This window comes from Cyprinus carpio, chromosome A24 (assembly GCF_018340385.1).
Source record: "Cyprinus carpio isolate SPL01 chromosome A24, ASM1834038v1, whole genome shotgun sequence".
Lineage (NCBI taxonomy): Eukaryota > Metazoa > Chordata > Actinopteri > Cypriniformes > Cyprinidae > Cyprinus > Cyprinus carpio.
Genome location: NC_056595.1, coordinates 18,597,381 through 18,669,469, shown reverse-complemented (window position 1 = coordinate 18,669,469; position 72,089 = coordinate 18,597,381). Strand labels below are relative to the sequence as shown.

Genomic DNA, 72,089 nt, shown 5'->3' with positions numbered 1-72,089 from the left:
TTGGTTCTAGAGCATATTTTGGAGCTACTTTAGGTCAGTACAGAGGACATATTCTAGAGCTGTTTGCTGTCCAAGGTACTCCAGGGCTACTCTAGATGCTGATGTCTCTCTGTCCTCGGTCAGGTGCACAGGCTGGTGGTGGTGGATGAGAATGGCAGCATCGTGGGCATCGTCTCTCTGTCAGACATCCTCCAGGCACTTGTTCTCAACCCCGCAGGTATCAATGCTCAGCATTCCTAAAGCACATTTCCAGCAGGACCCTCCTTCTCCCAACCTCTCTCGCCCGAGCCACAGGTACTACCGCCACTGCTACCTCTGCTGGGGTCAAGAAGATGATGCATGACGCTGCACTGCCTGGCTCATGATGTGTGCGAGGATGGCATGTGCCAACTTAACCAGACGTGGTTGGCTTTGATTCCAGAGGGCAGTGTGTGTGTGTATGTGTGCACGCCCACATTTCACCGCATATGATTTTGATTAATGAGACACTTGCAGTACATCAGAGCCCCTCCCACTGCAGAGCTTCCCATCTGCTGATGAATAGTGTCCTGCAGTAACTCAACCACTCACTGTGTGTCCTCTCAACACATGCATACACATAATGTCGTAGGTCTTCCCAGTAAGATCATTAAACATTTCTGTTCATAAATGTACATACCTCTTGCAGGATATGGAAGATGTTAATTATTTTAACGAAATAAGATAATAGAAAATTGCATGTTATTTTATTAATACTGTCCTGAATAAGCTGTTTTGCATAACAAATGTTTACATATAGTGCACAAGAGAAAATAATAATTGAGTTGAATGAGTTGAAGTGAATGAAAAGTAATGGAGATCTGGAAGCTGTGTTTTCAAACTTTGAAGTGCTGCTAAAACATTTATCTTCATAAAACCTGCTGAAACCTGGTTTAAAAAACTCACAAGGACATACTACTGGTGCATTTTATGTTGTAGAATAAAACGTTAACAACAGACCTTATTTAAGGCATTTAACCACCAACTTAAACTTCAGGATGATGGAAACAGAAGTGCTAAAATCCTCAGTTCTGGGTTTTAGCCTAAAAAATATGTCATAGTTTATAGTTCTTATCACTAGCAGGTGTAGCGCAGGCTGTCTGGAACTAAATTCAGCAGGAATCCAGATCTCCGAGCAGCCCATGTTGAAAATACATGTTCGTAAACTGCGTGCTAGTGGTTGTAAGCAGTATTGCAACTATAAACTGACCACTCTTTTACAGTACATAATGTCTACTCTCTTACCTTTGCAGGTATGACCAGGAAAGAGAGCAAAGCGGAGACGGAGTGATGTGTGCTGAGATTGCTGGGTCATGCGACGTTGCTGTCAGAGACTGAAGTAGAAGCGGAGACCACAAGTTTGGGCCACATGTCAGAATGAAAGCGTGGGACCAGCGAACTTGACCTAGATGTGTGCTGTTAGAGGGCAAAAGAAGGGGTTTATGGGTACACGGCCTGCTAAATTGGTCTGTTATCTGATTTTTAGATGGACATAGTGGATCATCTCTTATTCAGAAGGATACTGTGAACTCTGCCGATTATATCACACTAAGCTTCTGCTCGCACCCTATGATAACTATACTTTTACCTAGTCCTACTAAAACTACGCCATCTGGTGTCTGAGTAGTGGTCTGCACACAGACTACGGATTGTACCATAATCGCCTCTCTTGGAGAGGGGTGTCTTTGCGTTGGCAGGGCATTCAGTAATAATCTCAGTATTCAGTGCATGTTATGACTGTTTGTTCCTCGTGTATATATACGATTTTTGGCTTGTGGTGTATGAGCCCGGTTCACATATTTGTACTTTTGACTACTCCTGAATTTAGGAACTCATTTATTCTTTCTCCGCCACAGTCCCTTTGTAAATGGAGACAGAAATGGTTTCTGTCTATGGTGCCTTCTGTCCAGCAGTTATCGCCCACTACTGGTTGCCAATGGAACAAGATTAATTGAATGTTTAAATAAATCAAAGTGAATGTTACGGTTGTTTAAAAAAACCAAAAGCCCCTTTTTGCTGTTTTAGTGTGTGTCACTAATTGTATTTATTGCAGAGCTCTACATTTCTTCACTTTGGGTGTTCTTGATGTTTTTGAAATGATGCTGTATATGATAATTAAAATGTTTATTTATTTATATTTAGCACTTTTGTAATTTTGAGAGTGATATCTAAGTGTGAGATGGAAAGATCTAAGAAGCCCCTATGCAGTAAAACCACATGCTGATCAATGACTTGACGTTCAATGCAATTCAACCTTAAAATCCCACTTTTTTTTTTTTTTTTTGCTGTCCATGAAGTTACTGACTTCTTGTTTGTATCGACTGTACTGTACGCGCACGCAGAGCTTCTCTCTGAGGAATCTACAAGTGCCAGAGAAAGGTCTATTTTTCTGTGTTTTAAATGTTTGTAATACTTCACATTTTAAGTTCTGATGTTTTACAGCTATGTTAGTGTTGTCATTATAAAAAAGAGAAATGTCCAGAGATAAATGCATATCACTGGCATGAGATGCTGATGGATAATCATGCTTTATAGTCATTTTTATTTTATTTTACAGTTAAATAAACAAGAATAAACTAAGTCTCTAAAACTTTTTTTGTATTGAGATGGTTGGCAAATTAGTAAAAAGGAAAACGTGTAAAAAGGAAAACGTCTTTAGTGTGTGCTTTTAAAATAATAACAAAAACGTGGAAATGATTTGGCCTATGAAGAGTTAACTTAGGCTAAATGTTATTTTGGGAGACCAGCTAAAACCAGCTACTTCCAGTGAAGACCAGCCAACCAGCTTAGGCTGGGTTTAGCTGTTTATTTATTTATTTCAGCAGGTTTGGTAGGCCTTAGTATTCCAAAACTGTTGTCAGTTGGAGGCGTGACAGGTCTCGTGACCCACCAGTTGTGCCTGAGGGAAATACTTATGCGACATCTTCGAAACAACTTGCTGTTTTAAGTGCTAATATGTTTGCCAGCCTCACATACTATTTATTATTGTTCTTGGAAATACATTATTTTTTGGTTCCAGGATACCATTTCAATCAATAAGTTTAGGGCTTCTTCAGTTAGGGCTACTTCACTGACATATGAAATATCAATTTATTGAACCTTTAGACAAAATAAATAAGTTAAAAATTACAAAGTGTATGTGTTTTATGTTTTATCATAATAGGCTTTTATATCCTAGTATGAGAATATGGAGTTCACATCTACTCGAGGAAGAACAAGTTTTAGCTTTAGGGTACAAGGGCACAAACTGAGCAAAAATATGCAATTTGGCACTGCTGCTGTTTTATATGCCTAAACGGTGGATTAAATACCTTTACTTTGTACATCTTTATAACAGAATAGCAGACATCAAATGCACTTAGGCTATACCACGACCTTAAGGTGGACACTTTTGCATTTAGCCTATACTAAAAGGTTTTTAAGTTATTAAAAAAATAAATTGTCAAGGGCTGAAAAGCAGTAGAACAGGTTTAAATCACCATTCGTTCCTTCCCTGTTTGAAAGGAATCAAATATCCTAAACAGAATGCCAAAGATTATGTGGAGATTACCAAAACTTGCCGGACAAAATTATATACTATATTCCTATGGATGTGAATAGGAAAACCATTAAGACATTGTCGATGAAATACAAGTTTCCTTTCGGGAAAAATCATGTCTATAGAATTAACCTGTAGCTTAATCTTAAATGGCCTATTTTTGGTGCCGCGCTCTGTGCGCCTCTGGCGATCTGGTTCCTGCCTCGCGCTCATTGGCTCATTTCGGCTGATGGCGATAGACACCTGACTCACAAACCACCCGCTTCTAACTGATCCATGAAAGCATAAAGACAGAGCACGTAGGCAACTTCTTGTCGACAAGCTCAGACCTTCATATCTTAAGGTAAATTCGTATGTGCAATTGAAAAATAAATAGTAGTCTCATTTATTAAATATAAATACTCATTGATGCAAATTTGCAAACGCTTTATTCCAGATGTGCGTGTGGAATAAACTAGACTCTTAGAGTTAAGAAAGTTCCTCTGGAATCAAGCCAAAACATGAAAATTATTTCCTTAACTACGTATTTATAGCCTTTTAAAATGTATGTTTTTTTTTTTTGTTTTTTTTTTTAAATAGTTACATTTGAAAATAGTTCGCTTTTGGATAATGTAAATCTGTCTGTAGCCTATTTACAATATTTTGAACTTGAAATCGTTAATAGTAGGCTATATTTTATCAAATGTAATACTTTATATTATTATAAGCCTACTAATATCTCAAAGTATGTTTGCATGAGAATTTGTCGATTGCAAATATTGAAAGAATGCGCGCGTGATGGCTTTATATTTAGATTTGTATTGTTTCACTTTGCTAGATATTGATGTCACGCCCCCCGTCAAGTAATTTTAGCGGCTGCAGAATATTCTACGTGACAGAAGGCACATAGTCCATTTCTCCAACTCTAGTTAAATATCTGCTCGTTTATATTTAAAACAAGCATATTTGACATGTGCAGGGTTATGAAAAGTGATCTTTCTAATTTATTTCCACAATCATAAGCACGTCGCTCCCCATTTCGTCTCTGTGTCGAACACCAATGTCAAACGACATTTCACGTTTTCCATTTGCATGTATTAATCTTGCAGACGCGCTCTCGCAAAAGCTACATTCAAGGTCATTGGCTGTGTCCTGTGAACTGGATTACTTTCTGCATATCTGGGCATCACAAGCGCAGGCTGTCCAGTCAGTCACTCATGCTCTCTGTGTAGGCAGCTCTTGGTAATGTTCATCATGGTAACCACAGTAACTCCAGTGCCACTGTGGTATTCTCTGAGCAGGACTCCCACTGTCGTGGAAAATCTGGGAAAATTAGGGAATTTTAAAGTGTTGAATGAATAAAATCTAAAAATCTTAAACGGTCAAATGTCATAGACATTTCTATTATCATTCAAAAGTTTTGTGTCAGTAATTTTTTATTTTTTATTTTAAGAAATCACATGTATTTAGCAAGGATGCATTAAATTGATCAGTAAAGACTTTTGCATTCATTTCTATTTCAAATGAATGCTGTTATTTTGAACTTTCTATACATAAAAGAATCCTGAAAAAACGAATCATGGTTTCTTCAAAAAATAGTAGGCAGCACGACTGTTTTCTACACTGATTATAAGAAATGTCTCTTAAACAGCAAATCAGTATATTAATGATTTCTGAATGATCATGTGACACTGAAATCTGTTCAAAATTCAGCTTTGCCATCACAGGAATGAATTACATTTTAAGATTTATTGAAATAGAAAACTGTTCATTTAAATTGTAATAATATTTTACAATATTACTGTTTTAACTGAATTTTTTATTAAAAAAAATGCAGCCTTGGTGAGCATAAGAGACCTTCAAAAACATTAAAAATCGAACTCAAACTTCTGAATGATAAAATTGAAGGTAGAAATTGCTCGTTTTTGTGCAGTCGCTATAAAAGTGCAGTCCCTTTTATGTAAATGAATGTAAAAATAAGATATTTTGAAGAATAATAATCATACAGTTTTGGTTCCCACTGACTTCCATTGATGAAATGCCATGGACAAAAAAATACAATGAAAGTCAAAAGGAACCATAACTGTTTGATTACCAACATTCTTCTAGCTATCTTCCTCAGCAGAAGAAAGAAATGCATACAGGTTTGGATCGGCATGACATTTCATTTTGGGTGAACTATCCCTTTAAAGTTTTTTTCTTCAGCTGAGCATAAAAAATGTTTTTTGAAGAATGTGGGTAACCAAACAGTTAATGGTAGCCATTAACTCCCATAGCATGGAAGTCAATGGCTACCGTCAACAGTTTGGTTTCAAACATTCTTCAAAATATCTTCTTTTGTACTCAACAGAAGACAGAAAGTCACGTTTGGAACAACTTGAGGGGGAATAAAGGATGACAGGGTTTTAATTTTCGGGTGGATGTCATTCTAAACTAATTGTTTAGAGACAATTAGGTCATATCTGGAATAATCAGTGCACCATTGTGCCAATACTTTTTCGTAAGGGCCTTTGTGAAAACTATGGTCAAAACTTGTAACTTGGCCAAAGTGCAGAAAGTCACCTCCCTTTAAGTTTTGAGACCCAGCTATTGTCATGCTGATCCCTGTATGACTTTCCTGAAAGCTTAATGAGTTGTCCATGAGGCCGGCCAATACATGTTGGCACTGTTTTCAGATGCTGGCCTCTCGTGCACTGGTGCGGGGACTGCAGTCTGGATTCTGGAGGAGGGTGTCAACTTCATCTGCTGCCTGGGCTGCACACACTCACGGTGACAGCACACTCTCAAGGGCAATAGAGACCACACAGCTGTCATTCACATCTGTCTATCTATCTATTTGGACAGATACTTTCAAACCCTTTACAGTTCTCTGACTGTTGTTGTTCTTGTGCATTTGTCCTCAGATGTTGATGTGATTGACTGCTCCGTTCCTCAGTACAACAACCGTCTGGACACGCCATTGCCAGATGTTCCATTTGTCAGAAATCTCAGTTCTGAACAGAAGAAACTCAAAGAGAAAGAGAAGGGATCATGGACCCAGCTCACCAAGGAGGAGAAACTAGCTTGTAAATCTGCATGACATAGACCAACTTTTAGCTTTTTAATCTACTGCTTAATAAGAAAATGATCAGTCATAAATCTACTATTGTTACAAGAACAGGTTAGACTTTGACCCTGGGTGTGGAGGAAACTGTTACTCACTCACAAGGCACCTGAATATTTGTCTTTACAATATAAACATGCTCACATGTCATTTTTTACTGAAAGTAGAAGTAGGTACTGTAATGAAAATATGATATACAGTACCATTTAGAAGTCTGGGGTTAATATTTTTAAGATAAGACAAGATAAGAAATTAATAATTTTATTCCACAGGGACACATTCAATTGATCAAAAGTAACAGTAAAGACTTTTATATTGTGTATAAAATTTTATAAATTTTCATTAAATAATTCATCAAAGAATTAGAGTTTCCATGAATATATTAAGCAGCACAGCTGTTTTTAACATTGAAAGTAATAATAAATGTTTACCGTGCAGAATGATTTCTGAAGGATCAAGTACTGAAGACTGGAGTAATGGCTGCTGAAAATTCAGCTTTGTCATCACAGGAATATATTTAAGTTCAAAACACATTCAAATAGAAAACATTGTAAATTGTAAAAAATATTTCACAGTATTAGTGTTTTTACTAAATACCTTGGTGAGCTTAAGATACTTCTTTCCAAAACATAATTAAAAAAAAATCTTTATGATATATATAATATATATGTATTTTTATATATTTATGATATATATGTTTATGATATATATAATTCTGGATATATGGGTACATATCCTTTATTTAGTTATGAAGAACAGCTTTTTTAGACCCACCAATAGAAGTTAATAAGATCCTTTAGGTCTAAAAGGGTTTGAATGCTGATTGAACACTTGGCAGAAACTGATAAATTTTCTTCAGTAGCTATTAGAATTATTTGCTTTTAAAATTGAGAGGTTTCAGCAGGATTTTTCCAGTTCTAACAGAAGCTAAATGTCACAAATCACCCCTTAGTTATCAATACAGCCTAGTATAAGTATAAAGATTTTTTTTTAAATATTTTATATTTTGTACATTTGTACATTTTCTATATTGAATTATATTTTCATAATTTTTTTTTTTTTTATATTTATTTCAGTTTTATATTACTTTGTGATGTATAATAGATTATTTTACCTGGGTAAGATCCCTCAAGGCTAAATTATTAATTTAGTAAATGGGGCATGGATCTTGGGAATTACAATGATTATGGCAGATATGATAATGACTTCACACTCATTTGGCCTCAAGTATTAAAAGTTCTTTCCCACCAGATGGCAGCGTTGTATAAGTGTTTGAGTTGAATGGTGGCAAACCTCTTTGGCTTTCAAGTGTGCGTGCTTCTAAATCCAACAGTTACTAATCAGATCATCTGTAGTGTTTTTTTTTTTCTTACTTTTTTTGCAGTATACAGACTCACACATGAGCTGTCGTATGCAGAGATGAGGCAAGGCTCCAAAGAGTGGATGACTGTCCTTGGAGGCGTCTTCATCTTCCTTGGCTTCACAGGGCTGCTGGTGTGGTGGCAGCGTGTCTATGGTGGGTTTATATATGAAGATATATACATTCTCTAAATGATGCATAATAGTTTTTGATTACCAGATTATCATGGCAGGAAAGTTTTAAATGCTTGAATTTCAGGCATTTCATCATTCACGATACGTTATGTTGCTTTGATGTGAGATTCAGCTGGATTTAATTGTGTTGATGATTTATTTATTCATCCAATCTGAAATCAGAAACAGTTATCAAAACCAAAATCAACATACCTGTAACAGATTGGCTTCTGATAAATTAAAGTGATAGTCCATGCAAAACATTTCCTCACCCTCATGCCATTCTTTCTTCTGTGGAACACAAGAGAAGACAGTTTGAAGAATGTTGGAAAACATGTTAAGGTTCCATTGATTCCATAGTATTTTTTTGTCCATACTATGAAAGGCAGTGCAGTTGGTTGCCAGTATTTTTCAAACTATTTTCTTTTGTGTCCCATTGACTTCTGTAGTATTTTTTTGTTCATACTATGGAAGTCAATAAGACCTGAAACTGTTTGGTTGACAATATTCTTTCAAATAATTTATTTTCTTTTTTTTTGTCCCATTGACTTCCATATAATTTTTTTTTGTCCATACAATGGAAGTCAATTAGACTCAAAACAAGTTACCATATGAAAGTGAATGGAACCTGAAACTGTTTGGTTGCCACTATTCTTCAAAATATCATCTTTTGTGTTCCATGGAAGACAGAAAGTCATACACGATTGGAACATCATGAAGGGAAGTAAATGATGACAGAATTTACATTTCACTAAGGCCCAAAAGAGTTCAATTTCACTTGGATTTTGTTCTTTTTTTATCCTTTTCCTCTAATGTGACCACCAGTCCTCTGATTTCACATGTCAGATGGAAGAATCAGCACAACCTTTTTACCTGCAGCACACACTCCCACTGAAATAATTGGACTGGGTTGTATTTTCCAGTCAATGGTTTGAAGGAGCGAAAAAGAGGGGAAAGATTTACGTGTTTGAGCCATGGCTTCAGTTCAGGAATCCCTTAAGACCCAGCTGAACTTCTTCACAAATGATAAGAAGATTTCCAAGGCTGTGTGTGCCTAAGATGGATGGAAAGCAGTTGACATGTTTAAAACAGAATAAGTGTGCTTGTGTGTGTGTTAGTATAAGTGTGAGCGGAAGCAGACGAGTCTCCTCCATCTCTGTCTCAGAAGCCCCAGTTCTTTGAGGAAGGAAGTCAATGCTACATCACCTCAGGAGAGATGCAGTAGAGGAAAATACCGCAAGGAGGGAAGAAAAAAAGAAAAACTGTGAACAAAAGTTTGGTGAGGATCCTTGAGGGGGTAGAAAGAGAGGTGTAGCCACGTCAAAGCCAGAAAGGTATAGAAGTCCAAAAGTCAGTTGTCAGTTGAGCACGGGGTATTTCCCGCAATGTCTGGCTCATGTTGTGACTTGAAAAACTCCACTCTGGGCCGCTGTTCGTTAAACTCATTAGGGCTGGGTATTAAGACTCGTCTGAGGTTGACTTTAGCAATTGTTGGAATTTAAAGAGGAGATAAAAGGGGCAATTTTTTTGGAAAGACACCTGGGATACAGTCACACTTCAGGTTCTTATTCTGGGATATGCAGGCATCTGTGCCCCACAAATTCTTGAAAACTGAACAGAATTTCCTGAATACCTCAGGGCAGGTGCAATGACTCAACCTGGCAAAAACAAAATTCATAATCTTATTGATGTGTTTGTGTGACAGAAACTGTATTGTCAGCCTTGAGGCGTCTCAGAAGGGGAGCTGCCATTGAAAAAAAATGACATAGTATAAACCAAATACTAGATAACAGTCTGAGTCCACACCGAGAATCTGGGATTCAAAATTTAAACCTTGAAATAAAAAATGTACAAGAAAGAAATATTATGAGGTAAAATCAACGTGACTGCTGTCATTATAGCAATAATGTAAGACATTCTATGTTTATTTATAAATATATAATAATATTTATTGTGAAATATTATTACAATTTTGAATAAGTGTTTTCTGTCTGAATATGTTTTAAAATGTGATTTATTTCTGTGATGGCATAGCAGAATTTTCAGCAGCCATTACTCCAGTCTTCAGTGTCACTTGATTCTTCAGATCATTATCATTCTAATTTGCTGATTTGTTGCTTAAAATATTATCAGTGTTGAAAACAGTTCTGCTGATAAATATTTTTGTGGAAACAGTGATACACTACTGTTCAAATAGTTTAACAGTAAATGAGACTTTAAAAATGAAATTAATATTTTTTTATTCATCAAGGACATATTCAATTGATCAAAAGTTAAAGACATATATAATATTACAGAAGAGTTTTATTTCAAATAAATGGTACTCTTTTGAACTTTATATTCATCAAAGAATCCTGAAAAAAAAAAATCTATCATGGTTTCCACAAAAATAGTGTACAAATTGATAATAAAAAGAATAATGAATAATAATTGGTCATCAGTTGAGCAACAAATTAGTATATTAATTGTAATCGAAAACTGGAGTAATGGCTGGTGAAAATTCAGGAACAAATAATTTCAATTTTAAAATGAGATCAATATGAAAAATGTTATTTAAAATGTTATTTTTTTATTTAATGTTTTTAAATTCAAATTTTATGAAAATTCAAATAATATAAAAATCCATTCAAAAATAAAAATAATAAAAAAAAAAAAAAAAAAAAAAAAAAATAATAATAATAATAATAATAAAAGATAATAGAAGCATATTTATAATAATAGTAATAGAAGCAAGTGGATTTTTGAACTGCAACTGCAACCCTGAACTGCAACCTTTTTTTGACCGAGTTCAAAAAGAGCCATGTTTATTGGCTCTTTTTTTACATGAACCAGGTCTGTGATATTAGCAGACAGGTTTGTGCATGTTGTGCAGATGCAATGTTTTTCTCTAATTTGTTTACTTTTTTTTGTCCCCTGTTTTTGCCTGGAGGATATAACTCCACAGAAGAGTCTGAGCTGTTGGCTTCTGCCCTCTGTTAGTTGGTCTCTATGTGCTGTTGGGTTTTTTATTTTGCTGACAAGTCTACAGTTCCAGTAAGCGGGGAAATAGAAGGGGATTTTGCACAATTAACTGTTTTCACACTCGACACCCCCATCTTTTTCTTTTACACTTTTTTAAATTATTGATCAGTGTTTTATCTTAAGCTTTTAGAACTCTTAATAAATTATTCGTTATTCTGTGAAACAAACAAACAAATGAATGAATGTAAGGGCATTTCTAAATTGTTTGTTTTTACAAACAAAACTACAATTCAAATTTGGGCTGTCAATAGATCTTAAAGTTATAGCTTTAAGTATATAACTTAAAATTGAAATTCCTACACAAGATTGTGAATAATTGATGACAGAATTATTAATAAATTTGGGGGAACAACTTGTATTATACACAAGAATATTACTTTAATTCTCTTTCTTGATGTGACCAGTGTTGTTTTTCTCTTTCTTGCAGTGTATGGTGATGTTCCGCACACTCTGTCTCAAGAGTCAGTCGCACAGCAGACGCAGAGGATGATCGATATGAGAGTGAACCCCGTCCATGGATTCTCTAATAAGTGGGACTATGAAAAGAAACAGTGGAAATAAATGCATTCCGCCTTAATTATTAAAAATGTATCAGGATTGCATTAATGAAACGTTCCAAACTCAATAATGCTGTGCAACCGACAGCCTTAAAATATATGTGAATCTAAATAAATGCACTGAATTAAACTCTGAGCTGCTGCAGTATTTTGGCTTGGTACTGTTCGTACTGAGAACAAAGCATTTGTGTTGGTACATTTAACCTGATACCTAACTACCGTGGAAGTGCATGTGTTAACGTGATTGGCTGGGGCAGATAGTGCAAGAGAGTGTGTTATTGGCTGAGGTGTGTGAGTAAATCCAATCACTTTCCAACTGCGTAAAATGACATTTATGAGTGTGTGTCTGTGTAAAAGGGAAAGCATATCTTAGGTGCTCATGTACTCCACATTTTCCATCATTTTGAAAAGCTTTAGTACAGTTCACATAAATAGTTCTGTGTGTCAAATAAATATTTGTAGCTCCAGTGTTTAAAACTGTTTTATAAGTCACACATTTGTTACTGCTTGAATATCAACTAAGTAGACACATTGCTCATTAGGTTCAGTGGTTAGTAAATGCACTAACCAGTGAACTTAACATTAGTGATTTAAAGTAGTACTTTTGACCAAAGCTCGAACCAAATTTTCAAATTGCTCATTTAACTGATTCAATTAAAAAAGGCAGTAGCATCATTATTTTAATTGATTATAACTACTCAGAAATAATTGTTCCCATAATTTGTATGACTATAATAATAATAATAATTATATATATACATATATATAGAGAGAGAGTTTTTAGTAATTATTAATATTGATAATTAAATATTATTAATATTACTACTTTTTAAGGATGAAGCAAAACAGTAAAGACATTTATAATTTTACAAAATATTTTTATTTCAAATTAATGCTGTTCTTTTGAACTTTGTATTCTTTGAATATTGCGTTATTTTGAATACTTTGTATTCACCAATAAATCCTGAAAATTTTATTTTTTTATTAATAATTGGCCATCACTCAGTAATAACTGAGCAGCAAATCATCTTTGTATTATAGCACACATTCAAAACTTGACGTTTGAACAAAATATGTTGCGATCCTCCCTGGTTCCCCTACTGGAAATTTATTTGTCAAATGCGAGAACCCTGTAGGCCTACTTAAAAAAAATGCCTCAACTTTATGATGAGGGAAAAATGAAAAGAAGCTTTGACAAAGCTGAAAGGAATGAAAAGAAGTGCACTTCAAACACAAACTCATACACCATAAATACTCTTCATTTGGAGAGTCCTAGTACTACGCCAAAAGCAATGAATGGTGTGACGTAGAGGAAGTGCTGCCCCCGTAGAACGAGTATCTTCAGTGTTTAGTTTCAAAAGCGTTCTAGCGTTGCTTCAATGAACGCGACAGCCTCGATGTCATTCGTCGGCGCTTAATTTCTGCACGATTCGTGCCGCGCGTTGGAAAAACTGCATCTTGCCAAAGAATGGAAATCTACTTGTACATTTTACACACAGCAAAAGTGCTTCTTCGTGCGCTGACTTGATTGCTATTTTCTCTTCCGTCTTTCTGTGAGCTCGAATGTCAGTGGAATAATTAGAAATACAGCGTTTGCTTTAACTCTCCTCTTCGGTCTCGTAAACGTCAACGACGTCGCCTGTCTTTTTTTCGCTCTTGGCTGGAGGTTCACTGGAATATAAGCGCAGTGACTTTGAGAAGCGGCATTCCTCGCGCCGCGCTCGAGACTTGTGCGGATCTTGACCGCGCGCTGCAGCAACGGCCAATCCATCTAATATCTCCACAGATCAGCGCGCTCTGGACGTGCAGGTTCGCTGACAGCTCTTGCTATAAAGTTAACAAATAACGTTTTTATGAGTCATAACCAATGAATGTGAAACTAAATAATACAATTTTCCTTAAAAAATGTTTTTTAATGAGAGAACTCACATCAACGCCATGTGAATGTGACATTTTTTCGGAGCTTTTCTCTGTGAGAGAACGTTTTTTCCGTTACGATGTACTTTGAATAACCGATTTTTTTCCCTGCTCGCGTTCGTTTTTATCGCTTTAAATAACGATGGCCAACGAAATTCGCTTTGACAATCGGAATATTGTGGAGAAATACATCAATATCAAACTTTCAAAGAAGGGATATGTGTGGAAATCTCAATCTTCTGGGGAGGACGATGACACCGTCAATAAAGGAGTCGAGGGCTCCTCTCTAAACTCTGACAGGAGACTCCAGGCTCCCTCAGCCGGAGGGGGGAACAACTCTGAATGCCTGATAGCTCACCGGGTCACTCGTTCAGACCCTTATTCCAGGATCTACCGGGCGCTACGCGAGGCTGGAGACGAGATAGAAAGGATGTACCAGCGTGAATTTGAGGAGATGTCCCACCGCATGATACAACGCAATACAACGCAACGCAGCTTCTTAGCCGTGGCAGAAGAGCTCTTTAAAGACGGAGTGAACTGGGGGCGGATCATCGCTTTCTTTGAGTTTGGTGGGACCATGTGTGTGGAGAGCGTCAACCGGGAGATGGCGTCCCAGGTAGATAATATTGCACACTGGATGACAGACTACCTGAACGGGCCTCTGGAAAACTGGATCGAGGAAAATGGAGGCTGGGTAAGTTTATGGTCAAATGGTCGTTACCTTTGCTCAGTCGTTTATTACTTCTTCTTTGCAGCTGAAGTTTGAAATCATAATAACAGAGACTCATGCAGTTGTGTTTACTATCACCTGTTAGTAGCTATGTAAACAAACTGTCATCACTTTCTTAGTAGAATTTGATTCTGATGAGGCCCCTGTGTATTTATTGCATCCAAAAGTTTTTGTGAATTTGAATCCTGGTCTTGTCACTGAGGCCTCTTAAATGCTGACCAAGTTGGCAAATACAGCTAGACATAAAAACATTTTCTCTTGAAAAAAAAAGGGACAAAAAATATTGATTATTTATCGTGTAATGTACAGATATTTTTGTCCAATCGAGAATTTCCTGCGTCTAATATAGGCTAACCTGCAGCTGACTAGCGGTCAGCAATTCATGTTTACGGCTGTGACCTAGCTAAAGGCTATTAGATATTTAAAATATGTACCATATAAACTTCCTGTTTTAGTGGGAAGTATGTTATCACTAGACAAAAAATATAATAATAATTCGATTCATGTGGGGTTTATGGTGTGCAAGTTGAGTAGTTAGACGTTAACAGTATGACAACGTAATGAGTTCATCTCACTGTCTGCCGTTCTATTTAGGAGAATGGGATAGTTATTTGAGTTGGACTGGTTTAAATTTAGTCAGCTTGGTTTTTAACAGTTCAGTCAAGGTGAAAGTGATAGTTCAGTCAATTTAAGCCACACCCCTCTTATGTCATGTCAAATGTTTTGTGTGTGTGTGTGTGTGTGTGTGTGTGTGTGTGTGTGTGTGTGTGTGTGTGTGTCAGAGTGAGGTAGACACACTTTTTCTCAAGGACATGTGACTTTACTGACATGTGCATGCTAGGTCATTATGAATTCTTAATGATTGTTTGGTAGTAAATAACTTCAGCACAGATGTAAAACATTTTTATGGTAAATTAAAACACTGTAAGGTAGAGAGATGTTTTTATAAAAGATAGAGAAATATGTTTTTGCTGGAGGTATATATATATATAACATATTTTAAACTCTAATATATTTATTTTAAGTATATTAATTTATATATATTAATTTATATATATATTTGATATTCATAGTTATATATTATATTAATAAATTGTATTATATATATATATAAAATTAAAAATAAGCAAACATTTTAATTACAAATAATCACAAATTAAGTTTATATTAAATATTTATTATTATAATAAAAATATGTTTTATTAAAAATATAAATTATAGTAAAATATTTAATGTTAAATAGTCTTTACTTTTTTCTCTGTTTCATATATGTATGTATAACTATTATTAAATTATAATACATACAAAAAATATTTTATATGTATACAAAACTAAGCTTTTTAAGTATACAAAACAAAGCTGTATGGCCCCATTGGCCTGCCCTTTTTTAAATTCCATTTATCATTCCTGGTTTGAGACTTTCATTCAAATTTAATGGTGCAGCAGTCAAATATTACATAGAGCATATGTTATCATTTATGCTACCCCTACTCTAGGTTGTAACTTACAAACAGGTCTGTCACATCTACACCCTTGTGTTTTTTTTAAAAAAAAAAAAAAAATCTCACATGTAAAAAAACAGAAAAAACACAAAAACCCAAAACCCCATACAAAAAAAAAAAAAACACTTTATTCCTTCTTTTTTTTTCTATATAGAATCCTTGTTTTAACACTATCCTTCACTCTCACTGCAGTGCTTCTGTGCTGAATTATTTACGGTATAAATTGGAGCAGCCCATCACAGTTTGTGTTGTTCCTGTATGGGTGTATTGACTCCACCCTATATTCATACGCAGCGCAGCATCTCAGAATCCCCAGTCTGAGATGAGGAGAATATCTGTGTCCTCCTAATCAAGAACTTAACTACATTATGTGTGTGTAATGTTAGATAAAAATGGTGAAATGGTGTTAAATTGCAGTTTGGGAATCTTTTCCCTTTCCATTCAAAAAATCAACCATGTGAGCTTGGTATATTAAGAGATGGTACAGTCTTCTTCAGACTGCAGACTAGAGGTTAGCCTAGTTTCTCCACTGTCTGGTACAGCTGTGCAGGTGGCCCAGCAGAGCTATTATTCCTGTCTGCATGAAAGGTGTGCTGGGGCTGAATTAATGATGGTCATTACTTACCACATCTGCTGCAGGTTAGACTGACTCAAATGGCTTATGATAAAGTGAAGTACAGGAAGAGCATTTCAGATGAACTGCCATACACAAACACTCTCCAGGCGCAATCCTTATTTCGTTATTTTAAAGGTCAGTTGTAATGAATAGGTGGCTGACTATTGTATTAGCTATATAGTGATGCATGACTGTATCAAGTTCATCATGTGAAGAGATACAATGCAATTAGTACACAATTAGCAGAGAAGCATTTTAATAAGGCTTTAACACGTGCCTGCATTATTCACAAAGCTCAGCACTTTTGTCCAGAGGCGATAAATGATTTATTTCATTTTGTCATGAAAAGCATTAAGACTGTTATTGCTGAGAGAATTGGCTTGCTCGTGAGAGTTATATATTACACTGAGTCTGTCATTAACAGCTTCTTTAAATGTAGGATTTGTTTTGAAGTATTTGACATTGATATATACTCGCACAGGGGATGCTTCCCGCTTGATTTCCTCTGTAGTTAGTTATTTTAGAGGAATCTTTATTAAGTTACTGATAATGTCCCAATTGCTTACCATCAGAGTGCTGGTGCTGTTCAGGCCTGTTCATTTGCGTACGTCTGAAGAATGCATTTAAAAGCTCACTGTGTGGAGATTTATAGGGCTTTCATCTCAAGAACAGAAGCATCAGTGGGGATGCAGCCAGTAAAAATACTACTATAAGCTGTACTTGAACGTAACCATGCTCAGTTACTCTGTATAAAGTTCAAGTGAGTCAGGTAATGGAAGAAGAACTGTTCAGCCTTTGCTAAGTGTATCACAGTTACAAAGTCAAGTGTTTTGTGGTATTCATTTCCCATATTAGAAGGTCTTCAGAAGGGCTTCCCATTTCCCAGATGGCTTTACTTCTCTTTCAGAAAGAAATGTCCTCTCCACCCATAGTTAATCCTGACTTATTATCCTCCTTTTGAATTAATGTGATTCATTAATCCTTGGATAAATCCTGTCTGTGGAGAATACATGATTCAGCGGTACTACAACACTCTGTCTTATTATTATTTTTCCATGCCCCTTGCAGGGATACCCTGTTTACCCAGTATGTCTTTGAGACCATTGTCTAACTGTACTTCAGTCACTGTTACAAGTTAAAATGGACTTAAAGACTTTTAAAAACATGTTCTGTCCATGTAGATGGTCTTTTGTTTATACAGTTATAGACTGTTGATAAGAGACATAATTCAATTGGCTCTTTTTAGATTGCCAAATTAATGTACTTCTTCTAAATGACGTATAAGTTAAACATGCCGTGCGTCATACCTGATGTAAAATAATTATTATTGCAGCTAAATAAAAAATGGCTTGCATGAGGCTGGAAACTGAATTAACATAGTCTTGTGCTGCTTGGAAGGTTTTCCATAATCCGTTTTGGCGATTCTTGTGACCCTTAACTAAAAATAACCATCTGTAGAGGTGTTTTAGAGGTGAATGCAACAATAGACACTCGGCTACTTTACGTGCCTTTATCTCTTTCCCACAAAACAAGAAAAGAACATCCTGTAGATGTTACTCAGATTTCATTCTGTATGGAAACACCTTTTCCAGAACTCTGGCAGCTTATTGAATGTTTGCACATACAATATCACACACTCTATAAGGTCTACATCATGTAATTTTCACAACTCACCCCTTTCAAAACGCTATTATAGAGTTTTGTTTACAGAATTTTTTAGGAAAGACATTTTGTCAGTTGAACAGTTGGTATGTTGTTAAATAACAGGACAATCCATTGAACACAGCTGTATTTCTGTCCATCCCAGCCTAATTTTCATTCCTGTCAAAAAGAAAATATGCACTACCCTAAGGTCTACAGTCTATGCTGTTTCTCATGTAGAAAAATGCAAGTATTTAAAACACGCTTGTCATCTTTTTATATATGATATAAAAGAATGTTATAATAATTTGTAGAGAATGTTGCATTAAAACAACTTTTTGAAACTGTCTAATTGCTTATTTAATGTGTTTAACAGAAGCTGTAGGAGAGTAAAACATAGGTCCATTGCCTCCTTCTAAAATTTGACAGCATTGCACGTGGCTAAACAGAGCAGATGCTCAGACAGTTAGGACTTCTGGTTTGCAAAATGCTTAATGAGCTTTCTCATTACTGTGTAACCGCTTTGAGGTAGCTCATTTAGCATGCTCTTAATTGCAACCCCAGTCAACAAATTGAAGATTAGAAATGTATCACAATCCATATCATTGTTAAAGATCAAGTATCAACTGAGATAAAGTGCAATGCTGAGACCAAGTGCAATGTGTCCCAATGCACAACATGCTTAATGATCTCCCACTTATTGTTGAGATTGAATAGAGCTATTAACAAAAAGTCAATCTGCAGTTTATGTAAGGTTCAGCACAAACCTTCATAGCTTATTATAGTCTTACTATCCTCGTGACTTCCGGAGGCAGCCCGGCATATGCTGTGTATTGTTTAACTCTGGCCCCCATTCAGATAATGAAATCAGTCCACGCGTAAGTTTGTTTAGACAGACTACAATTGCGCAGGTGCTCACCCACACACACCACATACCTGCGGTTCATTACAGGTTTCTGGCTGTGTACAGTACACTACTGATTCTCATGCCTTAGAGGCGTGTTTGACCCCACCTGGGTGTTGCGTTGTGGGGCGTTTTACAGTTGGAGTCAAAGAACTTCAAAAGCTCTAGCATCGTTCAGGTATTCATTTTTCCCCAACATGTGCCTCCTACAGCCCTTTCAAGTGACATTGTATATGAAAGCGATATCAATACGAAAGAGAGACCATGGAAAAAAAAAAACACCCAGTGAAGAGAAAAGAAAAGAATATAGTGTCTCTTTTTGACATTCAGTCATAATGCCTTCTGTGTATTTTACCATTGCAGTGTAATCTGTGCCTGTGAAGGTGCCAAGAAAGGTTTCAGAAGAAAAGAACTGTGAGATTTAAAAAAAGAGGAAACGGAGAAGGCAGATGAAGAGCAATCAAAGAAAGCAGGAAGGATGAAGAACTGTAGAATAGGTGACTGTGTAAAGAAAATGTTTTGTTACTGCACCTTCCTGCCCAGCTGCTATCAGGTAAGGTTGTGGCTCCTGCTCCTAGGGGGCAAGTTAGGGCTCCAAGGGTGTTTCTGATTGGCTGCCAGAGTGCTGCGTGGTGCCTTTGACCTCAAGGCGAAACCCTCAGCTGGGTGTGTCTGGAAAAGAAGCCTGGTGGAGATGCTGGGTTTTATTTTCGGGCTGGTAGTGGTGGGAAAAGGATTCCCTTGCAGGTGTGGTCTCTTTGGGTTGAGAAGCCAGATTCTATACACAAAGACACAAAAGTCGTTAAGAAGACAAGGGTAATTGCTCAAATCATAAAAGAGTATTCACTGAAAAAATAATTCATCATAAAATCACTTGAAAAAATTAGGTTATCTAATTTTTCTTCCACTCAGCATCTTTATAAGTTATGAGGATTACAGACAAGAGAACAAATTGGATGTGAAAGGTGAGTTCAGCAGTGAAAGAACATACTGGGTAAGCACCACAAGGATTTTTATGTTAAAGAATGCCAAAACATTGTTGTCGATCTCTCGATTTTATTCACTGAAACTGGCAGTGAGTCATTAGAAGAAAAACTTGGCAAAGCTGAAATGTCTCAGCCACATTTATGTTTTTAGTTATTGGTTTCCCTGAAGAGGTCAGAGACTCGCAGAGAAAGTTATAGGGACATTCCCTACATATACACAATGTGCTTGATGTTCTATTTTGTAATTGCATGTTATAGATCTTATTGCAAATGATTCATTTTCTAAAAATATTTTTGACCTCGTAATCAAAATGTCATAATTTGATCTTCCAGTGAAATGTCAGACTTCTCTCTGTAGATGTACGCTGGACTTCTACAATCATTTCGTCCACTTAAACCCCACCCCTCCACAATCAACTGCAAGCTTTCATTCATCTCATCTCAACATCCAGTCAACAACTGATGGATGCAACCAAGTTCCCGCTTTACGTTTTTTTCCCCCAATAATTTGCTTCACTCAGATGTACAATACGTTGTGCACAGTATGGAAGAAAAGATCTGTCAATACTTCTGTTTTATTGTGACTTTAAAGAGATTCTGTGTAATAAATAGCAAATAAAGTACAGAAATCACATTTAACCATTATTAGGAATAAAATGTAAATCACAGATAATTGATTTCCATGTCTGTAACTGGCTTGCTTTCATTCTAGTTTTAGATGCACTCTGACGTCGGCTGTTTGTGTTTGTGGATGCCTAGTTATTTGGATAAGTTGACTTGTGATTGATCAAAGTGACGGTGCTTGCTGATCAGACAGGCTTTGTATTGGTTTTGAGTTTTGTCTGCCTTTGATGCTGCAATTTTGATTTTGACTTTCCTCACCCTTTGATATTTCTTTTCGACAAACCTTTTTTTCCTTTGCACCTGTTTACTGCAGAATATAGAAACAAAGACAAATGAGGAGGGCGACAAGCTCATGGATGTTTGCCAACATATATAGTCCTAATTCCTGGTTTAGGGCATCTGTCTGACTTAATGGCCCCTCACCCCCAAAACATTAGATTAATGACCGGATCATTATCTTTTCAGAGAGCTGTAGTTATATACACAAAAATGGGGCAGACTGTAGGAGAGCTCGCTTGCTTCATACTGCTCATGTACATTTACGAACACTCACTGTTTGGTGTGCGGGCATGCTCCGCAAGCTTATTGATTAGTGAAAATGTTGTAGTGAGTTTACTTGCTCACAGTCAGGACCTGTGTGGCTATCAGATTGGGGCTAAACATTGTCACCTGCTTGCCTACAAGAAGCTTTCTTCCTTCTGTTGAATTGGAATCGGCCGCCGGGCACACAAATCGGATTATTTTTCAGGGGAAAACAATTTGTTCCTCTCTCGATCGTAACTGATTCAACCTCCCACACAAAAGTTGTCAGCCTTGACAGTTGGCTCTTAGCAGCCCTTTGCAGTAAATCCACATCTGTGCATCTGCCCCCTGAAAGAAGCCGCACACTCTCACAAACATGTGACATACACTGTGCAATAAGACCCAGACAAAGGCTCAAAAATGAGTAACAAAAGCGACAGCTCACTATGAGTTGTAGATGCTGCGAACACAGGAATCTTAGCAATGAGACAGGTTCGTTTACTATACAGAGCTTTTGCTGCTGGCATCATAAAGAGTTTGGGCAGGTTTGGATATTGTTAATAGAAATAGAGCAAGCGCAGAGTACAGTATGGGTTCTTTAATTTTGTAGTGTCATGCCTCTAGTGCTTTCAGTTTTCTGTAATTTAATTTTTAAGTTGACTTTAGAGGGTCTCCATGTCTTAAGGTTAAACCAAAGCCTTTATTTATAAATTTTTGTAGATTCACCCTCTCCTCAGGCTGCAATTTTGAAGATTTGAGGACTCAAGAGTGCCGGGGCACCCTTTGTCTCTATGTGCTTGTTTGGCGTAAGCGTGGCTCAGCATGTCCAACAATGCACTGTTCTTGTCTCCTCTTTTGTCTGGAGGGAACAAGTTCGTTGGTGGCTTTTAAGCTGTTCAGGGCTGAAGCCAAATATTTCCCCCTTTGGATACCTCAGGGTCAGCCCTGTCCGTCGCTTGCCATTTGCTTTTTGGTTTGCTCCAGGCACTGCAGGCCCTGTTGATCTCCTCCTTATCCCCCCAAAACCGTTTTTACCACCCGTCCAGCATGACCCAACATAAGTTTCAAAAACATGCTCTTCTTGTACAATATGTGTCCTCACTTAACTACTCTCCCAGGGCAACTTTTTTCATCAACGTCCTCTAATTTTTGGTTTACAGAATGGGGAGTTATTCACTCAATGCATTTCCAAGGAACCCCCGCTGAATGCTAATAAGATGTTATTTCAAGATAGCACAAAGTTTGAGCAGTGCTGGGTCCAGATATGGCAGAATCAAAGCTTAGATAAGTCAAACAGTAATTATGTATTTTAGGTTCATCCAACGCCGCTTGAATTATTCATGTACTTGGGAAAGAGGCAGTCTCTGCCTGTTAACGTTATACATAGCCCCCCTTTAAGATTAAGACTCTCATTAAGGCATGTTGAACTAGATCTAGCTTAGTAAATGCAAAGAATTCTTTGTCCAGCGAAGAGACTTTATCCCTTTACGTTTGTCTTTTTGTGGACCTGGTTTGAAAACCCCTCTCCTTTTCTTCTTGTTATTACTTGAACGTGACTGTGAGCTGCAGCTCTGAAAGGCATTAGCACTGTTCTCTCCACACTTGTCAGCAGAGAACCTGTGCTCATTCATATTTGATAGGGTGGGTAACCTCAACACTAAAAGTTCTTTCCTCACAACACACCCCATTATAGATTCATTATGATCCAATCAGATGACAGGCAAATGATGAGACATCCTCTCTAGTCATGGAATGACAGAACAGGCATGTTGGGAATACAGTAATGTTGGTTGTTCTGCTGGCCTGCACGATTTATCAAGCATGCTAGATAACATTTAATACTGATATCTAACATCAAATATGAACTTCTGAAAACTTAGGTTCTCTGAGTCAGAGATATGCTGATTTTGTGCTCATGAAACCTTTCTTCTTATCAATGTTGAAAACAGTTGCTTAATATTTTTGATACATTTCCTCAGGATTCTTGATGAATAGAAAGTATTCATTTGAAATATTTATTTATACTAATACATATTTATAAACACTAATATATATTTGTTAGTATATATTTAGAGGTCGACCAATATGAGTTTTCTAAATATCGGCTGATGCCGATATTTAGAAATCAGGGCAGCCGATGGCCGATATATATGTTTGGCTGATTTTCTTTTCTTTTTTTTCCATTCATCTCATAAAAATAAGTTTGAGCAAATTATTATTGCAGGGTACAAGATAGTAATAGTAGTAGTAGCCCAATTTAGAGTAACAATACATGGCTCAAAACTTAAGCACCTTCTCAAAACAGTTCTGAAGCACGCTCCCACAGACTGCAAATTAATTCTCTGCCAGCAGGAGGCGCTGCTGGAGCGGAGATATAGCGATTTCTTTGGTTACGGCTGTAATCTATGGAGGAATTATTTGGTCAGATTATAAACTAAAAGTCTAAAACTAAAAGTCTTAAACCAAAACTAAAAATCTAAATTTGAAACTTAAAGTCCAAGTTGAAAATTAATTTGGTATTTAGGATTGGGAATTTGCAATTTAAAACATTTAACCTTGTATTTAAGATTGGGCATTTTCTATTTAGGGTTGGGCATTTGGTCATTTAGCCATTTAGGATTTAGGATTGGGCATTTGGGGATTTAGGATTGTGAATTTGGTATTTAGGATTGGTCATTTAATCATTTAGCCATTTAGGATTGAGGATTGGGCATTTGAAGATTGAGGATTGGGCATTTGAGGATTGAGGATTGAGGAGTGTATGCAAATTAGGAGGCGTGGCCCAAATACTGGAGGCTGGGTTTGAAATGGCTGGTGCGCAGAGGCACCTTATGGACAGCAGAGGGAGCTCCCAGTGCTAAGGAGCACACTGTAATGAAGCCAAACAGAGCGAGTGAGCGGTTTGAGCGAGGACTGTGTGATAACTTCAACTTAATGACAGCTTTGTAACATTTGTGGCCTCAAACCGAGCGTACAACTGATGCTTGCGCGCGCGGTAAAATCACCTCTGCGAGATGAAAACAAAATCGCACGCGAGGAAACGGGAGCCCGCGAGCTCATTTCAAAATCTCGCGCGCGCGTGACATGTTCTCTGCACGCAATACAAGCCCTCGCGCGCGCATGATCATTCCCCAGCTGCTCGCGCTCGATCTTCTCACCTGCTCTCTCGAACACTTTTATTTTTGTCACGACTGAACAACATAATAGAACCCATATTAAAGAAAAATAAATAACTGAAAGGATTAAACTGGTCCCTCTTTTTTGGCATGTTATATAACCAGCATGAACTATCTCACTAGTTATGTTTTGTATAACTAGCATGAACACACACACACACACACACACACACACAATGCTGATCATATTTTTATTTTATGATAGATTTGCATTCAGAAATGCAAGCTGCCTTACTTTCGAGGGGCTGATGCGGTTTCTTCTCTGAGTTTGACACTGTGTGTGTGGTGTGTGTGTGATGGCCCGGCCCCTCCCTCATGCCATATAATTGGTTGACACCTCGTGTATGATTGACAGGAACAGAATGTGAGGCTGTTCAGACGAATATGTGCGCCTTTAGGCCTATATAATATTTTTTTTGTTCTTTGAATTAGTCAACTATTTTAAATAAAATAAAATGCATCCATTATTTCATTATTACATAATGATTTAATTTCTATAGGTTATATATATATATTTTTTTTTAAATAGAGTCGGCTCTTCAGATATGCGAGCCAGCTCTCGTCGTTCACCTACAAGAGCCGGCTCTCAGAGTCGGCTCATTCGCGAACGACCCATCACTACAAAGAACATGTCACGCGCCACGAGAGTTTGAAATGAGCTCACGGGCTCCCATTTCCTCGCGTGCGATTTTGTTTTCATCTCGCGGAGGTGATTTACCACGCGCGCAAGCATCAGTTGTACACTCGGTTTGAGGCCACAAATGTTACAAAGCTGTCATTAAGTTGAAGTTATCACACAGTCCTTGCTCAAGCCGTTCACTCGCTCTGTTTGGCTTCATTACAGTGTGCTCCTTAGCACTGGGAGCTCCCTCTGCTGTCCATAAGGTGCCTCTGCGCACCAGCCATTTCAAACCCAGCCTCCAGTATTTGGGCCACGCCTCCTAATTTGCATACACTCCTCAATCCTCAATCCTCAAATGCCCAATCCTCAATCCTAAATGGCTAAATGATTAAATGCCCAATCCTAAATACCAAATTCCCAATCCTAAATCCCCAAATGCCCAATCCTAAATCCTAAATGGCTAAATGACCAAATCAGGGGTGTGATTCTTCCGGAAAAATCCGGAAATCCGGCTTTTCCGACCTGAAAATGATGCTCTCGTAAATCATGCAAAAAAAAAAAAAATAATAATAATAATAAAAAAAGGTGGGGGGGGGGTTGCGATGGGTTGGGTATTGGTAAACATAATGACCGCTCACCGCTGTCAACGTTTTTTGTGCCTCTGATTCATGTCATCATGACACTACGCAAGTAGTCCAATCGGTCACGATTGAAGTTCAAAGTGTACGCGCACCGTTATGAACGCGCACACACTCAAGCATCTACTCACGTGAACAGCTTCAGCTGACTGACGAAGACAGTGAACACGGATGATTCAGGTAAAAAAATCCAATATATTGTCTTTCATTTTTATATGCAGGTCTAGTAAAATTTAACCAATCTATTGATCCTTTTGTCATGATTCCATAACATTAATGTTAAACGATTCTGGGCTAACTTAGCAAAGTAACGCCATGTTGGTTATTGCTTACTTCTAGCTAGAAAGCTTAGCAGCTTCTACAAGGCTCGAAATTGCCAACATTTTTGTCGCATATGCTCCTGAAATTTAATCTGTGCGAACTAAAAATATATTTGGGAGTAACGTTATATGTGCGGAGCATATGAGCATATCTGTCCACTAATGACACGTCCGATTTGCGAACTAATGACTCCTTTGAACCGATTCACTTTGATGAATGCTTAAAACTGATCTGGGTCGAGTTTCCCGATAACGATGTATCTCTGAAGAGCGCTCTCTACGTGCAAGGTTACAAACGCTCGCCGCACTTCCACGCGCTTTTCCCAAAACATTTACTTGATATGAACACGTTCTACCTGCTACTTAAGAGTCGCTGTCCAGTCGCGAAATTCGTGCTGAAATATAACCTATGTAATCATATTCTGACTTATCAAAAGCTGCGGCTGAAAGCATTGAAAAACCTTGCTGCCAAGTAGTGTTGTAAAAAGTACCGGTGGTACCGAGCGCCCAGTCAACCCGGTTCTTGGTGCGCTATCCGAAAGGTATGCAGATGCACTCTCTTCAGAAAAGCAGTGAGACATGACTACATCAAAAGGAGGAATTAAGGAAAGAAGCGCTTATCTGATTACAGCTGTTACTGAGGAAACCTCTCTCTCGCTCTACAAGCGCCTCCTGCTGGCAGACAATGAATTTGCATATATATGCCGCCAAAAGATAAAGCCAAAGGCTGTGGAAAACACCGCTTCTGTTATGAATATTATTAAATATTTTAATTTGAATGTCGGATTGAAATGAATGCTGTTATTAGAGTAGTTAATCGTATAATGAATTATTACTACTATAAATATAATGAGCATTAGAATGAAGTTTCTTTATTAACTATTTAATGCTCCTATAACTTTTATTAGGTTAAAAAAACAAGAGGACATGATGCTATTTACTATTTTTACACACAAGAGGCTTTTAAATGAATTATGAATCTAAGATATGCGTTTTAGAGAATGAACAAATAGTTAACATTGTGTCATATCAGTCAGAAAAGCAGTTGTTTTTTTTATTTATTTTTTATTTTTAGCTAACTTAGATGTTATTCTTCACTGAATAACTCCTAAAATGTTTTCAAAAATTTTAATTATGTTTTTGTGTTTTGCTTTGGTACCGAAATTGGTACCGAGAACCGTGGATTTTTACTGGTATCGGTACCGAATACTGAAATTTTGGTACCGTGACAACACTACTGCCAAGAAACAGAAGTAGTCTAATTCAATGTGCACTGTTTTGCACTGTTTGCAATTTTTTCATTAAATGTATATAAATTGTCACTGTGTGTGTGGGGGGTGGGGGGCTTCGCCGCCGTAAGTGCACCGTATAGTTTCCTGCTTTTTTGTCCTTTGCCAATCACACCTATGCCAAATGCCCAACCCTAAATAGAAAATGCCCAATCCTAAATACAAAATGCCCAATCCTAAATACAAAATGCCCAATCCTAAATACAAAATGCCCTATCCTAAATACCAGATTAATCTTTGACTTGGACTTTAAGTTTCAAATTTAGATTTTTAGTTTTGGTTTAAGGCTTTTAGTTTTAGACTTTTAGTTTATAATCTGACCAAATAATTCCTCCATAGTAATCAAATAAGCACTGCTCACAAACGCTACTTTATCAGGCATTACAGGAAAGACGAAATGAAAATGACATCGAAGCTTTTCTGAAGACAGTCGGTTCTTTTCAAAGATATAAAAACACCTTCTGAAACGTGAAGCACTCATTTTATTCAACGAAGTATAAGTCTTTTGGAAAATCTATTTATGGCAGTTTTAATATAATGATGAGCCGTCACAAATAACTCAATGTATAGGAAACACTGGGCACTGCAATAAGTCAAATGGCCATATTGATAACAAAAATAAAAGATTTCACACATATTACACAGCCTGCTGCTCCCAACCGCTTAAGAGTGCGCTGGCCACAAGCGATGACATCGTGGAGGATATTGTCGGACCTACACACACATTTCATGAGGAAATTTAACATGCACGTTATAAAAAATTTAAGGAAATTTAACATGAGGAAATTTAACGTGCACGTTATAATAAGCACAGAAGTTTCGTCTGAATTGAACATGTTTCTACTTTCACATGCAAATGACTTGTTGCACTTATGAATATGATAACTTTCCGGCATCAATTCTAGTAGGGTAAAACATAATTGCCCCGCCCTGCCATTAGCTGAAGCTGTGTGTGAACAAGCCACTGCTGCAGAGTGTGAGCTGCTCCATCTCTTACGCAGCCTCAGAGGGAGTTCCACAACAATGCTTAGCTGCCTGCCGGTGTGCCTGCCTATAAATCGGCCTAATTTGCAGCACAATCAGCCGATGCCGATTAATTGAAAAATGCCAAAAATCGTCCGATTAATCGGCCTGGCCGATCAATCAGTCGACCTCAATATTTATTTGGAATATAAATCTTTTGTAATATTATAGATGTCTTCACTTTTGATTTATTTAATGTGCCCTCGCTGAAAGTATTATTATCTTTCAAAATAAGAGTCTTACCTTACTTTTTACATCCTATTGGTATAATTCTATTACCGTAGTGGAAATTACACTGCTAATAGTCAATGGTAATTTAATACACTATAGTGAATAACAGCACTGATACCAGCTCTTTGCTTTCATTTCATTTTCTAATATCCCATCTGTTCCAGATACTCTGAGACGGTGCTGCTGGACATCCTGCTCTTGGGGGAATTTCCTTGCTGACATACAGTAGTGCTGCTTACTTGGATAAGGGATAGAGTTGATACAAAAAGACATCAGTTTTCCAATTTGTCTTGCACACAACATCAGCCCTGTTAAAAACTATACTGTTAGTGGCAAAGCACTGAGATCAGAACAGGAAGTGTGGGACACAACCCTCTGGCTTGGATGAGGATAGGATGTGTGGGTTAGCTATGAGGGAGCCAAAAGCACATTCCCAGCAGGCTGAACACAGCTGGGGAGCTGAATTCTTTAACAGCAGAGCTTTGAGAGCCAACCAGCCGTCAGGCGCATGTTGTAATTCCAGCCTTGTGATTTCCCTGCAAGTTGACCACTTGTGGCTACATTTCAGTAATGAGCTGGAATTGATGCTTGTTCTAAAGTCTGTGTGGTTTTATTGTCAGCATCAGTGCTCAAATGAATCTACAGGTTTAAAATGACCATTCTTTGGTGAAGGTAGGGAAGAAAACCCATGAAGTCATACTAAAACAAGTAGCAAGAACACCTAAATCTGACTGCTAGAGTTCTGAGATGTGAAAGGATGCCTCTTTTTTTACTCAAACTATTCTCAGGTGGAAGTATCAGAAGAGCTTTGAGAGTGCATTCATGCTGAAAGAATAAAACAAGTGTTATGCTACGTTGAAGTCATATCAGAAAGAACATATTTAGAAGTTGAACTCACAAGAACCTCACCACAAAGTCGTAGTTATGAGTAGGTAAACTGGATTTTCTTTTAAAAGTATGTAGAACGCCCCCCCCCCCCCCCCCCCCCCCCCCCCCCCCCAAGCAAAACTACAAACAGTTGCTGAAAGCCCTGAGATTCTAATTTTGGGAGATTAGTGAGAGACATGCTGAATGAAGTTTATGCAGCGTATGCATGCATTAATGATACATTTGTTAAAATTAATGACTTCTATTTACAGTAAAACCATCTATGTTGCATGTACAAAATACCATTATATTGTAGAATTACGATAGAATATCCACCTTATTTTGCAAAGCTATTTGAATGTGTGAGGCTTCTGATTTATAAGCCACTATAGGTAAATAACTAGAAGAAAAGTAAGTGTGATAAACAGAGTGTTTATGATTATGATAATAAATTCAAATAACTGTAATCTGGACACCTGTCACATTTAGTTAACAAATAGCCGCACCCACTCTTATGTTTAAAATAAGGTGGATATAATGATTCAGTTTACAGAACAAAAAAGAAAAGACACATGATGCACATTCTTTATTTATCATTTTGTAGATGTAGAGGTAAAAAAAATAGTTGAATCTTGTATAGAAAAAATGCATTTTCATCTTGCTCCGACCAAAGTGATTTGAACACACCTGATGTCATAATTAAGACTTCCCAACTTGCATTTTGCGACCATTTTTTTTGCCAGTGCGACTAATTTTTATGAGCAGTCGCACTGGTGCGACCACCGGGTTGCCCAATTCATAAGCTCTGCCATTTCTGTTGCATTTTAGAAACATCAAACGAAACAAAATGGAAGCGAAACTAAACCGCGCTACGTTACAGCTGCGCAGAGCGGACCGTTTATCAGCTCAGACCGTGACTCAAACAAACTTGTCCGAGCTCAGAACAGCTTTACTCGGGAGCCAAAGTTGATTTCGCGACACTGTTACTGCACAGATGCAACAGTGCTGCGAGATCCAGTGAGAAGTGTTTAATTCACTGTACAATGACAAGGTTGCTGCGAGATCTAGTGAGAATCAATTCTGCAAAGAATTCTGTCCTGAACAGCGCTGACATGAACAGCGCTGACATACGTCAGGAAACCAGAAGCGGTAACGCTAACTGTAACGCTAACGGTGTTGTGGTAGAAATAGTCGAATGCATTATATCATTAATTTCAGGGTTTGTACAACCTTTTGGGAGAGAAATTCCAGCACTTTTCAATGACTTTCAAGCATTTCACACAACTATTTCAGCACTTTAAATCTCTAAGATGATCCAGTTTGAATGTATTTTTAATGGTATGAACAAAATATACTTTGTGTTAAACAAACACTTATGTAAAATTTTTAAAATACATCAAATCACAATTATAACCAGTAGACAGCAGCAGAGGAGCACTTATTGGCTTATTAGTCATTCCTTTCTACTTTTTCCTCTGTATTTTGAAAATATAAAATCACTATTGTAAAATATCAAATCATCAAGAAATCAGATTTTGTCAGAGTTTTTGGTATGAAGTAAGAAAAGTCACAAACTTTTCTTCAATTTCCTACTAAATCACACATAATCACTGAAGTTGGTCAGTTCCATATACTAGAAAAATAATGGCACACACATTTTCTGTACATAAAAAGTAAATTTTGTATGCATTTTAACTCAAGCTTAGTGCTTTACTGTCAAATCTATATAAACAATAAACAAAAGAAAAATAAACAAGAAATGAAGATGAAATATTATTAGTAACTGCACTTATTAATGCAAAACAATAGTAACTTTATGATTAAATGATCTTTATTTTGAATAACCCCAAACATCACCCCCAGCGCTACCAAATCTGCTTCTGGTGCCACCATCTGTAGAACTTAGTGGCACTGGTGCCACTGATCTCAAATGTTAGTCTGGAGCCCTGTATTAGCTCAGATAGTGTGGCCAGATAAACATCTGAAGTGTAGAATAGGTGACACTGGTGATGCTAGAGGCAGAGACAGCTTGGTTTTGGGGCGGAGGGTGATTTCTAGCTTCCCTCGCGGGTTGGATTGGTCCTTTGATGATGGCAGGTGGGGACTGACGCACCTTACTGATGGTGTAGATGAAAGCAAGGTGCTCTGTCACTTTCCAGTGTAATGCAATGTGGAAAACTCTTATGCTCTCTCAGACTTTCTCGTGGTTCACATAGTCCTATATAGTCATGTTCTGTCCAAATTGGAACGTGTGCACGTGTTCACCTCAAACACGAGAGATTGATTGTACTATGTAGCATACATATCATGTAACTTTAAAACCTTTCCAGTAGGGTTGAACACATTGGATATACACGCACTGGCCTGATCCATGCCAGATCCATGTAGGTGAATGCTCTGGAGCTCAACTGTGCCAGATTTATTGGCACCAGTGTGTTTGAAAGGGTGTTCATTGCACAGTCAATACTGAAGCAATTTTCCCCATTTTCTCATTGATGTGAAAAATAAGATGTCAAGACATGGTTCATGGCTGCAATAATCAACTTGCGCAAACATTGCACGAAATCCACCAAGCAGTTAATTTTTTTCACTCTCTGCTGAAACTGAATGGTTCTCATGCTTGTGTAATTTCAGACATTTTTGAGGGTTTTTAAAATCTGCTTTAAGAAAAAGAAGAAAAGACAAGCATGCTGTTAGTTGCTAGGTAACAACAACATGTTTAGTAGATTTATTTTCAGCGGTTTTGCGGACTTCTTTGCTTTTTCTACTGCTGACCTGAAGGCAGAACTCCAATTTATACTTGAGTGATTTTGCTGGTTCAGTGTTAAGTGCAAACACTGTTTTTGTTGTGAAATGGGACTTCACCTTATCTATCCTAAATGCATGTTTTTGAGCTTATTGTGAATGTTTCATCCATACAAATATTTCAGTGTTTTATTTTTTTTATACCTTTAAAAAGTCATAACTTGATCTCCCAATGAAACCAATAATTTATTTATTTTTCAATAATCCTTTTCACTCAGATATGGAAGAAATGATTTGTCACTCCTTCCATTACATTGTGACTTTAATCACAGCTTATGTCTTTTGATGAAAATGTATTCAGTTTTACTAAAATTGTGAAAATAACATTTCAGTGGAACAGAATAAGTGAAAACAAATATTCAAACCTTTCTATATTCATTTAAATATGTATCAGCTTTTAACGAATGCTAGAATTAGTACTTATCAACAAAGCAACACATTATGATTATACATAAAACTAATTATAAGTTTACTTATGCATTTTAATTTTATTTTTGTTTAATTACATTTATGTATGTGTGTGTGTGTTTGTGTGTCTCATATAGCAAAGAGTTTCAGTTCACCAGTGCTCATTCACTGTTTAGCTTTAACTCAGCAGTCCTAGCATCATTGCGTACGACTGGATTATTTGGAAATTTCATATTCATTCTCAATTTTCTTCAAAAAAAAACATTCTTAGTTCTTTGTTGAAGACAACATAGTAGAGCATCCTATCAAAGAGCCGTCTGGAAGACCACATAGATACACAGTGAAGTAAAGACATTCACACACACAAACAGGGCTCCAATGGAAGAATGTGGGTTTGGCACCAGGGACAAGAGGTGGCAGATGGGTGATTTAGCATGCAGGCAGCCTGCAGGGGGACCCTCCACCTCCCCTTCTTCTGCATGCTAATCAGGAGGAGGAGCAGGAGGGCGAAGACTTGGGAACAGAGAGAGACACATAGCAACACACTCAAGAGCTCGACTGCCCCATATTACTGTTTGTCTACTAGCTCCTTTCTTCCTTCAGTCTTCTCGGAGGCTTGCTCTGTTGTTTGCTTTCTCACACAGCTGTTTGATATTTAAGGGTGAGACCTCGCGGGCCCGATCTGTTGCAGCACTGTGCATAACACCAGCGTGCTTTTCATTCACTTGTTTCTTTAGAGACACTTACAAAGTGTTAACAGAGATGGCTAATTGATGACTGAAGTTCAGTGTTTCTCAGTGTGTTTATGACTAATGGTCTTGTGTCCAGTGATGTCCTGCAGGCTGACAAGACAAAAGAACGATGCTTGCTCGCTAACTGGGGATCCATGACAAGACACAAGGCTTCTAAAGCGTGCGCTTGTTATGCCGAGAGAGGAAACCACAGAGTGGTGACTCTGCCATGGAATCCTGATCTCCGTCATGTGGCTTCCATTTTCAGACAGGATTCACACACCCGTCTGCCCAATGCTGTATTTCCTTCCATTCAACTCAATAGGGGGATCGTTGTCGCCGACAGCGGGACTTTTTCAGTTTGACCTCTGTCACTTTCTTTAGCACAATGCACTGGACATATCCGAGCCCCACTCCTGTTCCTGCTCTGAATGGGTCTCATATGATGTAATGCATGCAGGAGGGCTGAAATGTCGGTGGTGGGAAGGGAAGTCGGTTAATGTAATGATTAATAGTGAGCTATTTCACAGTGACACTTCACTAAGGTTAACCTGAATGGAATGCTTGTCCCTTTAAGGATGGAAAGCTTTTCCATTATATCATTAACCACAACAAGTTGTTGTGATCAAAGTATTACCCTTTTTTCCATTCAAAATCTTTGCAGCGCTCATCACTCATTATGAAAGCAAGAGCGAACTCCCACAGCGTCTGTTCGGCGATTTCGATGTACATTTCAAAGGTTTCAAAACTCGATTTTTAGCCAAATGAAAAAAGGACCAAAATTCTGTTTTGACGCGAATGCAAATGAATGCAAAAGTAAAAAATCCCCCTTTCTGCAGAGCTATCTCTGTTCTGTTTACCTACTAGCTGAACATTGAGAGATTGAAAGTCCCCTTTTGGTATTCCCCTGCAAAAGGAGAACAAAATCAAATATCCAAACTAACTGTAAGGGTCTCAGCGGGGCACATTTGTGCACTAAAAACCGCTCAGATTAACAGTAAATGAATGACTTCAGTCACCTTTAGTTGGTTTACCTGCTTTTGTGTAGGAGGAAAAGTAATTCTTTTAATCTTAAAATATCCTCCGAATGATCATGTTTTGACTAGTTTGTGATTAAAGCATAAGCTGGTAATGAAGTTTCTTTTTTAATATTAGTTTATAATAATATAATAAATGTGAAATTAACAACAGAATTTCACAAAACCAGGCAATAAAGAGTGTTAGATTATGCCTGTTAGATATGCGAGTAATGTTTTCTCAGATCTTAGAAGTGTGGAAAAATTGCCTGTACAAATATGACCCAGCTTGTCAAGGAAAATAGTTTGTTCCGTAACTTTATCTTTGATGTGGTCACCAGCTTCTTTGTGTTGGCGTTAAAACATCTTTATCAAGGATCGCACTCACCGTCTCTATCCGCACAACACCCTGAAACAGGGACTTTGTGTTAGAAAGTGTAAGTAAACACCTTATTGTTTGGTTTGGACAGAGACCTTTCTTGCTAATTAGCCTTTCTGGCACCTCAATATCTCCCTAGAAAAACCTCTAGATAGGTTAGGATGACACCATTTTGTCAGTGTTTTGATACAGTCCACAGGTGGGCCTTGGTGGTCTGATTCAGAACAGTGTCATTGTCTGTGACCTTAAAGTGACCTTAAATTTGTTTTATAGTTGTGCAGTCTAAACATCTTATTCTGTTTCTCAGGAGGATATTTGAGCTCCTCTGCCCCTAAAATGTTCCCCTACGTGATTCCCACAATAACAAAGCCAGATTGTCTTTACACCCACATCAATGCATTCCTCTCATTCCTCTTTTGGAGGCCAGGCTAAGATCAGCTGATAGACAGAGAGACTGAAAATGAACGAGAGAAAAAGAGAGGTTGTTGAACCTTTCCAACAGAGGAAGAGGGAGAAAAAATGGTTGGGAGGCGTGCACGTGGGTGGTAGATCTGTGTTGGAGGGGGTGTGGGTGTCGAGGGAAGCGGGTGGCAGAGGAAGAGAGGGCTGATTAGAGAGCAACTGGGGGAGAAGAAAGGGGGGAGACGGAAAAGCACTTCCAGAAGGCCTCTGGCCCATGAGCTAATGCTGTAAAAATCTTTCCTTTTTTCAACTGTTTGTAGGACTGAGGTTGGGGACAGTCTTTTCATCTGAACCTCCCACGGTCATCACCCACACTGTCTCTGTGGGCAGAGGTTTGTCTTTTCTGGTGTATCGCTTCTCATTCTTTAACAGCATTTCTCTTTTTACTGACTCTATCTATCCCAGAAGATAATTTTATAGCTCAAAGGTTGTTCTTCAGATGAAATAGGGGCTCAACAATAAAGATTTTCTTCTGCTGGCCCAATTGCGCCACTAGTCCGGATTTCTGCTTGCCCTGCCAATGTCTTCACTGGTCTCAAACTCAATAAAAAAAAAAATTATGCATTTTATTTATAGAGTTTTGAATTTGTATAATTTAAAATGTATAATTTTACATTTAAAAGTATATATTTTATATTTTATCATTTAATATGTATTTTAAAAAATACTTTAAAGATATTTTAGGTCATTTTCAGCAGATGTAAAGTTTTCTTTGGAAAGACATTAAAATGTCTTTAAATATTTATTTAAATATTTTAAATATTAAAATATTTATGTTACAAAATATTTCACATACATGTTTTTTTTTTTCTGAAAATTTCTTAAAAAAAAAAAAAAAAAAAAAAAATTGGAGCATGGTTTTAACATTGATAATAATAAATGTTTGTGCACCAAATAAGAATATTAGAATGATTTCTGAAGGATGATGTGGCACTGAAGACTAGAATAATGGCTGCTGAAAACTCAGCTTTGCATCACAGAAATAAATTACATTTTATAATGTATTAAAATAGAAAAACAATTATTTTGAATTGGAATAATATTTCACAGTATTACTGTTTTTACTGTATGTTATGATCAGGCAAATGCATCCTTGGTAAGCATATGTGACTTCTTTCAAAAACATAAATGTTATGACCCCAAACATTTGAACGGTAATGCACATACCAAAAAATACTCATTGTCTAATATTTTTCCTCGTAAAATTTAATTAATTCTTACTGATGCTACCAAGACTGTAACAAGTCATTCTTGCAACTTCAACCAAACCTTATTTGAATGAGCCGGTTAGAGGATTTTACCTATCTGGCAAGTTTGAAAAATAATAAGTTTAATATATAGAATTGTTGTCCCTTGGTTAATGTAGTTCTCAATGAAGTATTACCATTGTGTCATGTTTCTCCTAAACTTTTTTTTTTTTTTTTTAGGAGGAATAAAATGTGATATAAATTTTTTAACAATTGCTGGCATATGTACGGTTATAGAGTTATAAAAGCAGTGGGATGGCATAGCTCAGATAATTTGGTCCTGGAAGAATTAGATGAGAAATGTTTGCGTTCATATTGAATTTTTTATTGCAGATATCATTGTCTCGTATATGAGTGCAGTTTGTGGCATTGAGATCTCTTTTGAAACTAAAGGAGACAGATTAGATCACTGAGGTCTTTTTCTGTGGAGAATAAACTAAGAAGAAGGAGACCTAAGCAGAAGTATCCATTTGCTCTAGATTTAACCTCATTACTGTCTAGGAAAAACAATCTATAGTAAAATTAGATTTGTTTTTCTTTCCTATGAAAAGTTTCTTCTAATTTTTTATTGGCTCTTACAGAGATTATGTCCATGGAACAGTCAGAGTGTCTGCCTTTTTCCTGTACGCTCTTTTCTGGAAGTGTGGCGGTGAGCTCAGATGAAAGAATGTAACCCTGCCGGGGTTGGTGGTTGGAGGGGGGAACTTTCCCCTCGGCTACAGCAGAGGCCTGCACTTTCTCTGAACTTTCTCTCAATTTTCATGTGGTGACTCCAGCCACTGTCCTTTTTGACGCCATGCATCATTTTTGTCCCTGTGCCCACAGTTTTATCACCTTCATTTTGTTTCTCACCCCAGTTCCTGGACAAACAATGATTATCACTACTGTGCCGAGCAGAATTCAAATTATGCCCATATAATGCACCAACCAGATGCCAACATGTGACAGACTTGTTAAGGTCTTCGTAGCTTCCGGGTGAAGCTAAATGACCTCAGCTTAAGCAATCTGTCTACTCGTCAGATCATATCGAGCCTATTTGTATAATCCACTTTTTTTTTCTAGTCAATAGGAGGCTGAATTGCATTCAAAGAGGTTGTTGCATTTATACACTATAAATCTCTAGGAAATATAAATGGCACATATTAAGTTTTCACACATTATATAATGCTCCTGCTGTTGCTCCTGCATGAAATATGTATTTTTGTACACACTTGTTTGCATCATGACAACAGTACAAAAAGTATCTGTGGTTCCATGATAAATAAATATATATATATATATATATATATATATATATATATATATATATATATATATATATATATATATAAACTATTCACTGAAAGGTTCTTTGTGGAACCAAAAATGGTTCTTCTACGGCATCGCTGGAAAAAACACTATTTGGAATTTTTATTTTTAATAACATATGATTTAATCAGCAAGGACTTCAAGTAGAAGGACGTGTAACAGGAACAGAAAGAGTTAACATTTTTCAAATGCATGACCGGTGATTCATTCGTGATACAAATATAAACACAAGCCTTTCAAAAAAATTGTCCCTCTGCTTTGAGGCAATGGAGGGACGTTTCCCCTCATTTGCAAAGACTGACTCATATTGATGCCTGGGGCAGAACCAGGGGTGATACAATAGATCCTTTCTGAAGCTTTAAATAAGGACAGAAAAAAAAACAGATGTTTTGTGTTCAGCACGAGCCAGTGTTTTGTTTTGTGTGGTTGTATGTTATGTGCAATGAGGTATTCAAATTACTCACTTCTGTCGACTGCATCATGATACACCTATAAAGTGTATCAACCTGTGGTTGACGTGCCTACATTCTGATGTTTGGAGAATCAGTTTCCACTCAGTGGGTGTTACTTGCACATTTAAATATGAAACGATGCATTCAGAGGCTGTTCTGATGGTATCAAAAAGCAGAAGTGCAGACAATGCTCTGCCTCTGGAAATGCAGATGCTGCAGAAATACAAAGATGTAAGTTTGATGTCATCGCAGAGTGATGGTCATCAACAGAGCACATTACTTTTTTCCTGGGTTTGTCCCTGTTGGATGATATTTTCTTGATTCTAGTTGAGTATGTACTTTTGTTGCTGGATGTGTCACTTCTAATCTGAAATGTATTGATCATTGTGGGCCATGTCTAATAATAACAATTTATTTCTGTATGATCCAAGAAAAGTTTTTAGGATGCTTGTTTTTAGAATTATATATTATTATGTATACATTTTTGTAATTAATTTTGCAATATTTATATTATTATCTTGATGCATTTTAGTTACTATACTCATATATTATAGTTATATACTGAGATATAAAGTTTTTTATGAATATTTTGAATTAGTTTTTATTTTTATATTTTATGTTTTAATTTTCATTTTAGTTAAGTTTTAGTAATTTTGTTTGTTGTTTTAGTGGTTTAAATTTTTCATATAATTGTGTCTAATATTTTTGTTATTAATTTTTATTTAAGTTTTAATTTGGTACTTAAATAAAATGAAATAAGAAATGATGGCTTAGCTGAAGATTTTTGTTTTATTTTATTTCAGATAAAGTCAAGTAAATAAATGAGGTTTGAAATTGTATAATTTAATAATAATAATATTTATTTATTTATTGCTGTACTGACATTGAATTATTTGTTGTTCTGTTATAGTTTTAAAGCAAAGTTTTAAAGTAGTTCTCAATCTCATAATATATGCTGCATAATTATATAGAGAGAAACAGTAACGTCATAAATAACATAAATCTATACATGCTCTGTGCTCTACAGAGGTACAAATGCCAGGCAACTTTTGCTTTCATTCTTTTTTTGGGTTTAGCGGTTCAGCATCCCTTGTATCTGACATTTAATTAGAACTGTAGGCTGTTGTACGAAGAAAAACCTTTCCAAGTACTAGCTGAGGTCGGCTTCCTGCCTCAGTCAGCTGATTCGAGATGTGTTTCTTTAAACCGTCGGTCACTTTTCTTTCAAGCCACAGTGAAGCAGTTCTTGAGAATCTCAAATATAAGCTTATTTCGCTCAACAGGAAATCATTACCTCAGCTGTGCAGTTGAGTTTCATCAGAGGTTTAATTGTTGTTTATTGAAAGGTCATTTGAATGAAACAACTCGCCATTGATGAAGTTTAAGCATGCAGAAGTAAGAATGTCTGCGTCAGCTTAGTGAAAGAGAAATTTGGGACATAGGGAAGTTGGGGGTGGCGGTGTGCATGAGGGGGTGTGTGCGCGCGCAAATGCACTCATATGACATCATGCACTGATAAAAAGTGGAACTGAACAGAGTGAGGATTAACTGCAAAGATGTATTGATTTCAAATGCGGATTTGTCTTTGTGTGTTTTTTTTTGTTTTTTTTTTTCGTGTGAATAGTTTTCTGAGTTCGTCAGTACGTGCTAACACACATGTGATTAAGTCTTCTGTTTTTATAGTGTTAAACCAAACCCTGAAGAAGCTCATCAGATGTTCTTCAGAAATGATTACGCCATGCCACCAGAGTTTTCACATGGCTGGTTTATTGAAGAGCTGCTCTCTGTCTCATGCACACGTTGCTGAAATGCAATTGTTTAAAGACTTTTAGCTGTAAAAATTCCTTAATGATTTTTTCTTTTTTTTTTGGCTCAGGAAAGAACTAGATCTAGTTTTTTAAATGTATTTATTATTTTTTTTTTAAATGTAGCATTTTCAAGTCAAATTAGAAATAAGACCTGTCAATACAGATTGCAGTAATTCCCAAAATAAGCTTTTTATGACTTTGTCAGATTATGTCTTAATGAATGCTCTCAAATCTAAAGTAAACTGACATATAGTGAAATATTTTATACAACCCTGACATGAGCCCTTGACTCTACGAATACCGGTTGTGGTGAAACACATTCTAAGAACCAGGCTGAGGTTTCCAGTGATACAACATTCAGTAGATTAAAAAGAAATCAACAGCAAACTCAGAGAGCATGTCTTATAGTAGAGCCAAGGAGACGCTATTGTCAAAATCAACCTCAGACTTTAAAAACAATCTCAGGAGGTTTGTGCAGTAAATTTTTTTCATTCAAAACATTCTCAAAGGGCAGTCTTAGTTCATTTGAGAATCTTTTCGAAAATGCAACAGTGCAATTGTTATTTTCATTAGCCAAATAAAGTGTTTTGAATGTCTGGTGAAAGCTTAGGGACACCTTTTTTCTTTTTTTTTTTTTTAACTCAAGTTTGGTTGTAATATCTCAGGTGTGTGTGAGGAAATGTAAGGCATTCATCTTTGGATCCACACCACTGAATGGAGAATGGGTGCTTCTGTGTGCCCACATATGACCTTGTTTCTCTCCATCTGCTTAAAATTACTCTTTAATATCTCACCAAATCACTTTTTTTCTTTCTTCTTCACAGCTTTCTTCTCAGATGTAAGAACCTTTTTCACAATATTTGTGTTCTAAACTCTACAGTCCATCCAGTGTGATTTGATACATTCTATATTTCTTCCAAAGAATTATAAGTGAATGTGTACCTTCAGAATTCCACAGAAGTTTCTGCAGAGTTGGAACACCCATATGTCATAAGTTCTATAAATTTTTCACCCGATGCATGTTCATTCATTAAATAATTTAACTAATTTTATTGTGCTTTCAGTTACTAAAAAGAATCTAGTGCTTTCAACTCTGTTCAAAACATGTTCTAACGATATTCTCCTCAAAATCAGTGCAGAAAATATCTGTAGATTCCACCTGGGCCTACTTGTAAGATATTAAACAGGTCAAAAACTTTCAAGTCTGAAGGAACCCACAGGAAGTGTCAGGTAATGGCAGTATTGCGGATGTCTCCGTAATACTCAGAGACATTAACCTTTGTGAATAGTGACTCCATTGATGAAGTTCACGGTGCACCTGTGAATATGTTTGGAACTGGACAGATTTTGTGTTTCATCATTGGACTCGGATCGAATGGGCTCAGTGTGTAACAGGAATTGATCAAGACTGGACACAGTGAGTTTGCGCCGTGAGTGATTTCAACTAGGGCTGTGCAATTAATTGAAATCGTCATAAAATCACGATTTGAGCATGCATGATTTCTAAATCGCTTTATAGCATGATTTTCCGCGGACCCGACCTCTACAATGAGCTATATGATCAATGCATGGCAAAAAAAAAAAAAAAAAAAGTCCCTGGACACGGGATTTATATATTTATTTATTTTTTATTTATTTATTTTTTTGCCATATGTCTAGACATTTTGTAACACCTTTGCTTAGTGATTATTTTGACTTATGTCTGTTCTAGAGACGTTACAACTTTTTGATAAAGCTCTAATTGGTTTTCTTTTGGAAATATGTTTTAAATTCATACTGAATGCATTTATGACTGTAAAGCATGTCTGTGTGTCAAAATCGTGATTAAAATCGAAATTGCAAAACTGATCAAAGAAATCGCAATAGTTTTTTTTGTCCATATCGCACAGCCCTAATTTCAACCTTGCCTCATTATCATCAAATGTACGTAAGTGAATTCATTTTCAAGACTTGTTAACTGTGAGTGATTATTCTGAACACCTCAGCTGCGAATGTGCACCAACGAACTGGGGCCCAACGTTAAAGTATGCTCGTATATGTGACTTTGTTACTGATTCATATCAAATCTGCATGCAGGACTGAAAGGGACCTGATAATAGAGATGAAACGGTATGAAAATTTCTTATCACGATTATAGTGACCAAAATTATCAGGGTTATCAGTATTATCACAGTATTGTTAAAGTGTGCTGGAAATGTTCAGAAAGTACTAACACATGAATAGTTAAATGACAACATGACCGACAAAAGTTTATCTAATAACATGTACGAAATTTTCATAAAATGGTAAACCTCACATTTCAGCCTTTAAATAAAAGGGTTAAGTCAAAAATGATAATTGATTAATAAATTATTATATGTATTTTAACTGCTCCATAAATAATTCTAGATATCCAAATTTTTGTTGTTTTTCATCAACTGGTCAAAATTTATAGCAAGGCATGCAAATTCAGTCCGTTTTTTTGGCAGACAAAAACTGCACACAGGCTGTATGTTTTCTTTAAAAAACATTATTCTATTAGTGTAAAAAATAAATCTTTGTTCAAACTCATATTCTGGTATTTCATAGGTTTTAGGATAGTTAATTCATTTAACAAAGTTACAAATTCCTGAGCAAAAAAATAAATAAATAAATAAATAAATAAATATATATATATATATATATATAAAAAAATATATATATATATATATATATATATATATATATATATAAGAACTATTTTGTCTAATTCATTTTATTGTTTTTGGCCACACATTGGCCAAATTTACCATTCAGCAGGTTTCCTTGGGTTAAAACAAAATTTAAATGAACCCCTATAGGGTTATTAAAAGGGTAATCAATATACGTAGGTTTTTCATAAAAATGACATTTGTAATTATTAGTGCATGAATAACAACACTCATTTATTTTTCCATTGGCTTGTTTTTCCATGCATTTTGTAGGCTGTTTTTGAATTACAGTTAGAATGGGGACTTAAACATGGGGAACCACCTAAAAACATCCTGACTATACTGCAATTACCACTGTGTGTTATAAACTTTCCAACACCTCAGTCTTTCAGCAATGTTGAAAAACACAACAGAAAGCTGCAGCAACTCATTTGTAGCATTCATGGAGATAAAAGAGTGCTGAGCGCAGGCTGAAATCAAAAACTAAACTCTCAGTGGTGATGGGGAAAACTGTGCATCTACATATTTATACATTTTAGGTATTTTCTAGTGAACTCTTACCCCGTTGCGCTAAGAATCATTATATTGATTCACTGGAAAAGGCTCGGAAAGATGTGATAAATTGCACTTCAGATCACATGAATGGCAGAAAACGGCTAACTAAGGCCAGTGCTAAATGGTGCATATTGTGCTGGCCTACACAGCAAGTGACTGGAAACTAATGAGCTCTTTCTGAAGACATATCTCAGATGGAAATGTTTTGATCTGCACCTATGTGTGGGCCTGTACCTTATTCTGCCCATGAAATCTTTAAAGTGGGACTGAAAGGAATGGCGCATGAGATCAACGTATTGGTCGTTAGCCATGTAGCCATTAGACAGTATGACTTTTGTTGATGACACTTTGATTGTAAAGTTTTTCAAATGGAAATTGTTAAAGATGGTTATTTTTGTTAAACAGTTTGTGAATATACAGTTAATAGCAAGCAGTTTTAGAATGCAGAGGCTTCAGAGGTCAGATCCCCACCCAATCCCAGCATGGCCACAGAGCAAGCTCCATTTGCTATTTCCACAGCTGCAAGAACATCTCAACAAAGAGGCCCAGAAAAGGGACGCCAACCAGGCCTCTTGTGCTCTTTCAGGCGAAAAGCACCTAACCAAATCCCCCTAAGCTAAGCCTGAAGATTCCCTTCAGAGTATGATTTTTAAGAAACACCAATAGTGCTTTGTAAAACAGTCGTTCTCTTGCTTCTCTTCAACATAGATTATCCTTAGGGCTTGTGATACTTGGCAATTTGCTCAACCCACAGCAACACTTTGCAACCATGGTGCAATGGCTCACTCTATTTAGAAATATGCACAATTTTTTTGCTGTTCTTTTTTTTTAAACTGCAGTTCAGTTGGATTTGTCTACTTTGCCACTATTTGGTACAATTATTTATGCATTAATATATTATATTTTTATGTAAAATATATATTTTATATAAATTTTATATTAATTAATGATGCATTATTTGTGTGTGTGTGTGTGTGTGTGTATATATATATATATATACGTATTCACACACATACAATGCATACACACACTCAGATAATTTAAATTATATATTTTAAATGTTTTATGTGTTATTAGATTGAATTGTTAAATATAGGCTTAATTAAACATTTATTTAGCTTTTTTAATAAATGAATTATTAAATAGATGTTCTCATATTTAGTGTCAGTAAATATAGTTTGTTAATGTATAAATTCATTAAAAATATAATTGATAATGAAAAATACATTTTATTGTAAATAATTTATTAAGTATTTTTACTATTAATTAATTTCATTTTTCACTGTTATATTTAATGTTTAATGTGTGGCTATAAAGATATATTCTTTCACACAGATATAAAAGTGATATGGTGTACACCACACCAAAAATAACACCACATCCACAACACACACTAACAATCAATTGCACGTTTCATTTATCAGGCAGTTTGAGACCTTGCTGGTGAGTTGGTCAAAAACTGTATAAATCGAAATAGTTAGACTGTCTCATTTTTGCCCATCACCCTAAGACAAGCCTTCACAAACTACATGCACAAAGACCGTTTTCCTAGCAGAAGAGTAGGACTGGTTTGGAATTGCATTACACAAGAAAGAATGAGTGCAGACATGGTGGCTTATTCGTTATCCTGTCGGGGAGAGGGATGTGTTTGACAGGGTGCGTGGTGTCTATCGTGGGAAGCAGCATTGCAAGCTCTTTGATGCCTCAATGTACAAGATCTGTACAGGGGCCAATCCTATTTTCTGTCCCTGCAGCACCTAAGCCAAGCTCGCCCCCTCTCTCTTCCCACAGCCATCTATAGCATCACATTCTCTCCCACCACACACTCCTCTCCAAAAACACACACTGCAAATGCCATTCTTGAGGTGTCCCGCTGTTATCCACAAACCCAGGAATGGAGCCATAGTTCGCCAGTGCTGTAAATACTCTGTTGCTGTTGGATTACTCTTTGATGGCATGTCAGAATTCAACTGTGGCCATTTGTTGGATTATGTACCCGGTTGAAATGTAAGATGTGTAATGAGAAACATAATCACTGGATAAGACAAACAAAAATCAACGGAGCAGCGTACATCAATCACCAGGCGACTCTTGGTGTCACGTAAGTTGAGATACACAAAATGGATCTGGGAGGAGTGCAGTTTCCCTTTGTACATAGATGGTTTAGACTACCAAAAAGCACAGTGTGATATTAACTAGAAGAACAATTGAACTTGAGCTTGGATTTCACAACAGTAGACTGAGAAAATAACATGAAATATACCCACATTAACATTATTTTCCTGAAAAACTGCACCAGCTCTATGGGTCTGTTCCAGGATTGTGTGTCATGTACACCAACTGCTGCTGTTTTTCAGTGTGTGTTCTTGTCCATTTGGTGTGTATGAGAGAGAGAGGTCAATCATGGGCAATAGGCCACTGTGAAGTGATCAGTGTTTGTGTGTGTGTGTGTGTGTGTGTGTGTGTGTGTGTGCGCTTACGGTTAGCTTGTTTTTTCCAGTAACATGCACTCTCAACCCCTTGTCCGCCAGGGAACAACACAGTCAGAATCATTTTTAAAACAATTTTTTTAATAGCTAATGAACAGTAAAAACAATCAGAATTCATCCTGCTTTAAATAGCTGAAGCATTTAAAGCAACAGACAATGACAAAACTGCACAGCACATGTATAATACACTGAATGTTGTCATGTGTTGATGGGCTTGTTAATATATTATATTTATTGTTATAGTTGTTTTATAGCTATTGTTCTTGGTGTGAACAGGCCTTTAGACTTGGGCAATCCATCCTTGTCTCTGGTAAAATTGTTTAGACTATATATAAAAGTATTAAGAGGAATTTCTGAGCTAAGGCTTTTACATTGACTTGTGTTTGTGACCCTTGATGCCACATTAGACTTGAGGTAACATCAACTTGAGGTAGTTATCAACCTTGATGTGTGATGCATTTAAGCATATGTATATATTTTGGCGTAACATATTTATGGACACACATGCAAGCCCTTAGCCCCCAAACTCCACCTGATCATTATGTGCCTAAACTATTAAGCTGGCGTTTCCTAATGGCACTCTAATGTAATTGACCCTTTGCCCTGAGCTGGCTGATCCAGCCAGGTCTATGTGTGTAGTACATGTTTAGTAGACCTGGCTGCTCTCATCCTTCTGTGATTATATAAAGAATCCATAACTAGCTTCACCCATCCAGGTAGTATCTAACCAAATGAACTCTACCATTGTACTGGATGAGTTTTGAGATTACCATGAAAAATATGACAAACTCAGGGTGGTGTTTTTGAGGCTTCTCATGTTCTGGAGCATCCTAAATTCAGGAAGTGTATATTCTGTTTACAGGAAGCTTGGCCCTGAGGTGGTCAACTTGGACACATTTGATGTATTGTATGTAACACCATCTTAATCTCAGGCTAGATAAATATTTAATGCCCTGGTTTTAGCAATAAGGGAGGATGTATTTACAACAGCCATGGAGCTATTAAATTATGCATGATTGCCACTGATAAACATCAGTTTTTGTTTCATGAATGGGCCATCATCTAATTTCATGGTCCAAAACAGCAGGAAATTTCAAGTAGCTTCAAGACAAACATCACTCGCTTTAACCAAGCCAATTTAGCATTCAAAGAGCGACTGAAGCAGACTCTTAGAATGCAGATTAAACTAGAACAAGTTGTTAATTTGTAGTTATGGGCCCCCTTGAAAATTACCTTGCAAATTTGCCTTGTGAGTCTAAAGCTTCTATTAGATGCTATGTCTGCACTCCAACTGCTCTCTAGGCCCCCAGTTTATGAATCCTGTTGGTAAGGGTAACAGGATAATGGAAACTTTGAAAAAAGAAGAATCAATAAATGGCACAAAGCAGGATATTGAATATTTGAATCGTTCAATCATGTTATGATGGCCTCAATACAAAAGGCTGAATGGGTATTTGATTTCAAAGGGTCCATTATGGCTGTGTTAGGAAGTGAGCACTGCTGATCCCTCACTCATTCATACAACTAACAACCAAATTCGCTTATAGAAAAGTAACCAAGTCTAGTCAGGTGGCATGTGAAATTTTAGTTTTGATTGTGTAGATATTTTAAAAGATACAATCTTAAAAATAAAGGATCTTTATTGGCATTGATGGTTCCATGAAGCACATTTAACATCCATGGAACATTTCCATTGCACAACAGATTCTTTATAATGGAAAAAGGTTGATTAAAATGTTCTTCACACTAAGAAAAAATGGTTCTTTTAGAAACTGTTTGCTAAAAGGGTTTGCTGAAAGCAACCCAAAAATGGTTCTTCTATAGCATCACTGTGAAAATACCCTTTGGATTCTATATTTCTTAAGAGTGCGTTCTATAATAATTGTTCAATGTGTGCATCAATTCTCAACCATTTCTCAGTTTGTCTCCTTGTGTTTTGGTTTAAGGAACCCAAGTTAGGCTCCACTGCTGCTGGGAATGAAACCAGCGAGGCGTAGGCTCACGAAACTCCAAAATTCCCCTTCTGACTTTACAGTGACGTTGAGCCTCTGCTATTTGACCAGCCATTGTGTGTGTCTGCTTTCTGACAACATACTGACAAATATTTCTATCCCGTTCAGTTTCTTTTGCCTTTCTTTTTCAACTCTTTCCGCCTTGGGGGAGGGATTGAGTTGCCAATCTCATGGGTTTGGAACCTGAGAGGTGCCAATGTGGTGTAAAGCCAAGACCCAAATCTGCGGTTCAGACTTCAAACAAGACTCTGTGCTATTGTGTCTATCCCTTTCCCCTTCTAACCAGGCAACCCTCCCTTCTGTGTTCCCGTTGCACCGAAAGATGACACCAAATACTCCTCCTTTTCAAAGCCCAGCTGCATGCGACTGACATAAGAGGTAGTGTGAGAAAAGAGCTGATGAAGAGGACCTTATGGATATTACATTGCATGAACTCCATACAGCGAAAAAAGATACACAGGGTGTTGAGGTACAGAGGCATGTTTGAGAAAGACAGGAGGAAAGACAAAGTGAGGAGAAGATGAGTTGTTAGGGGATTCTTCATTGATTTGTTTGTGAAGTAAAATTTGAAAGCTCGGGTAGCTAGAGAAGAAATATGATTCATGCATCTGACAATTTTTCGCTTCCATCAGCTGCACCGACAGATGAGGGCGAACGTTGGCTAGCTTCATTAGGATGTGCAGACAGTTCAGAACTGCGCTTCGGCTGTCAGGGTTTAACACCTCACCCAGATGAACACCTTCAGCCTGTCTGCTCACTTGCAGGGAGCTGCTGGAACGTAGCGCTCTGTTGAAGAGTAATCTCTGAATGTTCTCCCCGTTCTGTTGCATCTGTCAGCATATCACTGCCTTCTCAGGGATTTTACCTCATGCAAATGAAGAACCTGTCCATGGCATGACTCAGAGTCTCCAGTTAAACCCCCACACCCAAACACGCACAAATAAACCTCTATAGAAAGCCCTGACTCACACACTTCAAACCACTCAGCATACACCCTTATGTAAAGTCAAGTGCCTCTTGTATGATGCCATGCTTTGGTGGTTACAGTTAAACTCTGCATATAGCTGGTAAAATAATATGGGGGAAAGGATTTTACCGTTTAAGATTTCCCCTAAGATTTCTTATTAATAATTCCAATGTTACTTTATGAGTGATGGATTAAATAGTCATTTTGAGTTATCGTTATCATCATTGTTTCTGTTCTGTTGTATGCAAATAAACACTGTCATTTTATGATCTTTTATTAACATGGTTCGGGAGGAGCGCGTCAGATACTTAGCCTAATTAGCACAGGTGGTGCACACTCAAGTTAATCAACACCATGGTATAAATACAGCTGATGGTTTATCAGCATCCCTCCTCCGCCCCATCTCCTCACTTCGAGTTCATATTATACCAGGGGTATTCTAGGTTCAGGCTATTCCTGAGCTTGGAGCCCTTCCCCAGACAGCACGCCAAAAATGCATTACCATAGTTCAGCTAATTATATGTAAGCGTGAACTCGTGAAATTGTTAATGGAGTAACAGTATTTAATGCTTTCTGTTCATATATTTCTATCATAATTTCTTCACTTTCACACATTAAATCTTTTGGCTTTTATTTTGGCAGAAACTGAAGGAAGACTTTTAAGTTTATGTTCAGTTTACAACAGATTTTAATGCTTCACTCATAAGCACACAGCCAATCCAGACTTATTAATGAAATATTATTTGTATTGCAGTTTCGGTTTTATAATGATTATTTGTGCAGCTCTTCATTCAGGTTTAAGCGTAACATGATTTACACGTTTCTGGATCAGCTTCATTGGAGGTCCAAAAACATTCCTGTTACCAGTCAAATTTTAAATGTCTAGGTTACGGTTAAGCATATGGCTTGTTTGATAGAAATATTGTTCCAGGACCAATCACGAATGTTGATTCAACATGTTCTTCTGAACATGCTGAACATGAATCTCGGCATGCTTTGGGTTTACCATGTATTTATACAGATCTCCTCATGCTCATGGATGCAACCCTAGCTGATGTGTAACGAGTCCTGACTCCCACCACATTAACTAAGAGCTTGATCAGATCATTTATGCAAACGTATTTACCAAATGGATGGGATTTAATTAATTTGCATTGGTTGCTGATTACTTCCAAGCAAGAAAAATAATTCATCAGGGGAAATTCATTGTTGGGTCAGCACAATAACCCAGACAGAACATCTCTATAAACGCACCTCACTTGCACTTTATCCCTTTCTCTTTTGAAACAAAACATCATAGATTATATGATCCTCCACCTTTCTTTGTGCTTTTTCATGCATGATCCCCCAGTAGTCATAACATTTCCCAGTTGGAGTCTGTATTGTTTTTCCTGTTGATTTGTTTCTACATCAAAATGCCATATCTTTATCACAACTTACCCAGCACCCTCCTGTTTGATTTAGTACCTGCTTCTTTATGTATACAAAACACTTGGAAATCCCCCTTTGTAACTGCCGGGTTTCACAGTGTTTTCTCAGCGGTGAGGTTAAAAGTTTTAATCAAAAGCTAATCATGTTCACGTTCCATTGTTTATGTATTTGGTGCATCGTACCTGGCTTTCACAAGACATCACCCTTACATCACCTGCAGGTTTTTCCATACCATCATAGATGACATTTGATCAATGTTCTAGTCCACTGGAGTCTGTGAATAGCCCTACTGTGTGATATTTGAGTTTCTTTGTGTGTCTGGAAAGAGTGAGACATTATACCGATATGGATGAGAGAAGAAATCTAGTATATTTAGCATTTTGAAGCAGCTGAATTCTTTCTCCTGTGCAATCATGAGTTATGATTGGCAACTTTCAACAGACAAACACTCTATGTTAAAGAAGGAAACGACCCACTGTTGAGTTTGGGTGGGTGTAGAAGAAGTGGGTGAGAAAGTGGGCACACCTGTCACATGTTGGCAACTTTTGGGACCCATCCTAATCGGTGGTCTGCTCCCACATCCCCCAATGCCCACTACCCCGCATGTTCTTGAACAGAGCATGGAAACAGGTTTTATTTTTTTATTATTTTTTTTTTGCTGCTCAAAAAAGTTTTAACATTTTCTCTCTAAGGGGTTTTGCAATAGAATAGAATACTATGTGGGAACCCAATCTTTTTTCTGTGTTGGCCACCCGCACTGTAGGACAGCCAACGCATCTCTTTGTGCTTTATTTTCATTGATGGTTTACTTATTTATTTTGTAAGTATATTCGAAAGTAAGTGCCCTGCGAAGTGGACATCACAGGATATTCCGCCATGATTCCAGTTCGAAGCGAATGTATATGTTCCATTCACAGTGCATTGAAGTGTGCGAGACTTGAATTTAAATGTATTTATTTACCGAGGTATATGATGTCACACTTGTCTGTGTGGGAAGATATTGCACGGCGCAAATCCATGAATGAATGTTCCAAAGTGAAGTAAACTTCAACAGATTTCCCCTGCTCAGGGAGTGGGGGCAATGAACACTGTGTAGGAACCATGTCAATGGGAACACAGTTCATGCACGGAGCTCACTTCTAATGAGCTGATTATCTGAATCAGGTGTGTTAAAGAGAAAAAAGAAAAAAATATTTTATTTTATATATCAGGCTTTACAGGGTAAAGGTTGCAAGCAAGATTCAAACTCTCATGGCTCAAAAGAACACTACTGCTCAATTTTAGTGCATACTTGAACAAACCACTAGTTCATAGCTCAAACATGTTATATGTTAATGAACTGTGAAATATGTCGAAATTACCCTAGCATGTAAAACAGGTATGTTTTTTTTGCATATGTTGAGTAATTTAAGCAACATGATAGTTGATGTGTCAGCATGATGTGTTGTCTGTTTTTCATGAGTAAAAACGTTCTCATTGAATACTTTTGTAAAACATAATGCTAATTACTCACAGTCACGTTCCCTTAATGCTTTCGCCCCAACTTTTACAGCATGCTTTGCTGCATAGAACATACAGTAACTTGATTGTAAGATTGAACTGTTTAAAAAAATGTTGTGGTTTATATCAGATCTGAAATGTTGCATATGTAACCTTAAATTCTTATGTGAACCATGGGCAATTGCTAAAGCATAGCAACCCCTAATGTTTCATCAGTTATCTAATTTAAAAGCACCGCCGTTCATTTTTGGAGATGGAATTAGTATAAGTCAGCCATAATGCATTTAGTTTATCATTCATAATCTTGTCTATTACCTATTGCCATTTTTTAAATATTAAATAAAAATCTAAACTTGGTTGATTATTTTCATTAAGTAATTTCACAGTTTTGAAGTAATCTCAGAAACTGCCTTTATGTGCAACATTGCACAAAAAAAAAAAAAAAATCCTTTTGAAATGTGACATCTGTTTATCACCTATCTTAACTGTTTACTATCTGTACTGTTGCCAATTATTCTTGGTGTGACACAATTACCCCTATGCAACCTCATGTCTGACTTCTATTCTGTCATAAGATAATTTTCTTTCTTTATTTTTCATGAAGCATGAGAGTGGATAAACTAGTAGGCTTTAGATATGAAAGCAGCCTGGGAAAATGAAGATCACTCAGTTCACACAAGAGAGGCTGTTTATGATAGAATGCCAGAAAACACCACACAGCCTAAATAAGCAAGTGAATCAAGCCCTTCTGAGGGATCACAGATGACTTGCGTTTACTAGATGCTACATTGCACTTTTATCTGAAGAGATAAGAAATTATATACACCAACTGAACCAAACTGAAATTCGCTCCTAGAATCACGTAGATATAATGCGTCAATTCATATATCATTGTAATTTAGCTATCATTAATCTATCAGATTTATTGTTTGATTACAATCTATTATAGAACTGGGTACTTTTGCTTTATCGTTTATATTACAGTAAATATATCTGTGTGGCTGTCAGCCTAATGTCATTATACATATAAAAGTGACACAAAAAACGTAGCAATAATTCAGAAAGGGATGTGCCTAAGATAATATTTAGCCTATTTTACAGTGTCTTTGAATGTGGCTAATCCAATCAGAATTTAGAGGTGGAGATATATTTTTTTTGGGTTTGATCAATTTCAAATAAAAAGAGAAAATAATTAAACAACATCAAGCATTTTAGTATTTTAAAGTATTTTAAGTCATTGGTGTAGTATTTGGAAGTATTTTACAACATTATCCATTTTTGTTGCATTTCCAGCAAAAATAACTATATTACTTGTATATTATCATGATTATAAAACACTCAAGTTTTTCCATCTCATTTAATTATTTTCTCTTTTTATGTGGAACTTGAGCAAACCAAAAGCTTAGATAGCTGATGCTCTTCTGATACTGTAATCTTGGTATTACAGTTATTTTAGCTGGAAATAAAAAAATTAATAAATGAATGAGGGGCCTTACATAATATTTAGGCTCTTTTACAAAAGCTGTGAATATGGCTCATGCAGTCAGAATTTAGAGGTTGAGTTATCTTTTGGTTTCATCAGGTTCGAAATAAAAAGAAAACAGCAAAAATATCATCATATATTGCTTATATGGTTAAGATCTTCATAGCCTTATCTGATGTTTGCATAAACTTTCTGAGACATTTCTTTCATGATAATGTAAGATATTAAATTAAGTAATGTACTGTTCCATATAGACAAGACATGGTCCACCAATTTCCACCCGACCTGAGCTAAAAAGAGACATGCAGTCTGTCTAATTAGTTACAGTGGGGCTGTTTTTAGGCAGTAATATGCAGTCATTAGCAGAACAGAGAGTAGGTGAGTTTCACCACTCAACACAGTTGGGTTGGACCAGCAGTGACTGGAGGGGCCCCTGTGGTCCTATTCAGTGGTCAAGTCCTCAGGGTACCACATCACACAGACAGAATCAGACAGAGAATTAAAGAATGCAGAACCGCTAGCTTACGTGTGTGTAGACCAGAGGCTTCACTTTGATGTGGAAGCCATGGGGCCTATGCTCTGAATCCCAGCGTATCCCACTCTTCATAAACCCCTACTGGCCTTGAAGAGCACTGGGAAAAAAAGAGGAAATGTTTTGTCCTGGATAAGCAGTTTGAAACAGATAGAGGGAATTCACTTGTGTTTTGTCACAGTGGAACAGGTTTTCAGCAACATGTGGAAAGCATCTATGCTGGGAGGAACTATCAATCTGTTATATCCCCCAACGAATGCAAAAAATAGATCTGTACTTACTGAAAATCAATAAAGGGAGCACTTTTACTGCTCATGGCAAATGTGTTTCTGAACAGATCTGAGCACCTAACCAGAATATATATGAAGTGAATAACAGAGGTGCATGTGTTTGTTTTAAAGCAATAGATTAGTTCAGTCAAAATCAGAAATTTCTGTTATTATTGTTTACTTAACCCTGCTGTTCAAAACATGTATGACTTCTGTGGAACACAAATGAAAATTCTGAATATTTATACTCCCTTTTTCCCTGACAATTAAAATGTTTCAAAATGCATTAAGTGGTTCATATGTCTTGAGTGCAATATTCCAAGGTATATTATAGTTTTTATTCTTTAGGGTTTGTTGTTTACCTTTCTAACTTACCATTGGCACGTTCATAAAAAAAGCACAAATATTGAGTTCAAGAACTAATTGTTTTTATGAGTCAGATCTTTTCAAATAATTATTTGAATCAGTTTACAACTTGACTTATTCTCAGTTTCAACTCATTCTGCATTTTTTATAATTGCATGCAGAGTGGAACCAGTAGTGTTCCACAGAAGAAAGTTGTACGGGTCTGAAATGGCATGAGGGTGTGTAAATGATGACATCATTTTCTGTTTTAGGTGTACTCATCCTGAGCACATTACATTGCACTGTTATTGCAATGCATTTTCTTTGAAATTATCATAGTTGTCTACATTTTATATTTACAGTCATTACATTTATCCAGTGTATTTATTATCAGTATCAGGGATTTTTATACCTTACTCAATCTGCCTCTTTACTTTTTGTTCTGCCAAAAAATACATAAAATGCAAAAATCAATATTCTCTTTTTGGTTGGAATAGATAAGATAACCAGATAAGATTTAAAAAGTGAATGATGAAAGCTGCTCCAGGCACTGCATATTAAATAATTTGATATAGAATATCTGGTAGCGAGAGAATATGTAAAAGAGAGAGAGGGAGAAAGATGCTTGAAAGAGGGGGGGCATGAATAATGCTGTTAAATATAGGAGGCCCAGAGCCTGGAGACATCATAGCCTTGTCTCTTTCAGTGCAATGTCAGTTTAATGGAGAGCTTTACCTTTTTTTGGATGCATCAGATTACAAGGTCAAGGTGCAATCTTCATCTCCGGCTCCACATTAGCACCGTTTCTCAGACCTGATGGCTTTGATCTGCTGAGCTCTGGAAGATGGCCACACGCTAGCATCTGGGCTTTGGTCAGGGTCAGATGCCATTTCAGCTCTGACCACCATGTCTAACAAGGAACTGAGTTGGCAGAGAGTTCCAGCAGCATCTTATCTGTGTCTCCACTAGGTTTCGTGATAATGGTGTTTCCTCCTATTATTGCTAAGCTCTGTTATTTCAGCCGCTCATGGCTTCTTGATCCTGTTATACTACTGAACACAAAATATCCACTGTCTGTTTCGGAAGGGTGAGGTGCTCTTTGGGTGATTTTGTTCCTAACCATGGTCTCATTTAAAATGAATATAAAGATGTGTGGGTCTGTTAACCACCAGCGGCAGATGGCAGGTTCTTCCCTCTAGTTATGCAGGATTTGTTTTTCTAGTCTGATGATTTATTAAGTTGGTACTGTTATGATTGAAAAGCCTGACAAACATGGCTGATTCACATTCATGGGTCAGTTCCCCTGTGCGTGTTTAATATGCATTTAAATTAAAATGATTCCTGTTGCATTTCCTGTGTGTGTGTTTGAGTGAAAAAGGCAAATTATTCTTTGTTCCTTCACTACTTTTGCAGCCACTACATTTACAACCATAGCAATCAAAAGATAACTTTGTGATAAATTTGCTATGGGGAAAAGGGAAGGGGCCACAAAAAAAAAAGACAGTGACCTTCAATAATTTGTTTTTCTTTCTCTGTTGATATATTTCCCTATTTCTCTGTTGAGACAGAAAGTTGAGTTGGGAATTATTTATATATTGTTAATATAATATAATGTTATATTATACCTATCAAAACTGTAGTATTTCTTTTAATAAATAATTTTTTTTATTCAGTAAGGATGTATTAAATTGATCAAAACTAACAGTGAAGACATTTATAATGTCTATTTAAATGCTGTTCATTTGTACTTTATATTCATCAAAGAATCACAGTTTCCACAAAAATATTAAACAGCAAATCAGCATATTAGAATGATTTCTGAAGTATCATGTGACATTGAAAACTGAAGTAATGGTTGCTAAAAATTCAGCTTTGTCAACATAGGAATAATTAACTTTTTTTGAATATATTAAAATAGAAAAGTTGTTTAAATTGTAATAATGTTTCACATTATTACTGTTTTTGCTGTATTTTGTATCAAAATATTTTGCCTTGGTAAGCATAAGAGATTTCTTACAAAAAGAATGGTAGTAAAATATATGTATTTTTGTCAAAACTAAAAACCACAAAAATAAAATAAGTGTCAAATCAAATAAATACTAAATAATTTCACTTTACATATAAAAGTTATATTGGTTAATTATACAATTCTGTGTGATTTATGACTTGAATACAAAGCACATATATGTAATTTCAGTTGTCATTCTGCTGTCCATGAAAACTTCCTGTAGGTGTCCCTCTTGTGATCTCCAGTTGTCCTGTGGTTTATGGCATTGCCAGTGTGACAGCCACAGACACTTGTGTCATTGAATGATGTACAGTATGAACATCTTAGCTGACTGAAGCGGCTCTATTTCAAAATTCATGAGATCAGACATTTATTCTGATCACAGAATTCATTTCAAAGTTCCTTAGCGACAAGACAATTGGCAGAGGAACTCTTTCTGTACATGCATGCTTTCTTAAAAGAGGTAATGCAACTCTATCTCTTCCTTCCTTAAGGTGAAGAGGGTCAGCTGTTTCTGCATTAGCTCATCTCTTGGCCTCATGCTCAATCTGAGGATGTGATGACACCAGTGCACTTGACGCAGAACTTAGTCCTGAGCAACTGCCGCTTGCCTTACAAGGCCGTAAACGCTGCCCGCTTGTAAACCAATGCTCCATTCATGCGTTCTGCCAGACCTCTGTTTGGCCACGCTTTTCATTTTTGATCTCATTAACCGACTTTCATTTCCATTCTAAAATTGCAACATGCTACTCCAAACCTCCTCCACCACAGGAAGTCTTGTAGTGTTCTGTTAGACCGTTGGCACCCACCGCTTTGTGCCTTTCCGAGGACATTAGGGGCCACTAAGGTGCTTTGGTTTAGACAGAGTTCCAAGACACTCTTGCGTCTGACCAACAGTCCACAAGAAGGACAGAAATAGAGATGGAGGAAGAGGCGGGCTTAGAGCGAATACTGTATTTCACATATGTGATTAGTTGGACATCGTTTACACATTTTCTGCTCTTTGATTGTATGATTACAAAGTTAGCATACAACAGCGATAATCGCATCTGTTTGCATCTGCCAGTACCTGTGTGTGTACAGGGCCGCTTTTGGAGGCCATTAACAAAGGCCTTGGGCAAACAGACAAGAGTCTGTTCAAACACAGGGCGGAAGCTCCACTAATGAGGATGTTTACCAATGCGGGAGAAAAAAACAGAGCAAACAGGGATGTGGACACGTGGCCGTCAACACCTCCCAACTTGGTCCTGTCACCTCTGCCACTGATGGGGCAGCCAGGGCTCTCGTTTATGCCCTCATCACATCGGCAGCAGTCAGACATGCCTGTGATGACATCTCGTCCCAAGCAAGCCTCTCGGGTTTGACATCTCCGCTGGCACTAATTCCTGTGGCTCTTATTAGGATGTATTGTGAGCTCATTTTGTGCTATTGTTACAGCCCTCTTTTACAGTAGTCATATCTGTCACCCCCTCTCTCTCCCTCCTTTCCTTTCCCTCTTCGTTGCTCTGTGCCAGGTGCTCTTAAAGCCTGCGCAGACAGACAAACCAAAAGAGAGAGAGGCGGATAAGATAGACAGATAAATAGAGAGAGAGAAAGAGAGAAAGCTGTGGAAATGTCTTAAGAGATAGCAAGGAGCTTTTCCCCTGATAATAAGGCTCGTTGTTATTGGTGCAAACAAATGGCAAGCCTGGCTTTTGTGTTATGGTTAAATATACTTAACTCGCTACATGGTGTAAAGAAGAATTAAGTGTGACCTCTGTGCAGCAAGGGAATAAAGACTTGTTTCTCCTCTATCTATCAGATCATTGCAGGTTGATAATTTTTGGAATGCTATTCATGATTTGCTCAGATTGCTTGTTGCTGGAGGATGTGCACACCTGCAGCTCTGTACCTCCCTTGTTGGAGCAGATGGCATCAAGTTTGATTGTTTGGTCCAAACCTAAGTTTGATTCCACCTTTCTCTTCCCAGTGTCTTCACATTGTGTTTTTTGGCTGCAACTTGCATTATGTTGTACTAGGGTTGTGCAAATGTATAAATGATTTTTGAACAAAAAAGATTTTGCATTATTCATGAAAGAAGTCTCTTATGCTCACTAAGACTGCATTTATCATTTATTTATTTGATATAAAAATACAGTAAAAACAGTAATATTGTGAAATATTATTACTGTTTAAAAGATCTATTTTAATATATTTTCAAATGTCATTTCTTCCTGTGATGGCAAAGCTGAATTTTCAGCATCATTACTCCAGTCTTCAGAGTCAAATGGTTCAGAAATCATTCTTATATGCTGATTTGCTGCTCATGTTTTAGTCTCTTTGGTAAAACCCAAAATTTAAAAAATGGCACTTGAACAAATGACAATTAACAAATGACGATTAATGGAATTTTACACAGTTAACTGCTTTATGTTGCATCAGCATATTTTAATTTTAAAAGCCTCAGAAAGCTGCCCACCATGTCTTTCTCTATCCATGTACACCTGTCAAGTCGCGGCCAGTTTTATCTGATGTTCTTGGATTCAAATGCTCTGTGTCCCAGCATGTGCTGGAAATTCACAAAGGGCGTGTTGCACTACTTTTTCTCTCGCTCTTTTCGACTGAACTTCTCTTGCCAGTGAAGCACAGAATAATGTAATTCAAACAGTTGGGCGTATAGGGCGGCCCCCTCGCTGGGTCAGCCCGGGCCCAAGCAGCGCCTGCAGGATGATCACTCGACGCTGTCCACCACAATAAAACCACCGCTTTACTTATTGAGTAGGAAACTACATGCTGCATGGGGATCTGGAGATGAAGAATGAGAAAAGATACACACAATTTTAGCTGGATGGGAATCGAAAGAAATTTAAAGATTCTGGTCTGATTCCTATGAATGATTCTGGTTCCTTAACAGTTCCATGATTTTTTTTTTTATTATTATTATTTTTTTTTCAGAGTTTTTGAGGAAATATTTGAAAATAGTCATCCAATTTTTTTATTGCATATATTGCGCTCAACAATCTGTTATTTAAGACGCTAATGGACCAGATATGTAATAAGACACAGAATTATTTAACTGTGAATTATATAAAAATATTAAATGAAAAATATGGTAACTTTTCATTTATACATATTTATTACAAGTAACTACAGTGATTCAGGTCTCACAAACCTCTACAAACACAAAAATATTCTTGGTTAATTTTTAGTTCCGTAAATCAGTCAGATTATTCAGTAACTGCTCCACCGGGTTAATAATAATGTATGATTAACTTAAACTAACCAACATTCGGTATTCATCAAAATACACTGGTCAAGCTATACAGTATGTGTTTGAATCAATTAAATGAACTGCCTCACAGGAGAGATTGGGAATTAGTCTACACTGGTCGAGCTATTTGTGTTTGATTAACAAAAATGTACCACCACATAATAATCATTTGTTTCCAAATCAAACTAGACTGGCTGGCATGTGTTTGATTCGCCAAACGAACCAGCTCATAGGAGACATTTCTTAGGGAATCAGGCAGTACTGGTTTAGTTATAGCTGTTTGATTCACCAAAACAAACCAGCTCAAACTGGCTCATAAGAGTCATTTGTTAGTGAATCAGACTACACTGGTTGAGCTACATGTGTTTGATTCACTAAAATGAACCGGCTCATAAGAGTCATTAATTTGGAAATCAGAGAGCACTTTGTTTCGTAATGTGGATTCAGCAGATTCAGTGAACAGCAGTGACGTGAACACTATTAGTGTTTTAGCTATTTTTATTATTAACTCCTGACAGGTGATTTTGGTATTTGTTTTTAAAAAGAAACCAGTTCTCGATTCCCAAACATAGTTTCAGCATACATTTTCTCCCTCACATTCCTCGCAATCCCAATCAGAGGGCTTCAAACAGGAGTGCATGGGTGGATACTGCTGGGGGTCTTGTGATTAAACCCAGAAACACCAACCGAGACACACTCACACCTAAGTGCATGTAAATGCAAACACACATTCACAAACACCTACTTGTGTACACAGGGGGGCAGTACCTCTCGTAGCTTTGCCAACAGCCTGAAGATCGAGAGAAATCGATGGTATCATTTGATTACATCAGCAATGTTTTGTCGCTTTCGTGACCTACGGCTGTGAATTCTTCTGGAAGATTATTTTGAAAGGGGCTGTCCCTCATTTTATCTGTACAATATTCATTTACACTGTCTGCTCTTGGGGAAAGAACCTAATTATTTCCTTTTAAATGGCCCTGTAAACAGGAGGGGGATGAACTATGTCATTTCCTTGTGCCAAATGCAGATAAGTATTTATGTTTGAGTGTAGGATTTCAGCTATACAGATGCGTGAAAGACGTGTTAGTTAGTCTGCAGTGAGTCTGGTTGGAGAAGGAAACGGCAGACGCAGTTGTGCGTAGGAGTGATGAGACAGTGGAAGCCCTGGCACAGAGACCCTGTCTTATACGCTCTTCTTCCTTTATTTCCCTATTTCCTCCGTCTAGTCCTCTGTGAGTGGGCTCACAGGGAACCGGGCTCAATGTTACGGATTTGAGCTGTCTTCTTTGTGCCTGCCCCCTCTTTCTCTCTATCATTCGATGTGTTTCTCTCTCTGGGCTGGACGGTGTCGATGTGCTTATCTCAGATCCCCATGCCAAAACACATAATTTCCCTATACAATGCAATTAGACATGTTTCACATTATAGACCTTCTATCAGACACTAAATGTGTGACAATGTTGTTTGCTTAAGATCTGTTGCTGCTTTGTTTTTTTGCCAGATTTTAGCGCTGCAACTAATGATTTATTTGGTAACTGATAATCCAATGATTATCCAGTAATTTTACTTGAATACATACCTATGCATAAACTATGTACTGTATATATTGTTAGGAATATACTGTATATTTTCAGTATTTTAATATTTTACTCTTGGCATACTGTATATATTTGTCATCACAGGAACAAATTACAGTTTAAAATATATGAGCATAAAACATCAAAGATCATCTTTTAAAAAGCATCTTTCAAAAACTTTAACTTAAAATCTGAATTTGACTTTATCACTACATATTTGAAGCTTCCATATTCCAATTCAGTCACACAATTTTTATTTCAATTTTTATTTCGTAACAATTTTTACATTTCAATATGTCTCCCATCCTCACAGCTTTGACAATATTTGCTTTTATCAGTATAGTTTTGGCTAGTCAGCTAGCTGTACATTATCTTATAATATCAAGTTTATTTTGGGTAAACCTTTGGAACTTCCTGTTTGAATATTGTTGCTTAGAATATGGTAAATGTGGGGCAATTATGGTAATTTTGGATTACATGAAGCTTACCTTGGCTAACCTGATCAAAGTAAATTGCAGTACAGCAGTGTCCCAGATTACCATAATGCACTTCTACTGTGCAGTTTTCTTTTTTTTGTGCAGTTATGTTCCCAAACTTTTGAGTCTAGTTGTTCCATTTATTGTCTGTTTTTCCCCCCATTAGAGTGGAACAATGGAGAATGTTACTTCTAAATGACTATTTTTGTAATAATTTCACCTCTTTACATGTTCCTAATGTTTTGCTTTCTTTTCCTCTCTTTTTCTTTCAGGAAGCCTTCGTGGAGTTGTACAGTCAGCAGAGAGACTCTGTGTTCCACCCATTTTCGTACCTAACAAAAGTACTTGGATTGGCAATGCTCGGCTTGGCAGGAATGACCATCGGAGCCTTTTTTGCTCAGAAGTGACGGCTCTATGGGTCTCTTCACCAAACTATCTCACTTTCTCTGCCTGTCTCTCCTCTTCAGCTTATCAAAGCATCTTTCAGCGCCACACTGCCCCGCTAAGCCCAGCACCAGTGTCCTTCAAAGGCTGCCGCTGATTCGACGCCCCTCCAGCCACAGGAGCTGTGGCAAAAAAAAAAAAAAAAAAAAACTGGAGTTAAAAAAAAAAAAAAAAAAAAAAACAATAATACAGAATGAGGACTCACAGGAACGCTCGCACACTTTGACTATGATGCTCGTCACTGCCATATACAGCTGCACTCGCACAGAGATCGACACACAAAACACGTGCACACACAAACACTTGCTCGCATACTTCATATGAACATTTTATCTTTAAAGTTTGTTTCTTATGTACAAAACAAGTACAAAGAGATTTTTAAACTTAAGATTGTGCTTTTTTTGACATATTGATATCAGGTTTTTTTGGCATTTTGTAGCATGAATCAAAAAAAAAAAAAAAGAGAGAGAAAAACAAGAACGTTTGCCGGCGTGAATGTAAATAACTTCTCCACTATCTGCATGTGTGGAGAAGGAGACTCTTTTAGCTACTTTTTTATTGCATGATGGCATTTTGAACTCGACCACCCACCCCTTATGTGTTGATTTGGGATGTTTTTAGTTTTTGTTTATTTCTGATGTTTACTCCATTGGATGGACCTCTTGAGATCACCCTTCAAATCAACAGATGTTGAGCATTCCTCATTAAAAAGTTCCTCTTTGATTTGCTCTGTGTCTTACTGTTTGGTAAGCACAAAGAATGTGGCAACAACCAAACCAAAGCAGCTACCATGATATAATTGGGTCATGGAGCTGACTGACCCAGATCACCCTTCTTGAATGTAAAGACTGGAAGTTTGGTTTCCCATTGTATATTGTAACACACATGCATTTTTTTTTTTTTTTTTTTTTGTAAATAATTTTGATAGTAATTTCAAGGGTATTGTGTACATATATTGTCCGTGTACACATAGTGTGAGTGTGTGTATATCTATAAATAGATAGTGTTGAGAGCTGGACTTGACTGTGTTCTGGTGGAGAACGCGGGCAGCCCACCACTTCTGTCCAGCCCAGCCAGGTGTGTGTGCACGTCTGTAGATGAAACAGGCAGGTGGTAGCTGGGAACAGAAGTTCATTCAGGCTGGCATGATAGGCATGCAGGCCAGCAGGGCTTTGAAGAGACTTTGTACATAACGGACTATATAATACACGGCCCAGGTGTATCACTTATCCCTCCTCACTGCTCCCGATGTTATCTTTCTAGCACGGTAGATTACAGACATCTTGTGAGCTGTAGATTTTTGGATGCACCCACAACCAAAGAAATCCAATCCGTCTGCTGTAACTTCCGCCCTAGAGAGAGTCTCATCTAGTGTTACCCCACAACTTCCATGTTAAATTCCACTGGGAGAGTAGATTTCTCATTCAAAGGAAGATAATGAGACACCAGCTTGTCCTAATGTCTTTTTTCCCCTCAGATGTTCATTAAAGTCATTGATATAGATTTAGCGCTCTGCATCTCCCTGTCAGGGCAAAAGCCCACTGAGACCAAACTGATCTGGCTAACAATATTTCAATATCTTCTGTCTTTAGTAAATTTTATTTTGAATGTCTGTAATATATGAGCCATGTGCTGAAATCTTGCAAAAACTTAATAATTTATATAGACCACAAGGTTGTGCAAAAGTTGACATTGGAATTGGCACCATTTCAGTTCCCAGGTGTGAATTTGAGTTGAATAAGCCACGTCCTAGAGGACATTGAATTGAAATTTGACTTGGAATTTGCTATATTGTTCCAGCAAAATCCTTTTTATTAAAAAATAAATTAAAATTCAGAAATTAAATTTAAAAACATTCTCAATTCAGTTTCAAATTGCGCACAACCCTGATACAGTGTCTACAGACTTCAGTCAAAGTGGATGACTTATTTAATGTGGCGTGAACAAAAAAAGAGGCTGTGAAGGATGAAAGTATATATGTCTAATTTACTTAATTTTTTTATCCACCAAGAATCTGTGGAAAGACATATTTCAGTATTTTGTTGGCTAAACAGTCCTTGATATACAAGAGTACGGCATAAACAAACTGTACTTCTTTCCCTCACAGTCTCATTTTCATTCAAGTCAATACTCTAACTAAGAATCCAAATCAGGATCGCTTTATCTAATCTATCAACACAATTCTCTCGAGTTTGTAGCGGTACAGATTAAACATTTGCTATCTAATAGTGTACTATATTGCTGCACCCTTTATCGGGTGGTGCAGGACTGTATCAGAATATGTTAAAGCGAGTTTTGAGGACTCACACTGTAAGATCATTTTACTTTAGCTGCTAAAGATCTAAGACAACAGGGTGTGGAGCTGAGCTTCTCCCTGTTGCTGCACCATATGAAGCTGCTTGTGGATGAACCACATATAACTGCCACCGCTGGAGCAGAACTTTTCCATCCATTCCTTAAATCTCACTTTACCTCTGGTTAGGAGAAGCTGAGAAGTCTATTACAATCAGACTCTATATGCACCTGCTTGAGTCTAAGAGGCCTTGTGTATTGTAATAAATAGCACCAATCTGTGATTTATTCATAAGCAATTTTAAAATTCAGTTTGCGTCAAATTCCTCTGCACCTTTTAAGATGCAGTGCCTCTTCAACATCACGTGTAATTGACCAATGATTGTTTGGCGGGGAAATTTAATTTGACATTTGAAAAAAAAAAAAAAAGAGACTAAGAAAGTGGAAGGTGAAGGATGCAGGAAATGTGTGCGCAGTCTAGTAGTAGGATGTGTGTATGAGTCATAAGTTACTTATGTAGCGGTGTGTATACATAAAAAATAATTTTCATTCAGACAGAATGCATTTTTGTAATTTCATTTACATTTAATTATTTAGCAGATGCTTTTATCCACAGGGAAGTGGAATGACAATACACAAATTATATAACTTTTTTTTTACAATGTCATATAATGTTTGAGATACAAATACAATGGTCAAATCTATCCATCTCGCGTGTGTTTACATAGAAAAACATTTTTTTTTTAAATAGCACAGTGCAATGCAAAAATGCATTCTGTGTGAATGCCCTTAAAAACTGTGTCCTAACCATGATGAAGCAAAATCCCACTTCTTATAGCTGCACATTAAAGCTAAAGTGTGTCATTAACTAGTCTGAATTTATTGTTTTTAAACAGGTTTCCCAAAAGCTCCGCCTGGAGGCAAATCGATAGCCCAGCCCCCAAACACACCCCATTGGCTGAACCAATGTTGCTGTTGTTGGGCGGATCGAGATGTTCAAACAAACAAATCAATGTTTTGAAAACACCACAGAGCTGCAGTGTTTCACTTTTTAGGGAACTCAGCCTATGAATGTCTTAATAATTGTTTTAACATTAAAAAACATGAAATAGGTTCTGATTGGATCTGTCATTACACAGAATTTTCCTTTTCTCTGTGGAGAGACAAATTAAACGATGCTGGAAAAGTCATGTCTGGTTAGGACACGGTGTGAGAGTGGGCAGGGAAAGTACAGTAGGTGAAACTGGGTTTAAGTCCAGTGTCAATATTAAATTAAATGTAAAATAATTATCTTTTTTTTAATATATATAAATGATCTTTTATGTCTTTGCAAAAAAAAAAAAAGAATTCTGAATGTAAAAACAGGATCAGCTCTTATCAGCTAAACCACTCACTTTCAGAGTTGCGTTGCTTGTACTTCTGCAAAAATGAAAAACTCTTTGTAAAAAAAAAACCTCCTCTGTAAGTTCATTCCTCATTCATTCATTTTCATCATACAGATAGAAAGAGGATGGGCCTCACGTTCATCAGCTCACGTTCTGTTTCATAAATATGGAAGTGAGATTTAAACTGCAACACAAGGGGTTTTCCCTTCTTCCATCTGGATGGTGGTGTTCCGGTGATATGTTAAGAGTAAAATTGCAAATACTGTCTCCATGGTTGCACTGGTTTGGTTTGTAACCATGTTATTTACATTTTGCATGAGCACATTCTTTCATCTCCAGCTATACAACTTCATTTCGCAAGAGTTTTGGTGCGATTTTCATATTGTGTTCAATATAAATGCCTCATTTTCATGTATATTCTGAAATAAACCCCAAGCCCCATCACATCAAATGGAAAAGATTATCAAAATGTTTTTTTTTTTTTTTTTTTTTTTCCTTCAGCAGCTACTCTAATGCATTCATTTTACAATACAACTTTCCTTTGAGGAAAAAGAAATCGATTTTCTGCCCCGATTTCTTTGCTTTCTTTCTTTTTAATGACTTTGCTGCCATATCTTCTCTCATATATCACATAACTATTAAAATGTAGCAAAATATCCGGAGGATTTTAATATAGAGACAGGGGTTTATATTTGATTTCCGAATTCTCATTTTTCCACCATTACCCTGTTTGTCTTTCTATGTTGTACATTCTGTCTTGTAAGCCCTCTGTATGTAGCATTCAGAAGCAATTGTTCATGATTTTTCTTTCTTGCTTTTTTTGTTTGTTTAATTTATCCTTAAAGCACTTGTGAGTTTTAAATGTGTCAATATTTTGTGTACGTATCCATGTCATAAGCTAACAGTTATGTGTCCTAATTAAATAAACCTTGCCTTATCATCTGAGAAGAGCTGTCATGGTTTGCATCACTGAGTCGGAAACTCCAATATGCCGCTAAGGATTCTGTCACGTTGTGTTGTACTTCAAATTGAAGGCAGCTAGGGAATTGTTTTAACAGGCCAGCTGTATATCAGGAGAATTCAAAGCAAGAATAGGAGAAGGTTGGCAACGGTGTCTCGTGGGAGATGAGGATTTAACCAATCAACATGGGCCATGTGTACATCCTTCTGTTTAACATGGGGGTCTTTCTTGAGACACTGTTGTTTTATATCTGCTCAGCATAAAGGAATATACATGTCTACTGTTTACAACAGTCATTTGCAAATTGCACCATCCCTTACAGAAACATATTGTGATGGCATCAGGTGTTAATTGTGGCACAAATGGAATCTGTAGAATGTTTGGCATTTTCTGCACTGACTTGTGTTTTAGCATGGTAAAATATGTTAAGCCATGTAGTGTTATTGATGGCTGAGAAGCACAATCAGATTAGCTAAAATATTTAAAATATGAACACGTAAGTGGCCTGAGATGTGTAGAGCACATCTTTTAAATAGTAGTGTTAAAAAAACAGTACTAAGTAAAAAAAAAAAAAACTCTGTAATACTACTGTGCTTTTCAGTCATGTAATGTAGTAAGAGATCACAAGACAGTTCTTTTGGTGCCCCCCTTGATGTCACCTCTTTGTAGAAACATTGATTTTGTGAGACTTATGTGTCAGATAGTTTAAGTGAGTCAAACATACAGCGTGATCAGTGTAGCCTGATTCACGATCAACTGACCCTTATGAGCCTATTCTTTTAGTGAATCAAAAACGTACAGTACAGCACAGTCAGTGTAGTCCAATTCATGAAGCAAATGACTCCTGTTAGTTGGCTTTTCAATGAATAGTTCAAAACGAAGAGTTAACCATTTAAAAACATCTGAAACACCTCAGCATTAACAGAGAGAGAATGTCTTTCATATATTAGCAAAATGGACAATATAATTAAAAATATACATAAATACAAATCAAACTGAATTGAATCAGTAACTGCCCTACGGCCTTTTTCATGTAAGCAACAGCCATTCAAGTTGAATTCCTTCTACTTTAATGGGGAAGACTAAAATCTCCAAAAGTGTGTAAAGATTTTGTTTCAATAACATTAGCTCAAATCACATTAAAAATAAATAAATAAATAAATCATACTACATGCACAAGCACATTCTAGAAACAGTCTTTTTTTAACGAAAAGGTGGGATTTTAATCTTTTTTGAGTGCCTACAATATCTCCCCTTCAGTTTTCTTCTACAAGAGATCTCTCTCCTACTTAGTGTTTGTAACCTAGATGTTCTGAACCATCTGTCAGGTCTTGAACCTCAAACGCAAGGACACACGTGCAAACACTCTAAAACAGTAGCAACTCCACCATATGATTCTCAAGGGCTTGATACGGTGCAAAAGCTGCCTGAGAAAAAGAACACACACCAAGAACGAGAAAGCTGTATGGATCCGTCAGCCACAAGAGGCCACCATTGATGTGCGGTTCAAACGTTAACCTCGACTTCTGGCCAGGGGGAGTCAACTGATGAGGAAAACCTTGATGACAATGATGATGCAGATGATGAATGTTACAGCTCCACTACTGACAATGATGAGCACCATGAGTTATAGTCTGGTACTTGTTTGTGTTGTGTGCCGCGGGGTGCAAACATAACACCGTTTCTTTTGAGATTTCGCTCATGTGATATTAGATTAACCTCCTACAGCATCCAAAACCCTCACTGCTACATCTCCAACACCTCCACCCGCACAAAACTACGAGGCAGCAGAGAAAAAGAGAAGTAAGCCTCCGCGGGCCACACCCGGGGGAAGAGGAAGGCTAAATTAACTTGAGACCAGAGTTCTTTGTGCAAAAACTACTCTCTCAGCAGATTAAATATTTGACATATGTGGAAGAAGGAGAATTTTAAATGATATAAGTTTTAGTCGGGAGAGTGTGTGCATGTTCAGAGTTCTTGTAATTGCTGGCAGTTGAGGGTGTTCTGGTGACTTCTGGGGGATATGAACCTGATGATGATGGCAAAATTTACTCCAGCTTCAGATTTCTAAGCGGAAAACAGAGGAAAGTATGCATGCATGATACCTCCCCGATCAAAGCAGCGTCTTTGCGTCCAGTGGGGTGCATATTAACATCTAAGGCTGAAGTAATGCAACTAAATTTTTAAGTGCACAACAACGGTTTATGGATCTATTTGGATTTATCAAAAGAGTCCAAATTGTGGTCCAAGAAATTTCATTTAGGAACTAAGGAAGATAAAATGTATGTTAAAATTAGATTTGATTGATTTAGTGCTTTTGATGCTGATGCATTGCTTTAATCTATTTAGTGTAATGATGCGATCATATTTACAGATGTTTTGCAAATTTTCACAGACAAAATCCAGTCATTTTAATAGGGATACACGTGTTGTGGAAATGGACAGTAAAAAAAAAATAAAATAAAAAGACGACACATCTCTACTTCTTTCCACTATAGAAAAGTGGAGCAAAAATATCCCAGATTTGGCCAATGTCATCTTGCTGATGATGCCATTTGGAGCCCGAGTTCAATCACAATCATGACCACACCCCATTTTTACAGCATTAAATAACTAACTAAAAGCAAACTTATTAGCAAAATAAAATTTGAACATAAATCAGCATGGTAATATCTACCTTAATTGATGGAAACTATCTTTGGAAAAAATTATTTGAAGTGTAATTTGATTTTTAAATTTGGCTTATGTCCCAGTCATTTACATGGAGGGGGCGGGGGTTTATGACCTATACTGCAGCCAGCCACCAGGGGGTGAAATGTTTTGGCTCCACTTTTTGTACATTTATTGCCAAAATTTAATGAAAGTTACCACACCTTTACTTGTCAAAAATTTGTGGTCAAAATCCAGTCATTTCAGTAAGAAATTAGAAGTAATGAGAAGTTTACTGACTCGAATCTTTGAATCTTATTCATCAAAATGAACAAATCTTTTTTTCCATTCATTTCGTACATTCTTTTAATTTCAGCTGAAAATAAATAAAATGTTACATGTAAATTGTAACATTCCCCAACACATCTATATACGCAATGTTGATCACATTTAGAATAAGAAAAACAAAACAAAACAAAACAAAAACAAAACTATAATGCAACCAAGGCCAAATTATGGGAAACAGAAATGATTAATTCATGGCTTCAGGCTTTGCAGTCTGTTGTTTACCTCACCTCCTGATCTGAGTCATTTCGTTCTTTTGTCACATAACATCCCCAAGCTGAACCTATGCAGTCTAGGCTACAGGAAACAGAACTGATTAGTTCACCTCTGGAGTCTTTGGGTCTGAGTCGTTCGTTTATGTCATGTGTCTGCTTCCAGGCTCAGTAACAAACACAAACATTACATAGCCTATTAACCATATGTTGATCTTTGCTTTATCAAAGTGATTTCCTCCCATCATATGGATAAAGTTGAAAGTATTATTCTTTATTACCACATTCACAGTTTTTAAAGAACCATCAAAACAGAAATCCACAAAAGTAAATTGTAAGAAATAAAAAGCTACAATTTGAGACCAGAAATGCATTATGTAACTGGTAAAAAACTAACTCTGCCTGTGTTTCTAAGGAAGATTTGAATTATTAACTAATTTGTATTCAATACTGCAGTCATGTCATGTTACAAAAGAACGAACGACTCAGACCTGAAGACTCCAGACTCCTTGGGAGCTGAACAAATTATTTCTGTTTCCTGTAACGAACCAGTAGGATGTTGTGCATGCACGGTCTCCGAGTAATATTAAAGATTCGTTCAAAATGAACAAATAGATAGGCTACCTTCTGATGTTCATTCATGTTTATTTCATGATGATCGGTTCACATGCGGTTTGACGAGGCACTACAGTGATCTGTCACGACACATCGAGCCACAAAACATATTTATTATTTGCATTTCTTAAAAAAATACCAAATTTGAAAGCTGAGACTTTTTTTCATGCCGAAACCTGTTCTGTTTTGTCTTTCGGCACGTTGTCAGTCCTCTTTGCTTCGCGATGTATTTTCACTGAGTGAGAACATGATGTGTGGCATGATATCGCCATGGCTTGTCAGACGTAGCAACAGTAACTAAGGGTGTGGGCTAACCAACAGAAATTTGCTTGGCTTGATAGTGATTATACGTAAGCGGTGGTTCATGCATCTCTACACTACTGACAATGAAAAAAAGTTTGCCCGTGCAATTTCGTTAAAGTGATCACGCCATAATTGTGGTTTCATTTCACATATTTATGACATATAAGTGTCAAATTTTTTTTATCTGGGTTAACATAGTAGCTAGAGATGGGGGTTATTACAGCTGAAGACAAAGAAGAACACTCTCGGTGTATGTTGGAACTGCTCTGTCTTATGAGTTTGTGTGTGTGTGTGTAGAGAACGGTAGCTGTGGGCCCCTTTCTGCCACTCTGACACAATGAGCACGGTCCTTCTGGCCTGCTGTTAGTTTTACTAGGTCACCAACAGACACATTTATCCTTCAAGTCAGGTGCTCCAGGGAGGGAAAAAACAACGGCAATCCTGTTAGCAAAGAGCTGAGAGCTGGACAGAGAAACGCGCTGTGTTTGACCAGAGACCCAGACGTAAAGGAAGTGTTGTGGGAATATACAGGCACACGCGCCTCAAAAAATGTTTACAAAGGCTTTCGGTGCTCTTTTACAGACCTGCTGCCACAGCAAAACACGTCCCGGCTGAAGGATTTGTTAATATTTTAAACTTTGAAAGACTGGTGTTGCTAACCAAACACACTTGATGTGAAGAGACTCTCCATGGATACGGTCAGGAACTGAAGCAAACCTTTCTGTAGTAACGGGTAACATGACCCTGAAAACTGATAAATTACATAATTTCCAGCTAGTTTACAGCCACTTCTGCTCTTTGTAAACTCTCTCTCTCTCTCTCTCTCTCTCTCACACACACACACACACACACACACAGACAGACAGACACAAACACACGCTCACAAAGCTTAAGTGACCTAAATGACATTTAGTACTTGATTTCATGCAACTGGTTGAGATCAGATTGAGAGATCTAAAAATAAATATGAGAAGAGCAAAATAAGAAGATGAGAACCAGTTGAGTGATAGTAGGAGTTCCCCCAAAACAAAATAAACCTTAAAATAAAGATTAAAACAAAATTTATTTTATTTACTCCTGTAAAGCACATTGATGGTAATGCTATTATAAAGGATAATATATAAAATGTTATAATTTTATACAACTTAATTTTATAACACGAATCCGTATTTCAATAAAGAATAACATAATTCCTATTTTTTTTCGGACGTTCACCTACTGCCCTCTAGTGGACAGCCATTAACACATACTTCAACATTTAGTGAGGAAAATAAATGGAAGCAACCTTTATCTTTCTGTTTGGAATTATGCCCTATAGGTTTATGAATCATGTAAACTTTACTT

At 37.0% G+C, this 72,089-nt stretch overlaps 3 protein-coding genes across 10 annotated transcripts in view; all 3 read left to right on the top strand.

The window, feature by feature from the left end:
* The window catches only part of LOC109049773 (5'-AMP-activated protein kinase subunit gamma-2), a 55,837-nt gene extending 53,169 nt beyond the window's left edge, over positions 1-2,668 (top strand). For 6 of the 8 annotated variants that reach the window (XM_042714520.1, XM_042714524.1, XM_042714522.1 and 3 more), the window contains 2 exons: positions 124-217; positions 1,272-2,668. In XM_042714520.1, the coding sequence (XP_042570454.1) occupies positions 124-217; positions 1,272-1,309 (132 nt within the window). In that variant the 3' untranslated portion in view covers positions 1,310-2,668. Of the gene's footprint in view, positions 1-123; positions 438-1,271 lie in introns of all 8 variants that reach the window. The other 2 variants (XR_006153487.1, XR_006153488.1) reach the window with 2 other exon arrangements.
* A 1,088-nt stretch (positions 2,669-3,756) lies between these two features.
* On the top strand, positions 3,757-11,885 carry LOC109049772. The gene is made up of 5 exons (XM_042714527.1): positions 3,757-3,899; positions 6,211-6,304; positions 6,439-6,600; positions 8,023-8,154; positions 11,620-11,885. Exons 2-5 carry the CDS (start codon positions 6,211-6,213, stop codon positions 11,751-11,753), a joined length of 522 nt encoding a protein of 173 aa, XP_042570461.1. The 5' UTR covers positions 3,757-3,899; the 3' UTR covers positions 11,754-11,885.
* Positions 11,886-12,949: 1,064 nt separating this feature from the next.
* Positions 12,950-62,036, top strand: LOC109049771 (apoptosis regulator Bcl-2-like). Its single transcript, XM_042714519.1, has 2 exons — positions 12,950-14,360; positions 61,812-62,036. The coding sequence occupies exons 1-2, from the start codon at positions 13,809-13,811 to the stop codon at positions 61,944-61,946; spliced, it is 687 nt and encodes a 228-aa protein (XP_042570453.1). The 5' UTR covers positions 12,950-13,808; the 3' UTR covers positions 61,947-62,036.
* Positions 62,037-72,089: the final 10,053 nt, after the last annotated feature.

Bases quoted from the DNA above. Each gene is read 5' to 3' on its own strand.
- LOC109049771 (XM_042714519.1), top strand. From the start codon at position 13,809: ATGGCCAACGAAATTCGCTTTGACAATCGGAATATTGTGGAGAAATAC. The intron at 14,361-61,811 runs GTAAGTTTATGG...TTTTTCTTTCAG, and splicing joins TCGAGGAAAATGGAGGCTGG to GAAGCCTTCGTGGAGTTGTA.
- LOC109049772 (XM_042714527.1), top strand. From the start codon at position 6,211: ATGCTGGCCTCTCGTGCACTGGTGCGGGGACTGCAGTCTGGATTCTGG. The intron at 6,305-6,438 runs GTGACAGCACAC...ATTTGTCCTCAG, and splicing joins CTGGGCTGCACACACTCACG to ATGTTGATGTGATTGACTGC. The intron at 6,601-8,022 runs GTAAATCTGCAT...CTTTTTTTGCAG, and splicing joins CAAGGAGGAGAAACTAGCTT to TATACAGACTCACACATGAG.